This window comes from Lynx canadensis, chromosome A3 (genome assembly GCF_007474595.2).
Source record: "Lynx canadensis isolate LIC74 chromosome A3, mLynCan4.pri.v2, whole genome shotgun sequence".
NCBI classification, from domain to species: domain Eukaryota; kingdom Metazoa; phylum Chordata; class Mammalia; order Carnivora; family Felidae; genus Lynx; species Lynx canadensis.
The window spans coordinates 104,063,846-104,130,860 of NC_044305.1; the positions used below are offsets into that span (position 1 = coordinate 104,063,846).

Consider the following 67,015-nt stretch of genomic DNA (forward strand, 5'->3'; position numbering starts at 1 on the left):
GTACAATTATTATTTATTACCCCAAATTTTTGTTTTAGTATAAAAGGTACTTTGTTTTATTATACTTACTGTCCCAAGCACTTAAAGTTTTGACATTTATTTTCTATTTTTTTTAAAAGCACATGGGAATGTTTTCCATCAGATGATGATGATGAGAAGGCAGCCTCAACTCCTAGTAAAACTGAGATCTTCGAACAGAAGATCAAGAAACTTACTAAGGTTGGTCCCCACTTACCTGGCCAGTAACTTGAGGTCCTTCAGAGTTTCTAGACCGTCTTGCTTTCAGCTTCTCCTCCTTCCTGGTCATCTTTCGTTGGTTATTTTTTCCCTCATTAATTTGTCTGCCAAGATCAGTAGGGAAATAGAATGGTAATAAATTCAAATCATCTCACTTTTTGTTTACTAGTAGCTCAAGTGAGACATTTGGTCAGAAATAGTATAGAAACTTGACTAAATGGGGCTTGCCATCCTTGATCTTATCATCAGGGAACTTTTTTTTATGTCAGGTTAGCTGAGGTATGATTTATATGCCATAAAATTTGCCTTTTTTGGTTTCCAGTTCTTTGAATCTTGACCAGTGTATACTCTCATTTAACTACCACCACAACCGGGGCGCCTGGGTGGCGCAGTCGGTTAAGCGTCCGACTTCAGCCAGGTCACGATCTCGCGGTCCGTGAGTTCGAGCCCCGCGTCGGGCTCTGGGCTGATGGCTCGGAGCCTGGAGCCTGTTTCCGATTCTGTGTCTCCCTCTCTCTCTGCCCCTCCCCCGTTCATGCTCTGTCTCTCTCTGTCCCCAAAATAAATAAACGTTGAAAAAAAAAAATTTTTTTTTAACTACCACCACAACCAAGGTGGAGAATATTCCCATCTCTCTGAACAGCTCTCTCCTTTGTGGTCAGCTCCCTAGCCTCAGCCTCAGGCATCCACTCATCTGTTTTTTTTTCCCAGGAGTTTTGCCTTTTCCAGAATGTCATACAAATGGAGTCATACAGTGTGTAACCTTCTGAGTCTGGCTTCCTTCACCCAGCATAGTGCATTTGAGGGTGTCATCCATATTATTAGAAGTTTGTATCAGAGGTTTGTTTTTTTTTCTAAATAGTGTATTCCATTTGATAGATATACCGCAATGCATTTATCCGATCACTAATTGATAGATATCTGGGTTGTTTCTAAGTTTGGGCATTTATGAATAAAGCTGCTCTAAATATTTGCAGATGAGGCTTTTGTGTGTGGACATAAACTATTTCTCAGCGGTATGAATACCTAGGTGCAGGATTCCTGGGTGTCTTTTTAATTTTACAAGAAACTTCCAAACTCTTCCAAAATGACTATAGCATTTTACACTCTCTGCAGCAATGTACAAAAGTTCCAATTACTCATATTCTTGGTATTAATCAATTTTTTTCATTTTGGCCATTTTAATAAGTAATGGGATCTCATAGTGGTTTTAATTTGCATTTTCTTTAGGTAGGCTTTTTAAATTTGTTTTATTTTTTAGTTAATTTTCTTTCATTGACTTATAGAGCCCTTTTTAGATTTTTTTTTTTATTCCAGTAATTAACTGACAGTGTTATATTACTTTCAGGTATACAATATAGTGATTCAGCACTACCATACATTAATTACTCAGTGCTCATCACAAGTGTACTCTCAATCCTTTTCACTTATTTCAGGGAGCTTTTATACTAGTAGGTTCCCAGATCTATCATCTTCTAACTCAGTAACCTCTTGGACAAGTCATTTAACCATCTCTCTCAGGATCCCCATATCTACATCTTTTCAATGGGCATAATAGTATCAACTCCATAAAGCTATAATGAGGTTTAATGAAAAAAAAGTAAATAAAACAGATTGTTTTTATCATATATGGCACATAGTAAAACACAGTAAGTGTTAACTATAATTATTTACTGTTATTATCTTACAGATAGGTAAATGCAAATATAATGCCAGGTACATGGTACTGTGTTATAAAATTTGTTCAAATGAAGATGTGCTATGTAGCTGGTAAGATCAGAGGGGGGGTTGAAATAGGCTTTGAAGGACTGGAGAGGTGCACACGTGAAGATATGCAGCGGTGGAGAAAGGGAACTTAACACAGAGGGCACAGGGTACACAAGAGGGCTGGAAGGGAACAGCAAGGCCTGGGAAGAGAAGCTGGTAAAGTTGACCTGCCCCACCATGACTTGCCTCTTACTTGCTGATTATCAAGAAACAGAGTAATAGATGAAAAGTTGGCATAGCCTTCTGAATTGTTGTTTTCTCATTCTGGATCATGCCCTTAGTTTAAATATTCCGTGTTCTTATATCTGATACTGAAATGTGTTTAAATTTTTTTTTAACGTTTATTCATTTTTGAGACAGAGAGAGACAGAGCATGAACGGGGGAGGATCAGAGAGAGAGGGAGACACAGAATCTGAAACAGGCTCCAGGCTCTGAATTGTCAGCACAGAGCCCGATGCGGGGCTCGAACCCACAGACTGCGAGATCATGATCTGGGCCGAAGTCGGATGCTTAACCGACTGAGCCACCCAGGCGCCCCTGAAATGTATTTTATAATTCTACTATTAACAGTTAAATCTTTCAATAGCCATTAATAATGTGTTCATGGACATTATTCATTCTCTTGATTTTTTTCCCCCCTGGATGTTTATGGAGCCTGTAGATTCCCTTTTTTGGCCAATCTTTCCTTGGAAAATTGCTATTTTTCAAGATTAAAAAAAAAAAAAAAAAAAGCACAGTAGCAGTCTTTGTAAAAGAAAAGCCAAAATCCTGTTTGGCTTCATTCTTCCTGCTTCTTCAGCCTTCCTCTTCTCATCTCGTTGGTAAGCCTCCAACAGTCCCCAAGCACTCCCAAGCATATCTTTCAACTACAGCCCTTAATAGTGTTGCTTTGGCCCCAAATACGGGTTCCAAGATACTTTTTACAATCTAGAGATCAGATCTGACTGGGCGGTGCGGAGGTCAGGTAAGCAGGCCCATGCTTCCAAAGCAATGAGCGTTCTTCATTTGCTGGTTCTCAAAGAAGGGTCCTGAGTCCTTGCCCTCCAGGCCCCAGGAACTAAGATGCTTGTTTGATTTCAGCACCCAGTAGGAGCTTAAAACATGTTTGCTAAAGAATTTCAAAGTAGAAATCTTCCTGCTAGTATAAAAGTGTACTTCTCGGGAGCTCTGCTCTGCCTCCCGCTATTCCCAGCCTCCCCCACCCTTGACTGCGTGTGAGCTCTTCTCTTCTCCCAGAGCTCAAGAGAGGGACCTGAGCACCGTCTTGAATTGCCACTCCACTAGGCATGATCCGGAAATAAGTGTGCCCAGTAGTGTCAAGTGTGGGCTGGTGCAGCCTAGGCTCAGCTGATTCTCATAGAGACTGGGCCATGGGCACAGAGAATCCAGAGGTCCCCACCAGGCTGTGTGTAAGCTGTGCTGGGGGTCTGTGGTGAGAGACTGGGAACCAGCATAGGCGCTTTGGGGCATTTCTGCTCTGAGCCTGCACAGAGGTGGAGACTGAGACGGGACTGATCCATCTCAGTCCCCTTTCCTCCCCTGACCGCCATCTTCAGTGGATGGGAGAGGAAGCAAGTAACGGTGCCAACAGCCCTCCTCCTCTCCTTCAAAAGTACACTCCACCTCTGTCCCCACCCTCCGGTGCTTAAAGAACTCCACCTTTGTTTAGCCAGATTCCCCTGCTGAAAGGAGAAAAGACAGAAGCTTTTAACGGTATGCCTAGGGACATACTACAGAGCACACAGACCCAAGGTTGGGAAGCCCAGTGAGAGTTTGCCTTCCTGCCCAGTTGTACCCAGTGCCCTTGCGAGTCGGCTTCCTACTGCCCTCTCACCAGCCAGCAAGCAGTCTTACGTGTGTGTACCTTTGGATGTCAGCAGAAATGCAAATTAATCAATGTAGACGCATCTCTTTTACCAAAGAGCACCAGAATCCTGCCCATGGGACTCCTTTTGTGGGGACGGTTGTAATCATCGTGACCCTCTCGGCATGAGATGAAAGAGGGAGCAGATAGATCCTTCAGTTTCACCAAGTCTCGCCATTCTAATTTTGGAGCTGTTTTTCGATGGACTTTAACCTGATGTGATTTGGCCAAAGGCAAAGGGAAAGCCCTGAATTTAGACCCAGACCCCCAGTGCGTGAGTTCAGAATGCCAAGAAATACCCGTCTGTGGAAGTAGGCTGGGTGCATGTGTATAAATTTGCTGGAAATTTGTCTGTCTTTGCCTTTTTGATGTATCCCATCTTTTTTTCTCCTTTACTCCCATTGTATTGTTTCTAAAAATAAATGAGATAATAGTGCTACTAGCCTGGGCCCCATTATTACATTCATCGCCCTTCTGCCATCAGAGTTTGCTGGCGGATGGGTGAGATGAGAAAGAAGTACGTTTTTACTTCTATAGCTTAGCCAACCTTAGTAGCTCAGAGCTTCCTGCTTGTCTTGGGTTTGGGAAAAGCAGAGGATTTTCCTAAAGAGGACTAATAAAGTGCAGCAGTACTGCCTCATGTTGTGGGGAGGTGCCAGAAGGAAAGGAGTGCCCACACTGTGGGAGGAACGGAGGCCTCTACAGCAGGCTGGAAGTGATGCCAGCTAGACAGAGCAGGCGGCTCCGTGAGAGGAGCAGGAAAAATGGAAGGAAGGTTCCACCCCTTCCTCTAGCAAAATCAATGGCTGTTCTTCGGCATGAGACATGGTTTGGGCACGCAGCTGAGACACTGCCCAGATGGGCCACAGACCAGAGGGCAGGATGTGGAACAACCCTTAGGAATCACAGCCGAACACTGAGAAGGCATGTGGTGCCTTTGTGGCCAGTCTTTGCAATCCAGGTCAGACATAAGACGAGAATTGTAGCAGGGTCGGAAAGCAACAGTTTCTATAGACCAAATGCTGTATGTGAATGTAAGAGAACCTGTCTTACATTTTTGCATGTTTCTAGAAATGCAGGGGTTAGGAAGTGGTCAAGGATATTTGTTAAATTCCATGCAGCTACCCGTGGGGAATCCGTTGCTCCAGCACCACCATAAGGGTTACATTCATTCTGTTCTCTTCCGACAGGCCGGAAGCCTGAGTGTTACCTCTGGGATTGATGGCCCTTCCTTCTAAAAGACTTACTCTAGAAACTAAAAGAACTAATTTACAAAAGTTGAAATCTCTTTTTTGACTTTGGGTGGTTCTTCTTAGCCCAAAAATATTTTCCTCCTTGAGAGAGGACATTGTTTGCAAGGTTTTCAAGATTTCCTATGCGGTCATTCTTTATGCTTAGTGACAGAGTTCGTGTATTTCTAAAAATAACATTTGAACACGTATATTTAGAATGGCTCAAAACATTTTCTTGAATATCTTCTAAGGTTAGCTTTGTACTCAGTATATTCCCAGTGAGCATTTAGTGTATGTCATGCATCAGGATTATAAAGTACTCACTTGTCGTGTTTCCAGATTATTATTTTGAAATAATATTGAAATTCTGTTTCTATTTTTTTAAGTATTTTCTTCTTTTTGGTGCTATTGTATATGGAATTGGTTTTACTTTTCTTTTCAAATTGTTCACTGTTAGTGTGTGGAAACATGACTAATTGATGTATGCTGAATTTATATCCAATAACTTTGCTGAATCTGTTTATTCAAACAGTGTTTTGTGGAATCTTTAAGGTTTTCTACATATAAGACCATGTTGCCTGTGAACAGAGATAATTTGACTTCTTCCTTTCCAATTTGGATAACTTTTATTCCTTTTTCTTGCCGGGGGCTCTAGCTAGGACTTCCACTATTGTATTGAATAAAAGTGGTGAAAGCAGGCATCCTTGTCTTGTTCCTGATCTTAGAGAAAAAGTTTTTGGTCTTTCACCATTGAATATGATGTTAACTGTGGGATTTTCGTATATGGCCTTTATTATGTGGAAGTAGTTTTCTTCTATTCCTAGAATCGTTGAGTGTTTTTATTACGAAAAGGTATTGAATTTTGTCAAATTCTTTTTCAGCATCAAATGAGAAGATCATACGGGTTTTTCCTTCATTCTGTTAATGTGTAGTGTATTACATTGACTGACTTTTTAATGTTGACCCACCCTTGCATCCCAGGAATAAACCCCACTTGTTCGTAGTGTATAAACCTTTCAGCATGCTGTTGAATCCTGTTCGCTAGTTTTTTGTTGAGGATTTTCGCATCAATATTTATCAGGGATTTTCGTCTCTAGTTTTCTCATGTATCTTTGGCTTTGGTATCTGAATAACACTGGCTTCAGATCATGAGTGTGGAAGTATTCCTTCCTTTTCAATTTTTTGGAAGACTTTGAAAAGGATAGGTATTGATTTTTTAACTATTTGATAAAATTTACCAGTGAAGCCATCTGGTCCTGGGGGGTCTTTGATTATTGATTCAGTCTCAGATTTTCTATTTATTCCTCATTCAGCCCTGGTAGGCTTTGTGTTTCTAGGAATTTGTCCATTTCATCTAGATTATCCAACTTGTGGATATACAGTTATTCATAGTACTGTCTTATAATCCTTTTTTTATTTTTATGAAATCAGTAGTAAGATCTCTTTTCATTTCTGATTTTGTGACTTGAGTCTTTTCTTTTTTTCTTAGTCCTCTAGCTAAGGGTTTGTCAATTTTGTTGATCTTTGCAAAGAACCAACTCTTGCTTCATTGACTTTTGTTATTTTCTCTTTTCTTTGTTGTTCATCCCTGCTCTAATCTTTATTATTTCTTTTCTGTTGCTACCTTTGGGTTTGATTTATTTCTCTTTTCTAATTCTTTAAGGTTTAAAGGTAGGTGGTTGATTTAAGATCTTTCTTCTTAATTAATGGAAGCATTTATAGCTGTATATTTTCCCTCTTAGCTTAGCACTCTTTCCACTGCATCCCATGAGTTTGGGTATGATGTGCTTTCATTTTATTTGTCTCAAGATATTTTCTAACTTTCCTTGTGAGTTCTTCTTTGAGCCAGTGATTGCTTAAGAGTGTGATGGTTAATCTCCACATATTTGCGAATTTTCTAGTTTTCCTTCTGCTATTTCTAGTTTCATTCCATTATGATAAAAAAAAAAGGTGCTTTATATGATTTCAGTCTTTTAAATTATTAAGATTCATAAGTACCCTAACATAAGATCTGTCCTGGAGAATGTCCCATGTACTCTTGAGAAAAATATGTACTCTGTATTACTGAGCAGAGGATTCTATATGTGTCTTCATTACAGTTGGTCTACAGTGTTAAGTCTTCTATTTTTGTATTGATCCTTTGGTTGTTTTATTCTTTATTGAAAGTGGTGTATTGAAGTCTCCTACTGTGGTTATAGATCGATTTCTCTCTTCAATTTTGTTGATGTTTGCTTTGTATGTTTAGGAGCTCTAATGTTTGTTGCATATGTTTATAATTGTTATATCTTCTTGATGCATTGACCCTTTTATCATTCTTTAATATCCTTCTTTGTCTCTTTTAAGTTTTTTCGGCTTAAAGTCTATTTTTTCTGATATTAATATAACCACCCCTGCTCTCCTTTGTTAACTATTTGCATGGAGTATCTTTGTCTATCCTTTTCACTTTCAACCTCTGAGCATCCCTAGATCTAAAGTGAGTCTCGTATAGATAGAATATAGTTAGATCCTGTTTTTCTATTCGTTCTGCCAATCTGTGTCTTTTTATTAGGGAGTTTAATCCATTTATATTTAAAGTAATCACTGATAGGGAAGGACTTAGTATTGCCATTTTGTTATTTGTTTTTGTTTTTTTTACATCCTCTGGGGGTGTGGGGGTTGTCCCTCATTTTCTCCTTTAAGACCTTCCTTTGTGTTTGATTGATTGATTTTTTTTATAGTGACACATTTTGATTACCTTTTCATTTCCTTTGTGTATATTCTATAGATTTTTTTTCTTTGTGGTTACCATGAAGATTACATATTACATGTTTAAGTTATAACAATCTATTTTAAACTGACACGAACATAACATCAATATTTAAATTTTCTTCTGTTTTTGAGCCCTTACTATGGACGAGGCATTGCCTTAAGCACATCACATTTGTCTCATGTTAATTCTTTGAGTAATCGGAAATGGAGGTATTACTATCTGAATTCTACAAGTGAGGAAACCAAAACACAAGGAGAATAATTAATTAACCCAAAGTCACATAGCTAGGAAGAGGCAAAGTCAGAATTCAGTCCAGATCTGTCACACCCTCCCGCATTCCACCCAGCAACATGAACAGTTTGAGCTCATGTTTCCTTTTCATTCATCACATCAGCAGGGGTGGCCACATGGCTTTGTCAAAACTTGTAGCTGACTAGTCCCTTTCTTCCCAAAACACATAATTTATGACTTTTCTTTTTTATTTAACATTTAACCTGGGCATATGTGCTAAAATGGAAATACGAGAGTGGCAAGACCGAGTTCAGGCTTGAAAGTGTAACATTAGTTTTCTGAAGTTTACCGTGGGCAACTTATAGTGGAAATTTTCTTGAAAATTGTTAACATCTTTTTTCCAATAATGAAGCAAATCTTAGAACTGTCCATTAAAGTAGTAAATACATATTTTAAAAACACCATAAGTTGGATGGTAGGGGTTTATTTAATGAATACTTGTTTTTCTTCTTTAACAGTTTACTGCCAGAAACATTAATTGGAAGTATGTGTTCCATTCATTTGTTGATATTTTATCGCCAAATTCTTGGAGATGTACTCCTGAAAGACAGGATGAGCATGCAAAGTGCTGGTAAGAGGTCTTTGCAATTTCCTTATGTACTTTGAGTAAATGTGACCTATGCTTTGAGTAAATGTGACCTATGCCAACTTTTATCTTCTGCTTCTGAAGGTGCATTCAGAATAAAATGTTTAGAATAGCATCTATGTCAATAAATTACTTCACATGCAAAGCATTGTTCTCCATTTTGCACCTGTGTGTACCCTATGTTAGTTCAGTATATATTCTGTTCTTTACAATATGCATATTTCACATTACAAATTCTGGAGATTTGATGTGCTTGCTTCGACAGCACATATACAAATTCTGGAGATTTGAGATACTAAAACTCAGATACAATCACATTTCCCCTCAATGTTTTGAATAATCTGTTTTTACCACATGTTTGATATGTGCATCATCTTTTTGGGAAGAGACTGAAATCACCCAGAATAACTGGTTCTTAATGCGCAATGTTTAAATATCAACAGACTAGTTAAAATTGAATATAGGAAAGAGGTATTCAGATGTTCTATTATTTATTCTTGTATCTTCTTTGTAAGCTTGAAACTTTTTCCCAGTAAAATGTTAAAAAATAATTTTAAAAAATCAATGACTTGTCACATACAATTGAACTTATAAAGAGATATACATGTTATAAGAATTACCTCTAAAAAAAGAGTTTAATTTTAATGAGTAGTCTTTGAACTCAGTAAATCAGTAAGCAGATATGTATTGAGTGGCCTCCTCTATGTCAGGCACTATGCTGAGCCCAGTGATGGATGAGACAGGCACGAGCATCTGTCCCCTGGTGGACTGACGGACTTCAAACGCAAAATTACATGAATCATCCTTTTCAACCTTCTAAAATAAGTTTCTAAAGGAAGAAAGCCAGGGTGCCTGGGTGGCTCAGTTGGTTTAGCATCTGACTATTGATTTCGGCTCAGGTCACAATCCCAGGGTCACGGAATTGAGCCCCGCGTTGGGCTCCATGGTGAAAGTGGAGCTTGCTTTGGATTCTTTCTCTCTTTCCCTCTGCCCCCCTCCCCCCTACTCACACTCTCTCTCTAAAATAAAAAATAAAAATAAAGGAAGGAGGAAAGCCAACAAGAGCATACACTGGGAAGACCTGAGGGAAGTCTCTGGGTGAGTAATATTCAAGATAAGACCTGAGAGAGGAGTTGGAGGTGTGGGGCAGGTTGCATGTCTGGGCAGAGGGGCCAGCGTGTCTAAAGACCTGAGGCAAGACAATGCAAGTGTGTTGGAGGGATTGCAGTTGAAAGCCAGTGTGGCTGGAGCGGAGTGAGCAAGACGAAGGACCCTATGATAGCTTAGTTCTCATGGACAGGTGGAGTTCATGGTTAGACAGGAGGCCTTTCCCAGAGACTTAGCTCCTGGATAGGTAGATAGAAATGGAACTCAAAATTAGGGAAGTCCTGCCATTTCTCAAGGAATAATTATAACTCCAGGGAAGGACAATTTAAGGTTTCTTGTCATCACTTGACTGTGAGTTTATTTCGATGACTTTAGCAAAACTTCTTGAATGATCTGACTTTTAGAGAGGATTGATATGACTTCTAAGAGAGGATAAAGCTCATTAGCTTTTCTGTTGGGAAGGAGGTTAGTCAGAACCGTTGTCATCATTTGAATCTGACCATCAGAGTAAAGCTAATAAGACCTAGAGGGAGGATTTCCCTTTACTGAGGACACAAGATTGTAGAATACATTGCCCAGGCCATTTCCAGAATGGCCTGGTGGACTGGAGTCAGGCCTAAGCAGCCTGATGCTTATTGGTTCCTGCTCAGCCTTCCAAGAGCAGGGTGCGTCCTAATTGGTTCCTTTTTTTTCCCCCAGGATAGTTAACATACAGTGTTATATTGTTTCAGGTATATGGTATTGAGAGAGACAGAGACAGAGTGCGAGTGGGTTAGGGGCAGAGAGAGAGGGAGACACAGAATCCGAAGCAGGCTCCAGGCTTCAAGCTGTCAGCACAGAACCTGATGCAAGGCTCAAACTCATGGACCGCAAGATCATGACCTGATCTGAAGTCAGACACTTAACCGATTGAGCCACCCAGACGCCCCAGGGATTCAACAATTCATTACAATACGTTACAATACGTTACTCAGTGCTCATCACATAAGTGTATTCTTAATCCCCTTCACCTATTTCACTCATACCCCCACCCATCTTTCCTCTGGTAATCATCCATTTGTTATCTATAGTTAAGAGTCTATTTCTTGGTGGTTTGTTTTTTTTTTTTTGTCTGTTTTGTTTCTTAAATTCCACATACGAATGAAATCATATGGTATTTGTCTTTCTCTCACTGATTTCACTTAGCATTATACCCTTAGGTCCATCCATGTTGTTGCAAATGGCAAGATTTCATTCTTTTTTATGGCTGAATAATATTCATATATACATATATGTATATATGTATATCTCTTCATTCACCTACCGATGGACAGTGGGCAGCTTTCATAATTTGACTATTGTGGATAATGCTATAATAAACATGGGGGCACATATCTTTCCAAATTGGTGTTTTTGGATTCTCTGGGTGAGTACTCACTAGTGTAATTGCTGGATCGTATGACAATTCCATTTTTAGTTTTTTGAAGAAATTCCACACTGTTTTCCACAGTGTATGAACCAGTTTACATTCCCACCAACGATGCATGAGGGTTCCATTTTCTCCACGTCCTCCCCAGTACTTATTGTTTCTTGTGTATTTGATTTTAGCCATTCTGACAGGTGTGAGGTGGTATCTTATTGTAGTTTTGATTTGCATTGCCCTGATGATTAGTTATATTGAACATCTCTTCATGTATCTGTTGGTCATTTGTATGTCCTCTATGGAGAAATGTCTGTTTGTCTTCCCATCATTGAGTTGGATTATTTGGTTTTTTGGTGTTGAGTTGTATAAATTCCCTAACTGGTTTCCTTTCACCGTGCCACAGTTATATCATAAGAAGGAAAGAGAGGTTGGAAAAACAGCATAGAAAGAAGAACAAAATTTTCTGGTCTTCTTCTGTGCAAAGCCACTTCTGCCCTAAAAGCTCTGTCTACTTGGTACAAGACTCATTTCAGAACTCCCTGGCGTATGGATATAGCAGCAGATGGAGATTGAGCAGACAGCTCTGAGACCTCCTAGAGGTTAAAGTGTGCAGAATATGTTATCAACAAAGCATGTGGCACAATCATTTTCCTCTGAATGAATGTTTTTATGTCTATGGCAGCCAAATACATTGGATGAAACTTATGTAAAATCTCTTCTGTTCTTTCATATTTCAGACCTAATTAGTAACCCAGTGTTGGCCACCTTCCCCAAGCTCTTGGAGCAGCCTGACATGATGGACGCACTCAGGGTGGGTAGCACGAATCATGACGGAAACCCGATGGGTTCTAGAAGCAGTAAAACACACCATGTCACTGAGTTCTGACCCCTGCTCTAGGGGTTTTTGTCCTACTTGGACAATGTCTCTCGATCCCTGTCCATTTGTCTAGCTCACCTGGTCTCATCCTTCCTCAGTATGAATGCTGCTTCCCCAGGGCTGCCTTCCCTGTCCCAGCGAGCAGGTGGAGCACCTGCTGTATACACTATTGCACTCTCTTGCCTGTTGTTTGCTCCTTGACCTAAGATGGCCACTGATCATGTCCTGCGAGCAAAAATCCAAAATGATTTGTTAGATAAACTCTTCTGAGTTTTCAGAAGAGAATCAAGGCATGCATATCATTTTTATTTCAACATCTACTGCCTGCTATGTGAAATAGCAACCGGGTATGAGTTTGAACCACATGAAATCTCGAATTTTCGGCCGTTTTTTGGCTTTCAAAAATGGCAGTTTCATAAGGTTTAATTTAACATATCAGAGATAACAAATATTAGGAGTCCCTTATGCCTACAAAGCAGTACTCAGATAACCCGGAAAGTGCCACTGACCATGTATAACCCAGTCCTTGAAGATTTAAAGAGGGCAGCAAAGAAGGACCAGGAATCTGTTCCAGAAGAGGTCCTTGGTGAGATAGACCTAATACCTGGAGCCAAGGTGGATTTTGCCATGCTGAGATGGGAGGAGAAGACATTACAGGTAGAAGGATCAGCATGAGCAACTGTTTTGAAGCATAAAGGGATAGAGAATATATTCTATTTGTGATCCAGTTTGGCATGTAAAACGTGTCTGCCGATGGGCAAGGTTGGTCTGAGTCTCACACTGCCAGTGAAGAGCGTTGTGTGGTAGGCAGCAGGTAATGTGTACAGGTTCTGCTGTAGGACAGCTCCTGACACGGCAGGGTGGAAAAGTACACGTGCGAGAGAGAGGTGAGCTATGCTGGGAGGTGATTCCTGTCCAAAAGGATAGAGGTCGTAAGGGCCTGACAGAGAAATGGAAGGAGGAAGCAGTCACCTCCAGAGATTTTTTTAGACTTGGAAGCTGATCTCATATGATGGTTTGTCTGGCTTTGGGGTGTCCACAGTAACAATGAAGTTTTCAGCAAAAAGACTTAAGAAAGTATTCATGGCCTGTGATTATCCGTAACTTCAGACAAGTTCATTTGGCACTATCATTAGATAATGCAGAATTTCTCTTTTTTCCCCCCACAAAGTCATCAGTGTCATACTATTTGTTCATTATACAGAACACAGGGACATTGACTCATTCAACAAATATTTTATGAGAGCTCACTGCAGCTGAGGCACTGTGCAAGGTGCTGGCATACTTCTCTAGGTGTGTAACAGTCACAGAATCCGGGCATTGGAGTTAGGATGGAACCTTAGGGCTGATCTAGTCTAAATTCTGTGTTCCCTGATGAGCAGATAGCTCAGAGAAGTGCACTCAGGTCAGCCTTGGGTGTGTCCAGACAGGCCACGGGCTTCAAGGAAAGGCATGTAGATAAGGTCGTTCGTACACATTGTTAAATGGGAAAAAAAAAATTTGAGTCGTAGTAAGTGTATTTAAATATATATATTTACATGTATATATCTGCCTGTAAAAATATCTGCAAGAATAGACTCTAGAAAAGGAATATGATTACCTTTGGATCATGAGTTAAATAATAAAAATAAAAAAGAGTGGTTTATTCTTACGCTCTTGAGCCTTGTCTCCATGGCACACCATACGACTCAGAATCAGCCAGGCTGTGCGGTGGTAGCTGACCCAGGTTTGTTTCTCACTCGTGGTACCTAGCCAGCACGGAGCAGTGGAAGACCCCGCTCCGTAGTCACCCAAGGGTGCAGGCTGTCGGAGGCTCCAGTTTCTTACAGCATCGTCTGGAACAAGCAGCTTTCTGTGTTGCCGGTTGCACCTGCAGGAGAAGAGAGAATAGAGGATTGTCCTTGGCCTTTCCACCACCTTTGCCCTGAAGAGGCACGGGCCATCTCTGCTCATGTTTCATTGGCCAGCACCAATCACTCGGTGGTTAATGGCCCCACTTAACTTCAAGGGAGCTGGGAGATGGAGTCTTCTCCTTGCTCCAGAAGGAAGAAGTGGACCTTGGTATACAGTCGTGACCCTCCACACACCCCCGTTTGCTGTTTGCCACTGACTTACTGTGAGTGAACCACCCTACTGCTTGCTGATGGCTCAGTGAAAACTGAGGGAGGACCTTGACACAACTAACAAACAACAAGCACATTTTTCCAGACAATAAGTCGAAAGCTGCTAAATGGTAGTCATGTGAAACCAGATACCTTTTAAGGTTCACATTATGAAGTGTGTGAGCCTCCTAGGGTCACCTTCTCTAAGTTTAGTTTGCTGTTGGTGTTTTAATAATAATGAGAACACCTGGCCTGTTTAGTAAAGCACCCTGGCTCTCTAAGGGTCCTCTTCAAACTCTCCAGGACCCACAGGTGCAGCATCGATGGGGTGGTGGACCACAATCTCATAAGGTGGTTCTTTCGTGGTAATAACTGGCCATTCATGGTAACAGGTCATGGTAAATATGACCATCCCAAGACCTGGCTCATTAGGGGCACAGCTTGTCGTCTCTTGGTAGGAAACTTCTCTTTCATTTCATGGAGAATCTCGTTCTTGGTCCCATATGTCATATCCATACCCCAGGGCCTCCCTACTGATAAAAGGGCTGATGCTTTCATGGAATCCATGAAATCGGGCACCAGCAGGAAAATACCTACAAACAGACACAGAACAGTGGCTGGGAATAAGCAGTCACGAGAATGGGCACATCCCTCTTGCTCACTGTTTGCCCGGAACTAGCACTGAGAAAGTCTTCAGTTCATATGTCTGTGGGACCAATTGAACTCTGGGTTTTTTACTTCTTTAAGGAAGCTTGTGTGATGCTTTGTGGACAGATTGGAGTATTTACTTGCAAAGCTGTACCTCATTTTTATCTCCCTCTGATCCCCGTCATCGTCATGGCAGACAGAATTGCCGAGAAGAATGGTATTTGGCAGGGCTTTCTATTTCCATTACTGTCTGAACTTAAAACCTTCGTAGTATGTTATTGTTCAAGTGCTGTGTTTATGCATTTTGCAAGGATGTGTTAGTATTTCACTGATTGCATTCTTAAATTAGTTTCGACTTGTAAGAACCATGGTGTTTCTGAGGTGTCTTTCACCGCCTGGTCAGTCTGGCTCTGGGTCATTAGCAGTAGGTGCCTACGGATTCACTTCTTACACGTGTAGGGTCCGTACAGCGTTTTTAACCCTGTCCATACGATTAATTACCATGAAGTTGTAGAAGTGGGGCAAAGGCTTGTGAATACTCAGATTAATATGATATTTTGATTTGCTTTTTAGAGTTCATGGGCTGAGAAAGAAAGCACATTAAAGAGATCAGAGAAGGTAATGCCATTTTCCACGCTGAACTGAACATTTGCAGTGCTCACTGCTTGCTTACACATGCTAATAATGCCCGTCTTAGCCAGAGAAGCCAGAGTCATAATCCCTCTTAACCAGTTAAACTGTGTCATCCTGGTTGCAAAGACATGTTCCAAGAAGGGTTTGGGTGAGCAATTCCTGATGTGAAAAGAAACACTCGATCAAAACAATCATTTCAGACCGGTGAGTGTGTTATTTGAGGAGAAGTTTCTGAACAAAGTTGCCAGTTGGCTATCAGATTCCTCTTATTTAAAAAAATTCCTCCAGCTCTCAAAGTTTATATCACGTAAGGAGAAGGGAAAAGAAGATTGGCCTAAGCTGTATAATACATTTAAAAACTGCACGGCTCATGCTTATATTACCATAGAGGCTTGGTGATTACCAAATAAAACTTGTATTTATCAGTGAGTAATGGCTTCACTGCTCTAATCCAGGGTTGACAAACTTTTTCTGTAAAGAGCCACATAGTAAATATTTTTGGCTTTTCAGGCTGTAAGGTCTCTGTTACAATACCCAACTCTGCTATTGTAGCACAAAGGCAGCTACAGACTACTGTAAACATCTGAGTGGGGCTGGGTTTCTATAAAACTTTATTTAGAAACAGAGGTAGTGGGCTGCATTTGGCTCATGGTCCATGGTTTCTGTACTTCAAGTCTAAAGAGTTAACTATCTGCAAGGAACATGGGAGAACAAAGTAAAAATCTTAAAAATTTTTCAAAACATAAACTGTGTTTTATACAATATATATGTGTAATATACATCATACATACAGTATATGTATGTATGTATGTATACATACACTGTGTATATGCGTGTGTGTGTGTGTGTATACATATATATATATATATATATATATATATATATATATAAACGGTATTGCATCCTTATTTGAGCAAAGACCATCTGACCAGTACCATCTACACTTGACCTCTGCTGAAACTGGCAGATTTAATGCTTTTCTGGGACAGCAGTAGACAAGGTGCTGGGCCTCAGGCCTGTAGAAATTGCCCTCATACATGGTTGCTTTGAGAACAGTATCTATGGGCAGATCTGCTGTGTATGTATCTCCCCCTTCCGACTGCTGTGCTTCCCGAGAGCCCCACCCCAGCCTGCCAGTGTCAGGGTTGACTGGTTATGACTGCAGTACTCTTGTTATCTGGGGAGAGTCTGCACATTCTTCCTCCTTGGGTCTCCTTTCTCTGGATTTCATGCTGCCCTTCTTTTATAACAACTTAACTCTGTCTCTGATATGCTATAATCTAATTAAGTGGATACAGCTACCTTCACGTTGTGTTTTAGTTGTGTTTACCCGGAACCACACCCTTACCACCAGAATTAGATTTCAGCACCCCAGTGCCCTTGATGGCATGTGTGGGGCACCCTCAGTGGGGCTTAGGAGACACCCTGGTCTCAAAGAGTCACCCACAGACTCTCAGGGAGAACAGCTTATCTCTCCTCCACGGTGAGTCTTGCTTGCTTCCATTTCAGAAAGTGCTGTTTCCCGACTGAGTAGCTGGTTCAGAGCCAATTACTTGCAGGCACAAATGGCACCCTCCGTCCCACCCCTTAGGTGGATTTTAGTCTACAGAGTTCATAGAATGTAACACTTAAAAAGTAATGATGTAGATCCACTCACAGTTATTTCTGATGGTGGTGTTTTCCCAGAGAGACAAAGAGTTCCTGAAGGCCATGTTTCTCCTGGTGTATCACAACTGCATGGTACCTCTTCTGCACTCCACACTCCTGCCCCCATACAGGTGGGCAGAAGAGGAGACAGAGGCTGCCCGGTGGAAGGTTATCACCGACTTCCTGAAGCAAAACCAGGATGGTGAGGGTGGTCTGCAAGCTCTGCTTTCGCCACATGGAGTCCACGAACCTTTTGACATTTCAGAGCAGACCTATGACTTCTTGGGTGAGTTAAGAAAGAACACAGCCTGACAGTGGTGGCCCTTGACCCTCAACTTCCCACTGAATCGATGGACCCTCCTCGATGGATCCTCCTGAATAAAAGGACAGAACCAAAAGTGACCATTCCATTGTAACTTAGGCTCTATTCTTTTTTGTACGACCACATTCTATAAAAAAAAAATACTTAACCTGAGAATTTGAATATGTGTGAATACAATAAAATACACTTCATAAAGAAATAACGTTATCGAAATTTAGAGAAATTTGTTTTCAAGAACCAAGTAACTTAAATTTAAGTTGACTATATCAATAAAAGCTAAGCTAAGTTTACTATATCAATAAAAGTTGACTATATCTATAAAAGCAAGATTTTATCAAAAGCTAAATTTATGATCATTCAAGAAAGTGAAAATAGAAATAAACTATTGGGACTACATCAAAATAAAAGGCTTCTGCACAGCAAAGGAAGCAACAAAACTAAAAGACAGCCTACTGAATGGGAGAAGATATTTGCAAATGATATCCAATAAAGGCTTAGTATCCTAAACATATAAAGGACTGATGCAACTCAATACCCTCAAAATAAATAATCCAATTTGAAAATGGGCAGAAGACATGAACAGACATTTCTCCAAAGAGGACACACAGATGGCCAACAGACGCTTGAAAAGATGCTCAACATCACTGATCATAAGGGAAATACAAATCAAAACTGTGATGAAATATCACCTCACATCTGTCAGAATGGCTAAAATCAAAAACACAAGAAACAACAAGTGTGGGTGTAGATGTGGAGAAAAAGGAAGTCTCATGCACTGTTCGTGGGAATGCAAACTAGCACAGCCACTGTGAAAACAGTATGCATATTCCTCAAAAAATTAAAAACATAACTACCCTACGATCCAGTAATTCTACTGTGGATTCCCCTAAGAATACAAAAACACTAATTTGAAGGGATACATGCACCCCATGTTTATTGCAGCATTATTCACAATAGCCAAACTATGGAAGCGCCCACGTGTCCATTGATGGATGAATGAATAAAGAAGATGTGGGTGGCACCTGACCTGGCTGTCTCAGTCATATAAGCATCTGACTTCAGCTCAGATCATGATCTCATGGTTCATGAGTTCAAGTCCCACATCAGGCTCTGTGCTGACAGCTCAGAACTTGGAGCCTGCTATGGATTCTGTGTCTCCCTCTCTCTCTCCTCCCCTCCTTTGCTCATGCTGTGTCTCTCTCAAAAATAAATAAACACTTAAAAAAAAGATACACACACACACACACACACATATAGTAGAATATTATTCAGCCATAAAAAAGAACAAAATCTTGCCATTTGCAACAACGTGGATGGATCTAGAGAGCATAATGCTGGGGGAAATAGAGGAAAACAAATACCATATGATTTCACTCATGTGGAATTTAAGAAAACAAATGAGCGAAAGGAAAAAAAAGAGACAAACCAAGAAATAGACTTAACTAAAGGAAACAAAATGATGGGTACCAGAGTGGGGAAGATGGGGGAAATAGGGGATGGAGACTAAAGAGTACACTTATCATGATGAAAAAATAAAATTATTTAAAAAAAGAAAATGAAAATACAGTCCACAGAATGGGAGTAGGTAATTGCAAATCATATGTCTGATAAGAGTCTAATATCCGGAACATATAAATGTATGATTATTGCTAATAAAAACCTACGTTGTGAAATGGAGGAATTGGAGAAATTTATGCTATGAATCATTTGATTCAGTCTAATATTTGAATGTGATTTATCCTAATTAGATATAAAAGCAGGATCTAGTTTTGCCGTTTCAAGTCCATGTTAGTGCTCTTTCAAAAACAAAGAACAAAAACCTTTCAGGCTTTGAGGAATGAGACAACCTACCCCTATGTCAGAGAACAAAGGTTTTGTTGCATTTCAGGTAAACTTGTGGCTGCTGGTGAATTGTCCCAAGCCTTCACTATTAATAGGCATAGTACTTCCGGCATTTATCGAGTGCCTTGTACACGTATCCTCAGTTAACTAGGTTTAATGCCCACAGCCACTGTGGGAGGCAGGCACTGATTTGTTCCTGTATTACTGCTGGAGAGACAGGCCAGGCAGGTGAAGCGTTTGGTCCAAAGACAGAGCTACTAAGTAGCACAGACAATATACCAAGTAAAGATCATGTATAATTTTCTGCAACCCAAGATACTCCTCTCATCAGAACAAACATTGAGGAATCGCATGTGCAAATAAAACATGAGAAGGTTGCTTCAAGAAAAACATAATCAGAGTTTCACCTACATGGCCAGAGGCCCAACTGAGGTACTTTTGCAGGCCACACGCTGCCTTACAAGAGGCCCTTGTGGAGATCCGCCGTATTCTGACACTCCTCACCTTCATCTTAGCTTGCCCTAAACCCTTAATCTAAACTCCGCTTGGGCCTTCATCTCAGAAACGAACATGGTCTGAAAGGGTTCCCAGCCACAAATCTGACAAGGGAACTTGGCCTTGAAAAGGAGATGTTGGGGCGCCTGGGTGGCGCAGTCGGTTAAGCGTCCGACTTCAGCCAGGTCACGATCTGGCGGTCTGTGAGTTCGAGCCCCGCGTCAGGCTCTGGGCTGATGGCTCGGAGCCTGGAGCCTGTTTCCGATTCTGTGTCTCCCTCTCTCTCTGCCCCTCCCCCGTTCATGCTCTGTCTCTCTCTGTCCCAAAAATAAATAAAAACGTTGAGGAAAAAAAAAAAAAAAGAAAAGAAAAGGAGATGTCACTGGATCTCCAAGAGCCATTTTCCGGAGCTTCTCTCCCTCTGCCCTTTGTGCCATGAGGGCAGCTGAATGTCCAGACGCCATTCTTATGGCCATCCCGACGCAGTTGCCCCAACCTCTTCCCCGGGCGCCGCCTCCCTCTCTCAGGGACCAAGGCCCTCCCCAGCTTCTGCTTGAAGGAAGCTCCTGCCTTTCCAAATGGAGGTAGTGACAGTGTGTGCAGGGGCTTTTCCCCGTTCTGTCACTGAGTTGCCTCCTCTTAGGCCCCTGCAGTCTTATTTGAAGGTACATACAACCATGTGACTTGCCATTGTGAAACTTTTTTTTTTTTTTTTGTAGAATCCTTGATTCCTTATTCTACTTGTTTATTTTCTTAATCACTCAGCATTACGCCAGAGGTTGGGCATTTTGAACGAAAGAAAATATTGCTGGTGAATTCCTTTCAGCGCAAGTACACACAAAGAGCACAAGCTTTCTTTACTAGATGTTTCCAGGCTGTGTTCCGTGTTCATTTGAAACGTGTCACGATTAGCAAATGGGGGCGACTTCGTAGTTTCTGACACAGGAGGAAACTGGGGGAACCTGAGAGAAAGTAGTTTCAGAAATGATTAGGTCAAAAAGTAAGGCAAGAAGCCAGTTAGTCTATGAGGAGGGGACAGTTCCTTAGGCGAGCGGGTGTATCTCTGCCATCGAAAGAGACGCCACATGATCTCTTCAGTCAATGGAATCTTAAAAAAAAAAAAAGAAAAGAAAAGAAAAAACAATAAAACCTCCCTGGCTTTTTTAATGTCACTTTCTACTTCCAAAACAGGAAGCGGTTGTCAGGCAGCCAAAAACATCCTGGAAATGAGTCCTGGGGTCTGTTTCAAGAAGTGTGACCTGGCACCACTGAGTTAATTGTGAACGCCTTGGGGGATTGGGGGGGACGGCAACAGGCCTTTGCCCAGTGACCCCGAATGTGCTGCCTGCCTGGGAGGCCAGGGGGACTCCCCGCAGCAGAACCATGGGGGGGGTGGGGCAGGGAGGGGATTTGAAACTGGAAACTACATGGCCCTCTCCTCCCCAACCTCCCAGCCTCTTGTAATTGATGGCGTGTCATATCCATCAGATCCGCTGGAGGTGAAGAAGGTTGCGATTCCCTCACGGGCTGGATGGTGAGGGGTTGGGGTATGTACCAAAGAGCAGGTACAATCCCAGTCCTGAGGGCTTCTTATGGTGCAAGGGATGAGGTCAGAGCAACTCGCGAGGAACCATTTGAAGTATATACTACCACTCGCAAACAGAGCAGGTTTAACTTGCCAACCCGGTAGCATCTGGGAATCCCATCAGTAGAGGGAGGGAGCAGGAAGTGTCATCCAGCAGCTGAAGGCTTTGTCAGTTCGCAGCATTAGAGGATATCCTTCGCCGTGAACTGGCCCCACTTCCTCTCCTGCAAAGCCTTCCAAGTTGGGAGGTTCTCTGGGGGCGTGGAGGCGATCAGAGAGAGCTGTCACCTAGCTGCGCTAGGTTCTGTTTGCTCAAAGCGGAGAATCAGAGACCCAGCCCCACCTACCTAAGGCACCGTGCCTGAGTTTTATCACGATCTGTTCCTTTACTCATTCAGCACGTATTCACGGAGCACCTACTATGCTCCAGGCCCGGCATTCGGCTTGGAGGACACGGGGAGAGCAGCCCTCACATGATCCCTGTCCTAACTTACTATGCACGAAGTGGACAGCAATCAACACAAGAACCACAGAGGAAGAGCACAGACTGTTAGAAGAGCCTTTGTTGTTGCTGTTCTACCTGCATTCCAACCCTACTGGGGCCCAGAAGGTTAACAGCACTGCAGCAGGTGCAAGTAAGGGGTGGGTGTAGTGATCTCTCCTTATCTGCATCCTCTCTCCCTCAACTCCACTGCCGGACCCTTGGGGACCGACTAGCTTCCCATCCACGTTTGGTTGTATGCCTCACTGTCTGAACTCCCACCCTTCACTCTGAAACTCAGGAACACTTGGATTTGACAACCTAGTATCTCTCAACATCCAGACTTGCCATCTGAACCCCTGATAGGTGAACGCAGTAGTCAAAAAGGTTTGGGTGGGGAGGGCGGGTGGAGGCACGAGTGAAGGGCTATGCCGTCTCACGTAGGAAAATGGAGGCCTCGGGCTTTACGACTCCTCGATGACACACCAGACGAGGGCCGGCACGTCTGCAGACAGGAATAGAACACAAAAATCATTCATGGCATACAGCTCAAATTCAGGATGCCGTGTCTGTTGCTTAGCCCATTTCTCACGCCCTGGAGACAGACTGGACCTTACCCTGCTCTCCTGTGTCTGACTTTGCCGGCAAAGTTTAACTCTGCAGAACTTTGTCCTTTCGAAGAGGCCACTTTGGGTGATAGCAGAAAAAGGCTCCAAGCTTTCTGAGCTCTCCTCCAGGTAGGTATCTCCGGATGACCCAAACATGATCCCGTTGCGTCCTTCCTCTTTCCTCAAAGTTACCTTTTAACCCTGAAATGTTCTGTGCCTGCCCAGATGCCGGAGACACCGGGAGCCAGACTCTGTTCTGCCTGGCGGCCTCAAGAACAGCGTGAACCGCAAGCTCCTCCCAAGCCTGGGCCTGTCGGTGTGTGCATTCTATCTCCCTGATTTGAGAGTCGAGGTGGCTTTGACTTGTAGAGGCGGTAGTTGCAATCTGGCTGTGTCTGATTCCAGAGGCTAGAGCCAGTGGGACGCGTGTATCTCTGTAGCACCAAGGGGGAGAGCTGTTTGTGCCCCTTTTTCTGCAGCAGAAAGTTGTTGCAGTGGCCGTTGGCACTTTTGCTGCCCAGAATCCATCTACTTGTCTCCTGGTAGCTTTATTCCTCTTCCCCTTGTAGAGGAGCACCTCTTACACACACACACACACACACACACACACACACACACACACCCTTTTATCCCAGCTCCAGGGCTAGGCCCTGACTGGCCCCAGCAGATCAGCGTGTCCCATTGCCCTGTTCCAGTGAGGAGCCTGGGAATGGACCCGCAGAGAGCAAATCCCAGGAGATTTACTCACCGGAGCACTTTTAATTCCCTGCCTGGGATAGTGGGACAGATGAGACCTGAAGGCTCTGTGTGCTGCAGGGACATTGCCACCAGGAAGAGAGAGCCTAGAGTTGTGTGTACATGGGGGTAGCACTGAATGAGGTTAAGAGTGAAACCAACTGCAGTGACAGTGACAGGTGGAGCTCACAGGCAGAGGGGATCTAGACCCCCGGTAGCATTGCTTGAGTCCCTGGATCCAGCCTCACCTGAAGGCAGAATTCCCTTTGAACCTCTCACTTCCCTGAGGTAACCTATTCCCTCCATTGTTAAAGTTGGAATGGGTTCTCCCAACCCTTGCAATGGGATGAATCTCAGTGGCTACAACCGGCTATCCTTTCCCCAGGCATCCCCGGCTTTCTCCTGGCCTGCATTTTATTTGTCAGGCAACCAGTAAATCTTTTCTGAAAAAACGTATGAGGCAGTTTATCGGTAGGGAGAGAGGCTGAGGACGAGGAACCCAAAAATTGAGCAGTTGTCTCCAAAGTCGTTATGACTGAAAGCGTAGGTTCAGTCATTCGAAAACATTTATTGAGTGCTTACTGTGTTCTGGGCCGTATTCAACATGAACAAAATTACTTCTGTCCTGAAGCCAACATCCTAGGGAGGGTCAGGGCGGGCAAGGAGACAAACAATATACAAATGAATCAATAAGCATAAGAGATAGATGGGGATAAGTGCTATGCAGAGAATCAAAACAGGCTGGCGTCGTTCTGGTTCTGATCAAATAGAGACTAGTGGTGGCTTTCCCATTTTCTCTCCTCTGATATCTCCAGGCCTGGACCAGAGACAACGCGAAACCCAGCACTGTGCACAGGGTACGGACAAAAAAAACAAAACAAAACAACCCCTCCCCCAAAGGAGCCCTCTATTTCTGGTCTGAGGAATGGGTAAGAGAGCCCTACAGGTCCTGGTCCAAGACAGAGTAGAAAACCTCTGTTTATATTTGTCTTTCCCATTCTTTCCTGCCCTAGCCCCCAGCTGTGACAGTAGTGGTGAAAGGCAGTGGCAGCCAGACAGGTAACTAGAACTCGGGGAGAGGAGAACCCTTCTCTCTGACCACAGGAATCCTAAGAGCATGGGGGAAATCCCTGATGCTTTTTCTCCCTTTCTCTCTGTCTCTGTCTCTGTCCCTCTAACTCTCATTGTGTGTGTGTGTGTGTGTGTGTGTGTGTGTTTTGGCAAAGCAGAGTAGGGAAACTAAAATCCTGGCTTTGCAGCCAGAGGACCAAAGTGAGAGGGGAAGGGGGCAGAATCTGCTAGAAATTAGAGAGTGTTGGGGAGTTCACAGAGAGGGAAGAGCTCAAAGTGATTCCCTAAAATGGTGTATGAATGCCTGAGCTCACCCAAAAATGGACCCTACACAGCATCCCAAAGGGTTGAGAACTGAGCTCCAGGATCCCAGATTGGTCCCAAGTCCCAGACCAGCGCACACACACCGAGCAGATTGGAATAGCACTGCAAAGCCTTAAAAATGGAACTGACACTGGTCAGTACCTAGAGCCCAGAGATGATAGAGAGCAACTCGCAGCCTGAACCTAACCAGGCATTTGCCTGATCAAACAAACAAATCAACATTTTTATAGGATTTAAACAAGACCCATAATTTCATAACAATATTAACAATGTCCAGATACAATGCAAAATTACATGATATTTGGAGACCCAGGAAAATCTCCACATCTCTCAAGGAAAAAGACAAAAGGACCATCAAGGGGCAACTCTGAGATGACCCAAGGGTTCAAATCGAGACCTTAAAGCAACTATCCTAATCATCCTCCAAGAAATATGGGCAAATCTTGAAACGAATAGAAAGATAGTCTCATCATAGAAACAGACGATACAAAAAGAATGGAATTGAAGTTTGGGGAATAAAAACTCTGATAACCAAAATGAAACCATTCATGGAATGGACTCCATTTTTTTTCCTCTTAAGTTCTTTAAAATGTGTGCGATAGTTGAAAGCAAATGTCATAGGATTGTCTGGTGGGGTTTGAATTTATGTGTATAGAACACACATGACGATGTGATGGAAAAACAAGAGGGTAAAGGCGCCTACATGGTCGTAAGGTTTCTGCATCCCACTGGAAGGGACAAAATATTAATTCTGAGTAGACCGGAAAGTTAACTGGTAGTGTCGTAACTCCTAGAGCAGACTTCTAAACAAAGGGTACAAAGAGGCGTAGTCAAAACTCAATACATGAGCCAAAGTGGCCACTAAAAATATTCCAAAAGTCTGAAAGAATGCAGGGCAGAGGAAACAAAGAAATGAAACACAGAGCCAACAAACAAAAAACAAAAATAAAATGGTAGGCCTAAATCCAAACATATCAACAATTACATCCAGTCGAAATAGTCAAAAACACACCAAAGGCAGCAAACTCCAGGATGGATTTTAAAAGAAAAAAGACCCAACTAAAGCATAACCACAGAATAAAAACATGTAAATATAGTTATAAAAGTAAGTTGAAAGTAAACTGGCGGCAGGGTGCCTGGGTGGCTCAGTCAGTTAAGCATCCAACTTCAGCTTAGGTCATGATCTCCCGGTTTGTGAGTTTGAGCCCCTCTGTGCTGACGGCTTAGAGCCAGGAGCCTGCTTCAGATTCTGTGTCTCCCTCCCACTCTCTCTGCTCCTCCCTTGCTCTCCCTCTCTCTCTCTCTCTCTCTCTCAAAAATAAACCAAATTATGGGGCGCCTGGGTGGCTCAGTCGGTTGAGCGTCCGACTTCGGCTCAGGTCATGATCTTGCGGTCTGTGGGTTCGAGCCCCGCGTCGGGCTCTGTGCTGACAGCTCGGAGCCTGGAGCCTGTATCAGATTCTGTGTCTCCCTCTCTCTCTGACCCTCCCCTGTTCATGCTGTCTCTCTCTGTGTCTCAAAAATAAATAAATGTTAAAAAAAAAATTAAAAAAAAAATAAACCAAATTAAAAAAAAATTAAGGGGTGGAAAAATGCAACCCCCAAATGTGTTATAATATACATGCAAACATCAATTACAAGGAACAGTTCTTGCACACATCGGTGGTGGGAACATAAACACAGTAAAACCTTGGTTTGCGAGCATAATTTGTTCCGCAAACATGCTCGTCATCCAAAGCATTTATATAGCAAAGAGAATTTCCCCATAAGAAACGATGGAAACCCAGATGATTCATTCACAACCCAAAAATATTCATATAAAAATGATTACAATACTGTAATATAATACAAAATAATAAAGAAAATAGAAAATATAAAGAAAAAAAGTTACCTTGCACTTACCTTTGAAAGCCTTCATGGCTGGTGTGAGGGAGACAGGAAGAGGGTTATTGTGCAGGACAACTTTCACAATCACTAACGGAATCACTGATTTCTATTAGCTCAATGGAATCTTTTTCTTTTCGTGCAACTTTAACAAGGAGGCTATCCAATGACACTTGCTTTTGCCTCCTTTTGAGGATTTCACAGAAATGTAATATTGCATCATCGTTAAACAGATTCACTGCTCATATTGCTACAGCCTTATTCAGGTGGTGCTTTTCTACATTTTACACTGTTTCCCACATTTTACACATCTCCCTAATCTCATTTGAAGTGAGGGATTCCTCCACCTTTTCTCCTCCTCCTCTGCAGACAAGGTGCAGATGTAGACTTCTTATAAACTCTTGCAATTTCAGCCACTCGCATACCTCATTCGTACTTCTCGATGATTTCTTTCTTAACTTCCACTGTAATCATCTTCCTCTTACCACCTTTCTTTGCAACCTTTTTCTGCATGGGGACCATTGTATGCACTCGCATGGATTAATACAGTACAGTATTAATAAACTTTTGTCGTATACTGTATTTAATGTAACTGGCAATAAGGCAGCAGAGGAAAGGGTCTATACCTGCAGGCAGCCTGACCTAGAATGAAGCAAAGCATTCCTAAGCTTACTCTTGGATGGAAAAGCAAAGAACTGTCCATAGGTGCTTTGAAGTGACAAAAGATGTCAATGTTCAAAAATGTTCAAAGTGCCAGCTGTGGGCATCTTCCAACATTCTGAAAAATCACTCATTTCTGCCAAACACCATGGTCGGAGACCGAGCGAGCATCCAAGCATGGGAGACAATTATCCACAATCCCGCAGCGACGCGGGGGTGGAGGGGGGCATTGGGGCACTGGCTCAGTTGTGGTCATGTGATGTTCCGCGTCACATACTACTCATGTTGCAAGACATCCCTTGCGTATCAAGTTACAATTTATTAGAAATGTTTGCTCATCTTGCAGAACACTCTGAGAACAAGTTGCTTGCAATCCAGGGTTTTACTGTAGTTTAAACCACTTTGTCAAACAGCTTGACGTTATCTGCTAAAAAACACATACCACGTGACCCACAATTCTACTCCTAAGACATTCCCGATAGAAGTGCATACGCAGATGCTCCAAAAGCCATGTTCTAGAAGTTCATAGCACTGTCCTTAATTTTTTTTTAATTTTTTTTTAATGTTTATTTTTGAGACAGAGCATGAATGGGGGAGGGGCAGAGAGAGAGGGAGACACAGAATCCAAAGCAGGCTCCAGGCTCTGAGCCATCAGCCCAGAGCCTGATGCGGGGCTCGAACTCACGAACCGTGAGATCGTGACCTGAGCTGAAGTCGGACGCTCAACCGACTGAGCCACCCAGGCGCCCCAGCAGTGTCCTTAATTTTAACCCCAATTGAAAGGACTCCAATATGCAGAAACCATAGATTGACAAAGTGTCTTCTACTCCTATAGTGGAACACTGAGGCAGGGAGTGAGCTACAAGACAGTTACGTGCACGAGTTTCACAGACGTCATGTTGAGTGGAAGACGCCAGACACAGAGGAATCCATCCAGAAACAGGCAAGACACGGCCTATGGGGTTAGGGCATCATGAGAACAGGGATTAGGGAGGAGGGCGAGAAAAACGTACCGGGAGTCTGGCAACATTCTGTGCTCTGGGCGGAAGTTTCATGGTCTGGATGTTTCGTGCACTCTTTCTGTAAGTGTACTATGCATCAATGGAAACAATTTTGAAACTATTTTTTTTCAATATATGAAATTTATTGTCAAATTGGTTTCCATGCAACACCCAGCGTGAAACTATTTTTTAAGATCAGGATGGACATATTGACAGAGGAGGTTCTGTTGTTGTGGAAAGGAAGGAGGACCAGAAGAGATTTCAGGGTTAGAATTAGACAAACACGCAAGTACTTATTAAGCATCCGCCATATGCCAGAACTGTCCTAAATACTTTCATATGGATTATCCCATTGAACCCACCCCGACGAACGAAGGAGAAAATGGAGGCAACGATGATGGTAATCAGCAGCGTCAGACACTGTTGCAAGACCTTCACGATTAACTCTCATTCTCAGCCCAGGAGGTGGAAACCAGCAGACCCTTCGCAGAAGAGTCTGGAAGGCCCCTCTTCTGGGCTTGGCATTCCCCCACGGCCCCACACCAGATTTCTGACCTTGTTTGCAAGTGCATTCATACCCACAGCCCCAGAGGTGCATGGACTGGGCTTTCAAATTTTACTTTCCTTTCACTTAAAAAACATTTTCCTGTACGAAACTTAAGTTTGTTGTATGGGATGGAAAGCATGGCAAAGGCATCCTTTTGCTCATTTTTCTTTGAGATTTTTCTGTGAAAAGTAAAGACTCATTTCCTGATACGTTTTCAGATAATACAACTTTCTGTATAGAATACGTAACAGTTGTGTTGGTAGTTAGTGTCTGGGGACATAAAGTAAAAAAAATGAACCCAGATCCAAAAAGAAAAAAAGGAAAAAAAAAAAAAAAAAAACCCAGCAGGGGGAAGACACCACCAAAGAGCAGTCTCCAAGAGCTTCGCAGATGCTGCGGGGGCATCACACTGCAAACGTGGTTTGATTATCTGAAGCCATCCATGAAGATCCCCTACAGGACCCGATGCATCTGGGGAAGTGTCTCCTGAAACGGAGTTCCAGCACAACTGTTGCCGGAAGTGCGTTAGAACAGCTGTCACCCCAGAGTGTCTTGGGATGCCTCCTCCTGGAATACGGATACAAAGCTCGGCATCATTTCAGGAATGCATGAGCTGCCTCTCCATTTCTTCCCAGTCGAAGCTGTTCTTAACAACTCTGAACTTCTGCCCCTTCTGGGCTCTCCCTCCCTGGGATGCATCATGAATCCTTGCAGCTTTCGTACAAATAGCCCAAGTAGAGTGTGCTATACTTTGGCACGTATAATACGACATCACTTGGTTAGATGTAAAATCTTTAAAATACGCCACAGCGTTTATCACCTGGTTTTGTCACGGCTTCATTTCTTAATACCCCAATTGCCTCAGGCGGTGTAAGCGGCTCAGTCCCTGTCAACCTCTAAGGGGCCCCAGGTTCTATTATGACCTCTGCTTCATAGATGAGAAAGGATCCTGAGGACCGTGTTTTCCTTCTTGCTTTCCCTAAGCTGCTCCCATGATGCCGTGCTGTCAGTGGTCAAGTCAAAGCATCCTACATGCCATAAGAGAGGCACAGGGCTGACTTACAACCTTCAGGAGAGGCGGCAAGAGGTGGGATTCCTGGGGCGATGCCTGCGTAGCTTAAGTTCACCTGCAAACAAATGGCAGGTGGGATTAAGGCCTCACTTTATCCCTGGGTCTCCACGGGCCTGGGAGAAGGGCATGAGCAGGCTGGCTTAAGGTTTACCGGTGTGTTCTTTGCCTCCCCTTGCAATGCTTTGCTTTGGGCTTCATTTATCCAAACCCTGGCTCTCTGCTGGCTATCCCCAGACCAGGCAAAGGCCCAGCTGGCTGTGGCACTGACCCAGGAGGGCAGGCCCTGGAATGCACCGCTCTTGCTAATGAACAGACACTGGCCTCTTGTGGAGGATGCCAGTTACCCCAGCACACAAGGCTACCCTTCCCACATCCCCTCCTCACAAGGAGCAGCTCACGGACTGGCCTCCCAGGGCTGAGGTTGAGGCCATGGAGGGCGGGGAGAAAGGACCCCAACCCCAAGCACCCCGAGCAGAGTCTGGGGTTGCAGGCCTTCCTGCAGGTGGTCAACTCTAAGGTGGAGAAGAAAAGGACTCAAGCCCCCAGGACCTATCTTTAAAGCGAAAGGAGCAGCTTGGCCACTGGGTCACGGCCCCTCTGATCGGCCAGCGGGTGGGCGGAAGGCAGGAAGGAACTGCCTGGCCCCAAGCCCAGCTCCTGGCGACACCGGCTGGGGGCCGCTGCAGGGAAGGAGGGAGGCAGCAGCACCCAGCCCACTGAGCCCTTCTCCTGCTGGGGCGGACTTCTTCTAGAGAGGGAGAAGTCTTCCATCTGCTGTGTGAGCAAAGAAGACAGGAGGGTGGTGAGGAACCGCCAAGTCTCTGGGGACTGCAGCTGGAAGTGAGTGCGGCTCCTCTCCCTCTGTCTGAGATGGAGGGTGGCCCCCAGGAGTGGGGAGGGAGGGACCCAGGCAACAGGGCCAGATGGATATAAGACCCAGCATTGTCAGTGACCAGCTCTGTGACCTTAACTTGACCTAACAGATTCTTAGTGTCCTTACTTGGGAAAGCTATGAAATAACCCTGTGCACGGCTGTGGGAAGGGCCAGAGTTGCCTACAGATTGCTTAGCTCAGCTCAGCTCCTAGTAGGTCCTCAACAAACAGTCTTTGTCGTGGCGAGTTGCCTTGGCCTGTATTGAGGGTTGAGGCGTGGTGGCTGTAGCTGGCACCCCCTGCAGTAATATGCTCCAGGATTCAAAAATTCCTTAGGAAGAAAAGAGACTCCCGCCCTCCTTGCCTCAATGTGCCCCGAGGCTGTGCCCCAGCGGGCCAAGGCCCATCTGATGCAAATCCGAATCCGCATTCGCATTTCACGGAGGAGTCTTTTGGCTGGAGGGAGTGGAAGGACCTGCTCGGCTGGAACGTTTTTTTTTTTTTTTTTCTCCCTCCCAGGCGACGTCCGATGGGTGTGTCGGGCAGGAGGTGATATTTGACGGCCCGCGGAGCCGGCGAGCTGCTGCGGAGCCAAGGGCACCAGGCATTGGGTGAGAGATGGCCTCCCCGGACCCGCCGCCCGCCACCAGCTACTCCCCGCCCGACGTGCCCCTGGGGGTCTCGCTGTTCCTCACCATCCCCTACGCCTTCTTCTTGCCGGAGCTGGTGAGTGTTGCCTCGTGGGCCACCTGCAGAAGGGGAGGGCCTGGGAGGAGCTGGCCGGTGGCTAGAGAGCACTCCCTGGAGAAAGGGAACCCGGGCCAGAGTTGATGTGGTCTCTGATCTCCCCCACGACTCAGACTCAGCCCAAACGTCCCCAATCCCTCCCTCTGCTCCTCTGGCTTCTGCAGTATGGGTGGGTTTCCTCCTTCCAAAACAAACCCACCACGGGTGACAAGCAGGCCACTTGGTGATTGGAGGGGCTGGGGTGGGGGGAAGAGCAGGGGGAGGATGCTGCTTAAATATTCTGGGTCCTCAGGAAGGTGTTGGAAATGGATTTTTATATGGTTTCTTTTCTCCAATTCCTTGCTTGTTTCGGCTTTTCTAAAGTTCAAAATGGGGGAACTGTTTCCTTCTGAGAGAAGGTCTTCCCGTATTTTCTTAATTGTCTTGTCAGCTGACTTTGAACTTTGACTTGTAGACTCTGCTCAGGAGGTAGCTTTTGACAACATCTGCCATAAAACAGTTGTGTGAGACGCCCTGGTCGCACACTAGAACGTGTCACTGCGTAACTTACTCTCTGAGGTGCCCTACAGCTGAATGGTGGCCCTGATCCCTGCTGGGGGCAGGCTGGGGGGGGGGGGTCGCGTGTTCCAGTCTGCAGAACTCTGCATACACAGTGTCAGTCAAACCCCAGTCCTCTCTGAGCCGGCTGTCACCGTCCCCTTTCTACTTGTGGGGACACTAAAGTCTAGTGAATAATTCAGGGCAAAGGAGTTTGTTTCGTTTTTTTCAAACACCTTGTGAAATATCTAGCTTATGGGTGATATTTTCTCACCAGCTCCAAATTTGGCAGTGCTGGCCCCAGGCCAGGGAGAGAAAGGTAGAAAGCGGTTCCGGCTTTCAGTCGGACCTGACCAGCGCTCTCGTGTCATCTGCCCGAAAGCTGGGCCTGATCGAGTGACCCCGTGGCAAACTCATTAAAGCGCGCCCATTGATGGCACCAAGAAAGGGAAGGCAGGCAGGGCAGGCCCAGCATTTGGGTGGCTCCAGCTGAGGCCCCACCCAAGAGGCAGGTTTCTGCCAGGCCTGAACCCCGGGGGACATACGAATGGGCATCCTGCCAGACTGATGACATCTTAGTGCTCCTGAAAGTTCTCTGTGCCCGGACCCAGGTGTGTTCCTCACCTCAGAACAACCACATGAACTGCCAGGATCCTGGTTAGTCCACCACTGCATACTGAGCGCATGATTTATGTCAATCTTGCAAGCCCCTGGTACAGGGCCCGCCTTCCCAGGTTCCCTGTCTGCAGGAGAGAGACTCACGAGCACTTCTCCACAGTCAGACTATGCTTGAGGCCTTGACTGTCCTGGGCTGGGACACCAGCATGAGAGACCATCTGACCTTGTCAAGCCGGGGAAGGGTCCAGGCATAACACTCAGGGGGCGGTTTTGGTGTTGGATCTCAAAAGACAGGCTGGCAGCCAAGAAAAGGAAAAAGGCTTGGAGTCCAGGAGAGACCAGCAAGGCAGGAGGCTGGAGGGACAGGGCTTACAGAACTAGGGAGAAACCCAGGGGGAAGTGATAGTGAGAGGGGCCTCTCATGGACCCAACCCCATGATGCTGGGCTCCTTATGCTGGTCTCTGGGGCCTTAAGTATCTCAGGGGGTGAGATATCGTCATTGGCTTGATTTTTTTTCATTTATTTTTCTGTTGAAGTAACTTCAGACTTGCCGCAAAGCTGCGTGAACAGTACAGAGAGTTCCCATATACTCTTTACTCAGCTTCCCTTAAGGTCCACATCTTAGCTAATTTAACCATCAAAATCAGGAAATTAGCACCGATACTTCCGTTGCTCAACTGTTCTAATAAACCTCATTCAAATTGTGCTGATTTCCCCACCCATGTCATTTCTCTGGTCCAGGATCCAGTCCAGAATCCCGCATTGCATTTGCTTATCTGATCTCCTTTGTCTCCTTCTGTCTTTGTCTTGACATTTTTGAAGAGTACTGATCAGTTACTTTGTGAATGTCCTTTCATTCGGCCTTGTCTGATGTTTCTGCATGACAACTTTAGTTTTAATTCACAAGTGATCCTTATTCATAGTGGGAATACTTAGAAAATGCAGAAATAAATATAATCCATATTTATGTGTATAAATATATATACACGCATAAATATGGATTATATTTATATATTATTATATATAATTATATATGTATAATTATATATATTATTATATTTTATATATATACACGCATAAATATGGATTTAATGGGGTTATTCTGTACATGCTATTCTGCACCTGCCTCTTCCTTAAATCAGCATTCCAAGCATGAACTACAGAATCAAGTGTGCTTGCCTCATATTGGGCCAGGGATGGGGAGGTAAATGGGAGAGGACGGTGAAGGTCAAGTTGATCAGTTGGTTCTGATCCCATTGAGCAGCACACGTGCTGGGCTGGAGAGGAGGGCGAGATCAGCCTAGCAGAAACGCCTCTGTCCCTGGTCACCTGGGCATGCTGCCCACTGCCACACACTGGGGCCGACACCAGAGCACCAGGCCTTGGAGTCCCAGCAGATTCTCAGTCTGGGGGCTTGAGGCATCATAGACACACATGTGTTTTTCTAAGGACATGAGTCCAGAGGGTGCATTCTAAAACCAGGAGCTCAGGCCAGCAAAAAGGGGCAGAGCAAGTGAAATCCATACCCAGATGCAGATGTAGTCCGTGGTGGGGGGGTGGCCCAGAGTGGAGGTGGTGGTGGTTTCCTAAACACCCACTGTGACATCTGGAGAGCAGGGTCTGTGCCCAGGGCCTTTCCATGGGAATGAGGGGCCCAAAATACAAGGAGAACAGAACTAAGGAGGAGCTCCAATGAGGCCCTGAGCTCTTCCCCTTGGCTCCCCTGAGGCCCCCCCTGCCACCCCGGCTGCCAGCAGCAAGCAGTCGGGCTCTTTTGCAGTCATGACAACGACAAACTAGGGTGGCATAGATTCCAAGAGAATTTTCCATGTTCCCTACCAGCTCTGCACCCAGAGACTGCTCTTACAGGTCTTTGCCTAAGTTGCTTTATCTTAGACTCTTTAACATTAAAATGCACATTTGAAAAACATGTATTTTGCAGTAGTTAGAGATTCATAGGCAGTTACAGATATAGCTCAGAGAGGTCACCCCCAGCTCCCTACACCCCCCTCCCCCCCCGCTGGTGATTACATCTTTTATAACACTGGTCCCATCAAAACCAGGTAAATAAATGACGTTGGTAAAATATGTCCACACTTCTGTGCCGTCTTCTCACGCATGTAGATTCATGTCAGCACCGCAGTCAAGATACAAAACTGTTCCATCACCACAGAGATCTTCCTCCTGCTTGCTTTTTATAGTCCCCCCAACCCACCCTGTCCTCCCTCACTGCCCCCCCACGACCCCCAGAAACCACTAATCCCATCGCTATAATTTTGTCATTTCAAGTAAGTTATATAAATAAATGGAGCCATAGAGCATGTGGCCTTTACAGATTGGCCTCTTCCATGCCTCAGGACCCTCCTGAGGGGCACCCAAGCTGTGGGGGGTGTGCCAACAGTTCCTTCCTGTGATTGCTCCTAGTATTCCAGGGCAGGGACATGCCGTGGTTTCTTTAACCATGGGCCCACTGAGAAACATTTTAGTCGCTTACTTACAGTGTTTAGCTATTCTAAATAAAGCCGTGTGAACGTTCGCATGCAGGCTTTAGTGTGGATGTTGTTTTCACCTCCCTGGGAGAACGCCCGAGTGTGACTGTTGGGTCGTATCGTGAGTGTATGCCTACTTCCTGTTAAGAAACTGACAAACTGTTTTTCCAGAGTGCCTGTACCATTTTACGTCCCCACCAGCGATGGAGGAGACTTTTTTTTTTTTTTTTTTAGATTTTAACTTTAAAATTCATGTTTTGTTCGGTTTGCCGTTAAATTCAGATTTCCCATGTGAAAACGATGTTAATTTCAAAATGTGATCTTCGAGGGCGAATCAGTGCATTTTAAGGTGAGAGCAGACGTGGTGTATTCCATCCGGCTTTCGTTCAGAGAGTGTGTGAGCCGGCTGGTGCCCAAGCGGGGCAGGCTGGCGACCAGGTGACTCACAGCACCACACCCCCCAGCTCCTGATGACCCAGGCCCAGCTCTTCAGCGTGCACATAGTTGGGGGCGGGCGGGGGGTAGGGGGGGGGGGCGCCGATTACCTGATTACCTGCCTGGCGTGAGTTGACTCATCTTTTTTACAAGATGACAGGGGGATGCCAAGAGCTGACCCAGGCGACTGTGACCCAGGGAGTGTTCTATGAAACAGAGTCCAAGGAAGTCTTTTGATTTTAAACCTTTCACTAGTTAACTTAATTGATTCGATGTTTAATTAAAAAAGAAACAGCGAAGAAGATTTCTGGAGTCAGCCAGTTAAAAGATGAAACAATTCGGACACACTGGTGTTTGATGTGTTCAGCTTCTTAATTCGCTTGCACTGTGGCCAGAGGGAAACACTGTGATGCCCCTAGAAGCTCATTCCAGAATCTTCCAGCTGAGAAAGGTCACCGTTATGTCTTGCTTAAACCCAATCCCCAGCTTTACCGTAATTTCAGCCTGCCTCTTCTTTTACTCTGTTTATATGTAAAAACCTGTCTGAAAACCTGCTGGCCCTCAAGCGGCTTCTGGTCACCTGTGCCGACTGAAGTTACTGAGGAGGCTGAGAGAAGGAGTCAGGGCTCACATCAGGCCTGGCTCAGGGCAGGTGCCCTCCCCTCTGTCGTGACATCCCCTTAAAGCTGGGTTTTCAAAGGGAGAAATCCTTTCCCTTGTTTTTCTGTGCTTCCCTTTCAATTCTCCATACTGTGGGGAGTGTTTACTCAAAAGTAAGCTCAGTTTGCCCATTTTATTTCGTCCTTGTTGCTTCTGTCCCTCCCTTCACCCCCTGCCTCACCCCCATTTGGCCTCCCCCTACCCGCTCCTCTGCAGGATGAGGGAACTAACTACCTCCATGCCCAGGGTGCCACTGATTCCCACCATAATGCCCCAGGAGGCCCCCTGCAAGGGACTACATGGAACAGGGAAGGAGGATTACAGAGTGGGGCTGGGAAAGAGCCAGGCCCTGGGAGGGAAGGACAGGAGGGGCAATGTGGGAAGCGGTCGATGTCAACCTCCCCGAGTTGTCTAGACCCGCTTTAGCCTCCCTGCACCAGTCCCACCCTTACTCTGGAGGCCCCCAGTGTGTTCGGGTTCAGTAAAATAGAGTCATTCAGAACAAGGTGGAGAGCCTGGCTGTGCTACTTAATTGCTGTGAGACCCTGGGCAGATTACTTAACCACTCTGAGCCTCAACAATGGAGAAAGTAACAGCAAAGATCTTGTAAGACAGCCCTGGGGTCTCAGTAAGGACATTCCCAGAAGACAATACCACGTTGCAACCGCTCCAGAAATGTGAGCCCACGTGTTTTATTATTGTTTGTCATCTGGACCTCTTCATAGAAAGTATGGGTCTCTTGTGAGAAACTTCCAGCTATGAACCAACAGCTATTTACTGAGATGCTACCACTGCTAAGAAGGTATTAACAAAGGGTATTTCCCAAGATAGGAAAGAGAGGAAAGCCAGGGTGCACAGCCCCCCCATTGCCAAAGGCTCCAGGAACTAGGTAGCCTTTAGGATACGCTGACTCAAGGCAGGGGCTTGGCATTCTTGAATGGTTCGGATTGAGGGATTAGACGTTCGCTTGTTCGGACAAGGACTTCCTGTGACCAGGCAGTTAACAAATGCATGCCATCAGGCTGTAAGAAAAGAGGGGACTGCCATACCTCAATGCCACGTAGTCACTCAACAAGTATTTATTGAGCGCCTACTCTGTGCCAAGCATGGGGATATAAAGATGACGAAGGCAGACATGACCCCTGCCTTCTGGAGTTTGATGCCTAATGGGGCAAAGGGAGATTAGCCAAGGAGATCCATAAATGGAGCTCGGCCGTCAGGGTGTAGGAAGAAGCAGAAACCACAGTGGGTACTGCACGCAGAGGGGATTCGACACAGGGACTTGTTTATGCCGTTGTTGAAAAGCTGAAAGAGTAGACAGGAGATGCTGAGGCAGCCAGAAATAAGCACCCGGAGTGGCCGGAGTCCGGAGAGGGTGGCCAGTGCTCGGACATCCAGAGGAAAACCTGCCCGGCTGGTTCTTAGGCCTCTGAGGAGGGGCACGGGGACCTTGGGGTCGGAGCCAACGGCTGCTGCTGCTGCTGCCAGAGTGACAGTGACAGGACCCAGACCAGCTAACAGGAAGCCCCCACCACCCTCCTCCCATCCCAGGCCCCCTCCAGGCCCCCACCAATGCCAGAACCTAGCAAAACTCCAACTTCTTAAGGGGGCTGGGAATTGTGGCCTGCAGAGTTCCAGCCCACATCACAGAGCAGACCACACAAGGGTGGGCTTGAGCTGAGAGACCCTTGGAACTAACCGGTATGGTCCACGTCTGCACACGCCCTCCTGCCCAAGTCTGGACTTCCCCCGACCGCCTGGCCATCCCTGAACTGGTGGCCAGTCTCAGTTCAGACAAGACAGGCTCCAAGCTGCCGCTGGAAGGTCAGCCCGCCAGGACGATTTCCCTTAACTAATAGGTCTTTTCAAGGAAATAACTGGGTCCTCTTGCAGAGAGTAGCAGGGCACATTCTGACCTGCTGGAACGCAGGGAACCCCAGATAAGAAGTCTCGTCAATGAAAAGTGCCCCACCTGCTGCCAGCGCCCTTCCAGGAGCTCTTTGCCTAGAGAACTTTCCCCTGGGGCACAGCTGATCTGTGGGAGGCAGAAGAGGTTTCTGGAATGTTGTCCAGATTGGCAAGTGGCAGGAAGCGGGCCCAAGTCGGGGGGGGGGGGGGTGGGGGGCCCACACCAGGCTTCCCTGGCCTTTACCCCTCTCATCTCTGCCAGACCCTCCTTTGCCTCGTCCCATACCTGCCAACCAGCCCTGCCTCCCAGATGTCACCACATGGTCAGATCTTCCCCATCTCGGCCAGAATAGATGTCTGCTTGGGGCCGACGCAGGGCTTGCAACAGAGCCAGCCCATAACTCAGGTTCCACAGCCTTTGAGACACAGTCCCCACCCTCCCACCTCAAGCTATACCTGGAAGGTCCAAGGTGGGTCTGAGAGGAGGGCCAGATATCACAGGGGCCCCCAGAGTCTTCTGACCTGTATCAGAAAAGCCCAACTCAGCTCCTCCCCTTGGAGGGAATCTCTGAGCTTTGCCTTTTCTGCTTTCCAAGCTGGGCACAGCCCATCCCACCCCCCATGCCCATCTGGACCTTCTCTCGGCCCAGGTGATGCTGGATGGATGTGGGAGGGGGGTGGTACGTCTATTTGAACATCGTCCTCTCTGACACACATTTTTATATAGTCCTTCCTATGTGCCCGGGGGTGTGTGGGGGGGGTGTGGGGGGGTATGAAAGCAGCAGGGGTAGGAAAGCATCCCAGGGAAGCCCCTCTGCTCTCTGAGGGAGGACGCTCCCGACCTGGAGAATTTCTAGGGCCCGTGAAGTAATGGAGCAGGAAATGGGTGGGGATGAAACAAATGGGTGTTTGTCCCCATTCTGTCCCGGCTCTGGCAGAAATGCCAGTCTGTGGTTGGGCCAGAGTAGCAGGCCCAGAAGGTGTCAGCTGGGGCCACTTGCATGGTAATCAGGCCCAGGGAGATGAGACTGAGCAGCTAGGGAGTGGAGGGTCCAGCAACCCACCTCCTGTCTCCTCCTCAACCTGGCAGCATGTACAGCCTGCTTTGTGCCAGGCTCCGTGCCCTACACTGGGGACACAAAAACCACAGGGCCGAGTCCTGTATCCGAGTCCTGTATCCGAGCTCAGGGCCTGGGGAGGAGGCAGTGGAGAGAGAAAATAACCATGAGGGAGGTCACTCCTCATGATGCACCCGGGGCTTGGCAGTCAAGAGTGGCTTCCTGGAGGAGGTGATCCTGGTCTGGTCCCTGCCCTCAAAGGTCTGGTCATAGACAGGTCGGGGAGGGGGAGCTGAGCAGGAGTCAACCAGGACTAGAGTGAATAGTGATATCACTACGGGTCCTCAGTCCCTGACAAAGAACAGGATCACGGCCATCTTGGACACAAAACGTCTGTGGGCCCAGGTGGAGAACCTCCCCTGAGCCCGACTCCTGGGCTCGTCTGGTGACTTTCTGGTAACATTCGAAGGGACGTGAGCTTGACAACCGTAGTGGGAGCCAAAGAGAAAGAGACCGAGGTTGGAGGAAGCCTGTCCACCAGGCCACCTTGGGGAGCGGGATGCATTTATCTGCTTTTACATCTTTTCTGTACTTTCTAACTTTTCTAAGGTTAAAAAAAGTTTTAAAAAGGGAGGGTAAAAAACACTTTTGCCCTAAAAGTGCTTAGTGTTTTTCGTTTTGTTGTTTTTTTGTTTTTTTTTTTAAAGAGGCAAGAAGGAAAAGCTCTTTAGACTTTGGATGGGTAAGAATGGTTTTATTACCCTACTTTATGAAAATCTGTACTGCTCGGTCAATAAAAAGCTGGGTCAGTGGGGGGTGCAGTGGCCCTGGGGGAGGAAGCCAGGAGGGAGGGGAGGAAGGCGGAGGAGGCCCCCGCTGACTCACCAGCCCCTCCCCCTGCGGCGGCATCCTGCCCCTCCCAGGCACACACCCCAAGGTAGGCACAGACTTTCCCCAGCCAGCGGCCAGCCCCTCCTTTGCCTCATGGGTACCAAGGCCTCCTTATATGATTTGTTCTGCCAGGAGCGGTGGTAGCTGGAGCTCTGGCCGGCACTATTGTTCCTGGAGTGGACCGGATAAGACATGGGCCCTCACCGGAGGCCAAGGGGCCTGGGCCGCAATTTCCTGCTAACCTTAAAGCCACAGAGAAAACTCGCCCTCTGTGAATCAGGATGTAGTGACTCAGTGTTTGGAAGTGTCCTAGGTTAAATTATGGAGCGTAGAACTTCCATACAATGCTAGCTGTGTGTGCGGGTCCTGGATTCCAGTCCAGGCCTGGCGCGCTCCCATGAGTAACTTTGGGAAAGTCGCTTGGCCTCCCAGAACCGGTCCCCCCCCCCCCCCCCCCCCCCCCCCCCGCCGTACGAAGGAGGTAATGATTCTTGCTCAGAAACTTCACAGGCTGGCAGCCACTGACTCAGGCACGGGAGCTGCCCCATGGGCTGTAGGCAGCACCCACGTGGGCACGGGGGTCTCCGAGCTGGGTGAGGACCGCCCAGGAGCGCCCGGCTCCCCGAGGCAGCCCAGAGGAGGCCAGCGTCACCCAGCTGTGTCTGCCCTGGCTCGTCCACACTGAGTTCTAGTCACTGCAGATGTGGGACACTCCAGGACCCCTCCCACCTGTCCCACCCAGGGCTCCTGTCAAGTTTCGGTCCTGCTCCCTTCCTCTCCCAGGCTCACGCGGCCCATATGGGCCCCAGTGTGGCCCTCAGGCCCCCGATGGGCTCCTGCTATGGCAGCCGTGCTGTGGACCCAATGTCAAGAGTGTCTGCCCCAGACAGTGCTGCGGAGGAAAGGACTGTGGAAGGGGGTGCACACCAGCACAGGCAGAGGCCCTTGGCTAGAGGAAGGAAGGCATTCCAGAGCAAAGGTTTCCCCCACACCGACTGGGGCCCACAGAAGAGAGATGCTTTCGTGGCAACCCGGTACACGTGTGTGCAGGTGTGCATGTGTGGTGTGTGTCTGTGCAATGAAACAGATTCAGGACACTGTTTCCCTTTCCCATGGGTAACATACTCCTGCTTGCTAGCCCAGACTACTTAGTTTTTTAATGTTGTTGGCGACGAACTAACAAACTAATTTCACCATGAATCTCAGCCCACGTTTGGAAGCCCCAGGGCCGGGGGCACTGACGGAGGCTCAGTGAGACTGACGCAGAGCGGGGAGAGTCGGGCAGGCTGGGCTTGCAGGGCCGTGGCCCGAGTTTGGTCTGCGGGTCACGGGGAGCCAGCAGGGTGTTCTAAGAGGGGGGTGAGGTCCCAGGCATCCCAGCTGGTCCTCGGCAGTGCCGTGCCAATGGCCGTCGCCAGCTCAGACTGGCTTGAGCAGAAGGGAATGGACCACGTCACGTTCTGGGAAGTCTCGGCCAGCTGTACCTCTGGGCTGATTCTTTCGCAGCATAGCTGCGTCGCCAGGGCCCAAGCCGTTTTCCTCCACCTCTGTCCTCTTCGTTTCATAGCTCCAGGCCTGATACCAGACACAGCAATGACCAGAGCAAGAACGGAGACAGTCTCATCTTGGTCTCCTTAGGCAGGAAGAACCCTTTCCCGGGAGTCCCCTGATGTCTTCCCCCTGGAAGGGCCAGACTCGGTCACACAAATGTCCCAGCCTGGGCCTGCGATGAGCCTAGTGAATGGTGGAAAGTCACCCCTCCCTGCCCACGCCTCCTACCAGTAAGCCCAGTTGGGAAATTCAAGGATACAAGTTAAAAGAAGGCAACCATCTCTGTAACGCTATTTCCTGTGTCATTGTCTGTAACGGGAAAAGCCGGAGACATCCAATGTGCAGGCACAGGGGCCTCATTGAGTAAGTGACATTTTTCAGCCTGATGGAGTGTAATTGTGGCATTGAAAAGTGCAGTCAGTTGTCGTTACTGGATTCTCTCTTCACAAACGTATGTAGTCGCGACAATTTATTCGCAGTCGCTAAACAATACTCACAGCACTCTCGTGGTTATTGGCGGGCCCGTGCAGAGCAGCAAAACGTTTGGGTTGTCTGAGGTGCATGTTCCCAGCTGAGGCCGAGCAAGACGCTACCCTGTGCCTTCTTGTCTCAGCTCTCATCCTGTAAACAAGAGTCCTTTCCAAAGTCTGTCTGGGGGCACATCTTTCACATTTTTGTGCTTCTCGTTGGTGATTTTGCTGTTTAAAATAGCCCCTCGGTTCGTGCTGAAGTGCTGTTTAGGGTTTCAGCACGAGAACCCGGTGAGTTGCCTTTCATAGACAATACGTGCTCGATAGGCTTGTAGTGCTGTTGGCCAAGAGTTCAGTGTTAATGACTCAAGAGCATATATTAAATAAGGTGTCTTTACACACACACCTAACATAAAGCTATGCGTTGAAGCACCTCAAATAAAGGTATGTGTTGATCAGTTGATGAAAATACTGTGACCAGAGATTTTGCAGGAGCAAATGACTCCGTGTTCACAGATTCAGTGCTCAGGCCAACTGAATAGAATGAACTTGCGTACCAATAATCAATTTTAGTATCAAGCCACGTAGCAAAATCCAAAAATATATAAAGGAGAATACAAAATGCATGTCCATCACGATTTCCAGCTTTATAGAAAATACGTACGCGCGAGCACTAGGGCTGGAAGGGGACCTAATATACCAAAAAATTCCTTTGCTGTTAACATCATTTTTTACAATCAGTTTAAAAAATCTTAGGGTTGAAAAATAGTAACAGCTCTCCTTCCTGCCACGTGGTTTGGGTTTGAGTCATTACAATCGCCCTGGAGTGAAGGCATTTTGAGTTGATATCACCCCCCAACCCCCCGCACCCCCCACCCAGGGACGGACACGTGCTCCAGCACAAACACAGTGGGTCTGTCTGAAGGAGCATTTTGCACCAGAATTACGGGGTCCAAAGCACAGCCCCAGGATGAGGTCCGTCTTATTTTTTCCCTTTTAAAGAACATGCGTCAGATAGTTGCACACACTGGCACCTTTCGTGACAGCCAAAAAGAGGAAGCGGTCCAAGCGTCCCATCACTGGAGGAATGGATGCACAAACTATGTATGTGGTGTGTTCGTGTTATGGCCTATTATTCGGTTGTTAAAAAGGAAGGAAAGTCTGACACAGGCCGCAACAGGGATTAACTGTGAGGCCATTATGCTCCGTGAAATGAGCCAGTCGCCAAAAGACAAATCCTGTATGATTCCACTCACATGATGTCCTTAGAGTAGCCAAATTCATAGAGACAAAAGATTAGGACAGGGAAGGGGGAGGGGAGAGTGAGTGGGCAACGGGTACAGAGTTTTAGTTTTGCAAGATGAAAAGCATTGTCGACATGGACGGTGACGATGGTTTCGCAACACCGTGAATGCCCTTAGCACCGTAGAATCGTACCACTTAAAAACGGTTAAGATGGTAAATGGTGTTCTGTGTATTTCATAGAACTTTCTTTTTTTTTTTTTTAATGTTACTTGTTTTTGAGAGAGAGAGAGACAAGGCGTGAGCAGGGAAGGGGCAGAGAGAGGGAGACACAGAATCCGAAGCAGGCTCCAGGCTCCGAGCTGTCAGCACGGAGCCCAATGCGGGGCCCGAACTCACGAACCGTGAGATCATGACCTGAGCCGAAGTCAGGCACTTAACCAACTGAGCCACCCAGGCGCCCCTATACAATTTTCTAAAAAGTTTCTGCAATGGCCAAGAGACCCCAGACTTAAAGCTCATGGGCCAGGGGTTCCTGAATGTGAGGGACCGTGGATTACATTACCTCCAGGGGGTCTGGGTTCCCACAGTGGGCAATGCTAGAGCTTGTCCTTCACGGAGTCTGTTCCCTTCCCCCCACCACCCCCCCACCCGGGGCCATCAGTGGGACCAGGAGCCCCCAGCTCGCTTGGCACCGTTACCTCCTGGGCCTCACTGTCTTCATGTAGGCCTTGTCCTCCCGGCCTGAAGTTTCTGAGGCTTTGTGGTGGAGCCTGCGTTCCCCCAAGTCCCAGGGAAGGGAAAGAGAGGCAGTGCTTCATGAAAATTAAGTGGTAAGCAAAGGAATGCGGTGCTGGTGGTGAGACCCACAACGCTGAGCTACTGCCCAGCTATGCAGAAAAACCTGCCAGCAGGGTATCGCCCCAGTGCTCCTCCCTGGCTCTCACCCCCTGACCTGCCCCGCCCGAGCCCACACCTCCCGCCTCATCCCGGAGTCCCGGCCCGTGCAATCTGAGACCGTGCATCCTTTCGACTCCTCCTTTGCCTTTCACATGGGGTCATCTCCAGGGCGGTGTCTGTCTTCAGAACCTCTCCATGCATGAAGTTCACCTGCTCTGCCCATCAGGGGCCTCAGGTCCCACCTGGTCTATTTGGGTGGACGGATTCATCCTCCCCAAAGAACAGATGATTCTCCTGTCTCTCCCATTCAAAAGTCTTGACCTTTGAAGCCAGCCTCCATCATCTGGCACAGGGTTTTCTTTCTTGCTTTGTAAATATAAATTTTTTTTAATTAGTTTAAACATTCAACACCCTGTCAAGTAGTTCTCCTGGGAGCCTGGGGCACTGGTTGGTTTATTGGGTCTCGTTCCAGAAACATTCTGTGCATCTGCAAACAAATGCACATACACGCACACATACATTTTCTTCTTTTTCTACAAAAATCATAGCACACTGGGCGCGCTGGTCTGTGCCTTTTACGGTACTTAGAACTTGTTCCCTTTGGCATACAAAGATTTTTTCATTCTTTTTGAAAGCTGCTGAGTGTTCCACTGTGCAAACATAATTGCTTTGATTGGTCCTCTCTGGATGCACATTTAAGATGTATCTTATCTTTTCCATAACCAGCAAGGCCCCAATAAACAACTTTGTACTTTCACCATTTTGTTCCTGTGCATTATTTATAGGACAGACTCGAAAAAGTGAAATGATTGGATCAAACAATATGTGTATTTAATGTTTCGGTTGATACTGTCAAAATAATACAGCAGTTGATGGCACTGTTACTTAGCCTGGAGATGACAATGGATTTCAACCTGGGAGCCGCAGGTGGGCTTTGAGGGTCTGCGAGTCCCCAGATTTGTAGACAAAAGTCATGCGTGTACATAGGTAACATTTTTCTAGATGACCGAAACTTCCATCGACTCCTCAGAAGGATGTGTGTCCCCTAAATGTTCTCTCACTCACCCAGCTGGTGGTTCTCCCGGCTCCCCCAGAAGTGAACTTCCCCTCCCTCAGCAAGACTGGCCCTGAACATTCCCTCCTCTGGCTCCTTGTCGGGGAACATTCCCTCCCGTCTTCTGTGCCATTCCAAATGGTTATGGCTAACATGGCCAACAGTGGTTACCGCACGCTCACCGTGTGCTGGGGAGACTTAGCTAGTTCTCACGAGAATCCGATGAGAGAGGCGATCCCCACCTCCTCTGTTTGATGGACAAGTGCATGAAAGTACAGATGAGTCAAATAACCTGCCGAGCAGGCAGAGCTTGAATTGGAACCCAGGAGGAAGGATGCTGCGTCCATAAACAGGGTGGGTCAGCCGGGAAACAAAGAGAGAGGCTCCCAGGGTTCTCAGGTCCTAACTGCACCGCCTGGGGAACTTTTCACAATGGGCTCAGTCAGAATCTCTGGGGCAGGACCTAGACCCTGGGGATTTCTCAGAGTCCCCAGATGGACTTTCAAAGACCCCAGGAGTAACAGGACTCAGAGGGGAAGCCCCAGGCATCCACGTATTTTAGAATCTCCTTACCTCTACACCATACTTTTTGTTCCTTCTTTTCCTTTTTTAAGCAGCAATCACAATAATAAACATCGGGGGGGGGGGTGGGTATAACGATGGGCACAGCTGCCTTCCGAAATAATAAGCATCCTCCCCCCCAAAATGACCCCAAAAGGGGGCTTTTCTGAAAGTATTTTTTCAACTCACGGACTTCAATTTAGTTGCTGTATTTCAACCCACAGCCGTTATCCTTATCTGAAGCTCAGATTGTCCTATCAAATTGTCAACAAGACCCTTCTGAATCCTCCTGACCTAACCCCAGGTGCCTTTGAAAGTTTTCTCTGTGGTGTGATGAGATGCTCGGAGCCCAACTTCTCCGCCTCCGCAGGCCTGGAATCTCAGCTTTTCTCCCAGGCACCAATCCGGGTGAGGCTACTCGGTTTCTGTATTCTAGTGCTTTCACCAGATCTCTGCACTCGAAGGAGCTATTCTCCATGCTCGAAGGAGGAATAAGCAACCAAACTTGTTGTTAAACTCCATCCTACGGTAAAAGCTCTCTTCAGATTTCGGTTCAGCCTTTGCAGAATGCATAGACGAGTAATCTGTGTCCGTTCGTAAGAAACAGACCCTGAACAAAGTCGTACTTGAAATCCACTCGATCACAATATCTTACTATAATAAAATATTCTTCCACTTTGAGGGCCAGCCCCAGACATCTAAAAATATCTCCTGCTCTTGGGAAAATACAAACTGAAGGTTCAAATAAGAGAGCAGTTTAGCCTGCCAAGAAAATTTGGAAAGCTAAATATAGATTAAAAAAAAAAAAAAGTAAAGACAAATACTCGAAACGGGCTTACCTATAAAGAATCCAATCTAGACTGCTGGAGGCAGAAACGAGGTAAGAAAGACCGGGTTTAAATTCGCCCGGAGTTTGTCCTTGGCCCTGGTCCTTTCTTCTGTCCAGAAGGTAGAGGGTGGGGAAATAAAAAATAACATTCCCCTTCATAACATTGATCATGCAACACTAAAGCCATTTCAAGAAGATTCTCAGGCAATTTGAGTAGATACCCAAGCCCTCAGAGGCCCCTGCCCTCAGGCGTAAACTCTGGTTGCCAGAAGAGATCCAGAGCTGTCCTACCCCATGTCCTGTGTGACCTCAGGTCTCAGTCCCCTCCAGTACGGCACCACCTCACACACTGTGGGGAGAACTTAGTGTGACGTGTAAATAATGTGCAACTGACAGCGTCCGCCCAGGGCAGCCTCTGATGGCGGGGAGGGGGGGGCGCCCTCTGCAGGCACTGATAGGCACAGTGGGGCTCAGGCACTCTGGCACACCCCCCAGGTCTGGCAGAGGCGAACTGGCAATAACCAGTGTCAGGTATGAAGTGGCAGTTCTCTGGTCTCAGAAAGTCCAAGGAGTTCGAACTGCTGTGTAGACTAACCAAGGCTGTCTAAGCAAATGCACCTTATCAACTGTAAAGCACCTGATGAACATGGAGTGTCATCATTGATTCATTCTGAAGGATGATCTTTGACCCCATGCCCACCCACCTTGTATTAGGGCCTGCGCTGGGCACCAGGAATACAGCGGTGAATGGCACACAGCATGCTCTGCCTTCCGAGGTCTAAAATGAGTCTAAAATTTGACGAGCTCCGGTGCGGTCACTAAGTCCCAAACACCATTGCCACTAGCAGCTAGCATCGTTTGGGTGTTGACAGGGGGCCAGGATTTTTATGCGCTTCCCAAGTCTCGGTGGGGAGGATGCTTTGCAGGTGCCCCAAAGCACCAGCAGACCCCTGTCACTGAGATCAACATGCAGGAGCCCAGTTCAAGGGGGACAGCGGCTTTTGTCCTTCAACACCCCCTCTTCAGGACACGCTAGCCAACTAGCGTGGAGCTAGTCCAGGCTCCACCTAAGACTTGCAAAATTCACATGGACACTGACTATTGAGATCTGGGGAAATGTGCTCCCAGAGCTGGTCTTTACACGAAGGTGAAGCTTCTGAATGTGTTGTCCAGCCCAGTAAAAGCCTTGTTTGTGGTCACCTTCCTAATCTGTTTTGGCTTCTCAATTCCTGTTCCTTTTCTCTCCTTAAGGGCTCATAAATTCTCTATAAATCCCAAAGTGCTTTTCCTCTCCAGAATAACAGCAGTGGAAGCCTCATCAGGGACAGTGGACATATCCATGTCTATGTTTTGCTTACTTGTAAGGTGAGAACTGCTCGTCCCAGGAAGCCAGGGGTATGTTATGAAAATGAGAACTGAAAGTTGCATATCTTTCAGTTCACCTAGACAGAAATAACTGGACTTGTTTAATCCAGAAGTTCTCTAATAGCATCATTCAGAAGTGAGCTACTCCCACAGTCATTCACAACCAGAATTCACCAAATACAGGAGGGAAAAAATGAACAGGAATGAAAGTTAACAGAAGCCACAAACTGCAGAATCAGGCACCAAGACTGAGGAAATGGAATTATCAGGTATCGAATATGAAATTAATGCCAAGCAAAAGTAGTACAAAGATACCCACGCTTCAACACAAACTGCAGAACTTCAAAGACAGAAGACTCCCAAAGCCGCCAGATACCAAAGACAGATTCCTACAGGAGAACAGCAGTGCAGTGGACAGCTGCCCTCTCAGCAGCAACAATGGAGCTGGAATATAATGGAAAATATAGAAAGATGTAGAACCATTGAGAAAATATCTTAGAAGTGTGGAGAGGAAATAATTGTCAGGGTGAAAAATAAGAATATTTTCTGACAAATCAAAGTGACTACTACCAACTGACCTTTCCCAAAGAAACTACTAATGATTGTACTGCAGGAAGAAAGTGGTCCCAGAAAGCCTATCTTCATGACCCAAGGTAGGGAAGGATTTGTTAAACTTGACCGAAGAAGAACAGTCTATAAAGGAAAAGGTGAGCATATTCAATTACATTAAAATTAAGAACTCTGTTCATCAAAAGGCATCATAAAAATGTGTGAAACACGTGCTTGAGGAATATATTTGCAATAATTCGCACAGCCAACAAGATCCACACTATTAGAAAGAATTACTGTGAATCAGTAAGAAAAACAAACCCATAAGAAGTTTGGAACCAATAAAAAACAATTAAAAATTTTACAGAAGATGAAATGTGTGCACATAAGCTCAATCTTATTTGTAATCATAAAAATTAAAACCTAATGAGATACACAGAAGATTCCAAGGAATCTACCAAACAACTTCTTCGAATAAGTGAATTTAGCAACTTGCAGGATACAATGTTAACACACAAAATAAACAGTCATGTTTGTATTACTAGCATTGAACAACTGGGAAATGAAATTTTTATTTTTTTAAGTTTATTTATTTATTTTGAGAGAGAGAGAAAGAGAGTGAATGCAAGCAGAGAAAGAGAGAGAGAGAAAGAGACAGAGAGAGAGTCCCAAGCATGCTCCAGCTGTCAGTGCAGAGCCCAACACAGAGCTTGATCCCACAAACCACAAGATGATGATGTGAACTGAAATCAAGAGTCAGGCACCTAACTTACTGTGCCACCCAGGTGCCCCAGGAAATGAAATTTTTTAAAAAGCAATACTATTTACAATAGCTCCCCCCAAATAAAATACTGAGGCATAAATATAAGGAAGTGTGTACCATATCTGTATGCTAAAAACTACAAACTATTGATAAAAGAAGACAAAGAAACGTCAATAATTGGAGAGGCATACCATGTTCATGGATTGGAAAACTCATCATAGTAAAGATGTCAATTCTCCTCCAAATTGATCCATAAATTTAACACAAAGCCCCAGAAGATACTGTAGATTTTGACAATCTGCTTCTAAAGTTTGTGTGGAAGGCAACAGAACTAGGGAAAGGGATGAGTTATCGCCTGAGATGAGCAGAAATGTGAGCTACCTGCACTGATAACTCTTTTTGATTACTGTAACTTTACACAAAGTTTTAAATCTGGTGGTGTGCTTCCTCCATACCTCAAATCTGGGAGCCATCCTTGGCTCTGTCTCTTCATCACTCCAAATCTCCAGTGGTCTCATAGTCCAACACATTTTTTGTAATTATTTTATTGCTTTATAAAAGAAACAATTTCCCACCATGCAGTGTGAGAAGTAGAACATTATCACTTGTTACACTCATTCCCAAACCCATCACTCTCTCCCTCAGAAGGGTCATTCTCAGAAGGTGCAGAGATGAGTGGGTTCTGAGGGAATTAGGACGTGGCAATGAGTTCAGATTTTGTAACTGTTGGATTTGAGGATCTTGAGGGGGTAAAGACAGGCCTGGGGTGGGGCAGATGAGATGCTCAGGGTGCAAAATTTAATAAGGCACTCATTCTCGGGATCCTGTAAGTACAAAGCTGGCCCCTGCTGTGGAACATCTGAGTAGAGACATCCAGTGGCAAGTGGATGTGTGGGACTGAAGACCTGGAATTGCCAACCTATACGATGCTTAGAAGCATAGATTTAACAAGAGTGAGGAGAGGGAGAACAAAGGAGGCTCACAAGGATATCCTAAGGAGAACCCAGGAAGGAGAGGAGCACAGAAACTCTGAGGCAAACCAATAGCAAAACTACTTGGTGCTCATGTTGACCCTTTCCCTCAGGCCTCTAACTGAACATGCTGTTTAGTGGACATTTATTTCTTTCCCTGGACTCACTAACATGGGTATAAACCCAGGCTAAAAGCAAACAAAGGCAGAGTCCATAGAAAAGATTTGGTTTCTCCACCAAGAGGATAATAAAAGGTTGGACAGAGCTGAGAGATTATTAAACTGGAATAGTATTGCCCAACTGCTATCTGACCACAGGGTGTCAGATACTATAACCCAGGGGCCCAAACTAAATGCACTAAAAAGTGAGTAAAGGGAACCAGGAGAAGGAGAGCACCATTCCACAGAGAAAGTGAGCAACATAAAACGTGCGACACAAGGGCGTGGAGTTGGGGGTGAAGGGGATGTGGTCCACTGAGGACTCTGGGTCCTTTTTAAAGAAACAGTCACAACTCATTTCAGCCTACTCTGGCTTGGGAATGTGTTCAACTGTGGCTAGAACTACAGACTTCTCAAGAGATGTCTAAAATCGAAATTTTTCCTGTGAAATATCCTGTTTTAAATGTTGGCAACTTATTCAGAAATGTATATAACGGCTGTATATGTCAACACTGTTTGGGCCAAGAAGACACATCCACAAACCAAACTGCCCAAGTCCCTCCACTGGTGACCTCTGTGTTAACCACTTGAGTTTTCTAACAAAGTCTACTCTTGCTCGGGGCCAGCCTTCCTTCCCCATTTCCCTCTTGCTTCCCCCCTAACTTCATCTGCAGAGCTCGTAACCAGAGACAGAGGAGAAGAGAGATGCCCTGCGAAGGGAACTATGCCCAACACAAGCAAATGAAGGTTCTTGTTTTATTTTTTTTCTTACAGGTATTTGGGTGCTGGGTCTGGATGCTGGTAGCTGCCACCCAGGTAGCAAACGCCTTGCTACAAGGATGGGTGATATATGTCTCACTCACCTCTTTTCTCATCTCCCTGATGTTCCTGTTGTCTTACTTGTTTGGATTTTACAAAAGATATGAGTCCTGGCGAGTCCTGGTAAGAACCAGAGAGGGTGACCCAAGCCCTTGGATTCCTCCTGATGTCTGTCCTGGGTATTGTGAGGACAAAGGGCCTTCTGGGTGGGGAAGGAGAAAGGCTGAGAAGGTAAATGACTTCATTGCTCCATGGAGAAGGTGAGGACTGCTAAAAAGGGGGATCCCCCCCACTTCAAAAACGGTGTACATAAGTAAGGCACGAAGAATGACTAATTACAATCATTTCAGATGGCATTTGAAAAGCAGAGACCAGGGACCAGAGGCCTTTTCAGGGCTGGGTCACTATGGATCCAAGACTTTTTCATCTTCACAGGTTTACTATTTTTTTTTAATGTTTATTTATTTTTGAGAGAGAGGTAGAGCGCATACGAGAGCAGGGAAAGGGCAGGGGAGGGGCAGAGAGGGGAGACAGAGGATCCAAAGTGGGCTCCACACAAACAGCAGAGAGCCCGATGTGGGGCTTGAACTCATGAACCGTGAGATCATGACCTGAGCTGAAATCAAGAGTTGGACGCTTAACTGACAGAGCCACCCGGTGCCCTTTCCTGTGTTTACTATTAAGCCAGAATGAAAGCATTTCTCTGCCACAGCAAATTTTTCATTGTATTCCCCTCCATCATCTTCCTTGTTAGGAATATACATATTCTATATAAAGCGCATCCTGACGCGTTTCCCTTTAAATTTTATTTATGGTTAAATCATGGGAGCAGTATTAAAGGAAATGATAGTAGGAAAAAAATCCCCCAATCCCATGGTGCTCTCACAAACACTGGGTGCATTCTCCTATATTCCTTGCAAATTGTATGTAAAATGTATATATAATCACATTGAACCAATAATTTTGGATGTCAGTTCTTTCATTAATATTATGTCATTACATTGTTTTCATGTCACATCATCTTGATAACCATTTAAAAAATTCTTTTTTTGTTTTGGGGCTCCTGGGTGGCTCAGTCGGCTGAATGTCCAAGTTCGGCTCAGGTCATGATCTCACAGTTCATGAGTTCAAGCCCCACGTCAGGCTCTGTGCTGACAGCTCAGAGCCTGGAGCCTGCTTCGGATTCTGTGTCTCCTTCTCTCTCTGCCCCTCTCTCACTCGTGCTCTGTCTCTTTCTCTCTCTCAAAAACAAATACACATTTAAAATAAAATAAAATAAAATAAAATAAAATAAAAATTTTCTGTATTGAACAATTTAGGACATATACGAAAGTAGGGACCATTATATTATGGACCCTCAAGTAACCATAACCCAGATTCCTACACTACTAAGTGTTAAACATGCTTGCTGCACCTAGCCTTTTTTTTTTTCTCCTGAAGGATTTTAAAGCAAATCCAAAACATGTCATTCCATTCTATACATTTCAATCTGCCTCCAAAGAAACATGCAAACTTCTTACGTTACGACACTTACATAAAGTTATTAACAATAATTCCTCGGTATCATCTAAGACCCAGACCATATGCAGATTCACCCGATTACACCTGAAATGTCTTTTTACAGTTGGCCGGTTCAATCAGGATCCTCACAGGGGCCGTGCGTTGCACTTGGTAGTGAGGGTTCTTGGGTACCTTTAACCTCCAATGGCTCTCCCTGCCAGGGACGCTGTTGAAGAAAGCGGGTCAGCTGTCCTACAGAAGGTCCAACCTTTTGGGTTTGTCTGTTTGTTTCTTCCTGGTGAGATGTGACTTGGTCCTCCAAGTCCCTGCAGTGAAGACGAGTTCACACCTTTCTGGAAACAACATTCCGTTAAGTGGGTTCCAGTCGTTATCACATGTGGCAACTGGTGGCCCCTCTTCCACTGTGACAGGCTTACCCATCAGCTTTTCCCCTGATACTTTTTTTTCGTCTCCTAATAAGTTTTCCTGAGTTGAATATCTCATTAGGGGTTGCAAAATGCCAATTCGCCTGTGACAACATTCCTTCCAGAACTGATAACCATTTTAAAAAAATCTTTTTTTCTTTTTCTTTTTAACGTTTTTTCATTCTTACTTTTGAGAGAGAGACAGAGCATGAATGGGGGAGGGTCAGAGAGAGAGGGAGACACAGAATCTGAAACAGGCTCCAGGCTCTGAGCTGTCAGCACAGAGCCCGAGGCGGGGCTCGAACTCACGGACCGTGAGATCACGACCTGAGCCGAAGTCGGACGCTTAACTGACTGAGCCACCAGGTGCCCCCGTTGCCGTTTATTAATCCGCTATTGTTCACCAGAAACCCTGTGAAAGAAAAAAGCAGGAGTCGGAGGAGCAGGCTTGTCTCTTTTGCTCCCTCCGCCCGGCTGTGTGGTCAGAGAGGGAAGTGTGCGCCTGCGTAAGTGCCCACGTGACGGTGGCCGTGGCCTCTCCTCTTCCTTTCCAGGACAGCCTGTACCACGGCACCACTGGCATCCTGTACATGAGTGCCGCTGTCTTACAAGCACATGCCACCATCGTTTCTGAGACCGCGGACCTGAGGAACTACTACATAAACACCGCAGCCTCGGTGAGTGCTGCGCAGAACACGGAGCCACTGGTGGGGAGCACATCGAAGGGGGCTTAATTCTGTGTGCTGTGGAATGGGGGGCCCTGAGCCTCAGACTGAAGGGGGCTTGGAGGAAAGGAGATGTGTGTGTGCATGTGTCTGTGTGCGTCTGTGTCTCTGTGTGTGCTGTGTGTGTGTGTCTGCACGAGCTCAGGGGGTACCAAGCCCAAGTTCAGCTGCGATCTCACGTCTTCTGCTTCCCCGCCCAGCCTTGCCCTCAGAATTCTTTTCTCTAAAACCCAAGCTGGAGCACATTTCTCTCTTCCATGGGAAGAATTTCCACCGCTTGTGGAAAGGAACCCCAATTCCTCGGCGTGGCTGAACCGTTCCAATGTCCTTTTATTTCAAGGACAAGTCCACAGGGCTAACACGTTGGCTGATAGAACCCAGGGCCAGGTGGCCCGGCCAGTCGTGGGAAGAGCAGGACCCCCAAGACCTTAGGTCCACTAGGACCAGCGCTGCTTGCCTTTCTCCCTTTGTGGAATGGCGCCCTCACATGGCCGCTTGCTCACAGCCAGCAGCTTCCTCCTCTGGCGGCCTAACTTTCCTCAATCCTGCCTCCAACACTTCTTGGAAAGGACCTAACACCCAGACTGGGTGAGAGCCCAACACCGACCGGTTGCTGTGACCAGAAAGATCCAGGCCTGGGTCAGTCTGGGGGCTCCTGCAAGGATCCGGTGGCTGGAGGAAGGGGTGTTGCCATGGAGTGTTATTCCCAATTGTAAGAATGGGGTGCCCGACAAGCACTAGGTGTTTCCAACCTGTCCGCCTCCTTTCCCTCCTCCTCAATTTTAAGTCCCTTAAACTCCCAACTAACGCCAACGCCCACACACCACCCTTCCACGGTCTGGCCCAGCACCCTCTGACCTCTCTCCCCTGCTCGCTCTCGGCCAGCTGCTCCAGCAACCTGGCCTCCTCGCTGCTCCCTGACCACACAGAGCCTGGCTCTCGCCTCCACCCCGACAGGGACGCCCTTGCTCCAAATCCCTCACCTCCTTCTGCTGCTTTCTCACATATCACCTTTTCGGGAAGGCCTTGCCTTTCCCCCTCCCCAGCGGGCCCTGTATTTTCTCTGCTTTATTTTCTCCTGGGCACTTATCCCCATCAAACCAGCTACTCTACTGGTTTAGCTTGCCTCTTTTCTTTTTTTTTTTTTTTTTTTAATTTTTTAACACTTGTTTATTTTTTTTTTTTATAATTTTTTTTTTAACGTTTATTTATTTTTGGGACAGAGAGAGACAGAGCATGAACGGGGGAGGGGCAGAGAGAGAGGGAGACATAGAATTGGAAACAGGCTCCAGGCTCCGAGCCATCAGCCCAGAGCCCGATGCGGGGCTCGAACTCACGGACCGCGAGATCGTGACCTGGCTGAAGTCGGACGCTTAACCGACTGCGCCACCCAGGCGCCCCAACACTTGTTTATTTTTTGAGAGACCAACAGAGACAGTGTGAGCAGGGAAAGGGCAGAGAGAGAGGGAGTCACAGACCCCAAAGCAGGCTCCAGGCTCTGAGCCGTCAGCACAGAGCTCGATGCGGGGCTTGAACTCGTGAACTGCGAGAGCATGACCCGAGCGGAAGTCAGATGCTCAACCAACTGAGCCACGCAGGCGCCCCAATCTTGCTTATTTTCTGCTTCTGCCACGGAAATGTAAGCGCCGTGAGGATAGGAATTTTTGAATGTTTTGTGTGCTGTCATTTTTGAAGTATAGCAGGTGCCTGAAAGGTATTTGCTAAATGAATGAGTGAAGGAAGGAACGAGAACAGGGTGTGAGTGGACAGTGGGGCAAAGCGAAGCTGGAATGGCCAGCCAGGCCTGGAAGGCCTATCAAGGGCAATGGCCTCCCTCTTGAGAAGCAAGGACTCACCACACAGTTTCAACCACATGAGGGGAGCAACACGATCACATCTTCCTCTTGGGACAGATCAGAGGGGAAGAGTGAGCAGAAGTGGGCAAGTTGAGGCCACGAAGGATGAGGGCAGCCAAGACAAGGGAGAAGTGGGCGTACCAAGAGATAGGCAGGCGGTACGCGCAGATGAGTTTGGGGATGGCTTTGGACGTGGTGGTGAGAGAAGGGAGGAGTCAGGCTGGTGTCTGGCTTGGGCAGCAGGAGGAGGTGAGGGTCCTGGAGCCCATGAAGCTCGTGAGGCTACAGAGATCTCAGGAGTCCAGTCCGGACCCAGGTGCAGGAGGGGTGGGGGCGGCCATCTGGCCATGGCTAACACGGAACCTCTCGTCTTCTGCCAGTTCTTCGCCTTTATGACCACCCTGCTCTACATTCTCCATGCCTTCAGCATCTATTACCACTGAAGAATCGGGGAGCCGTGCCGAAGGGAGAAATGCCCTGTGAACACCTGGATGATTGGCTCCCAAAAGTAGTTTTCAACATCCACCATCTGGATGGTAAACGGAAGATCAACAAAAACATCGATGGGATGGACAGGCCAGCTTTTCAGGCTGAGAGACCAGATCGCACTCTGGCGCGTCTGTTTGGACGTTGTAATTCGTTATGGTGAATATGCAAAGGCTGGGGGGAGGGGGTCGTTTGCTTGTGTGTCTGTTTGGCTTGGCTTTTGCCTGGGAAGGTAACTGTCTCATCTGACAAGGAACCTCGCTCTATTGGAAAACTGATATCCGAAGCCCTCGCCGCCATTGAGAATCCCACATCTGCCATCGTCACGCCTGTTTGGGGACTCCGCCCCAGCACTGAGTGAGGTTCCCTAGAGCAGGTTCACGGGGACGTTCAGTCTTGTTTTCTTAAAATCAAAACGGTGCTGTCAGTGCCTTTCAGATCTGAAGATCCACAGACCTTGCAAGTTTGCATGGCTCTGCCTTTGCTTTCGAGCTGTGGTCCAAACCCGCCCTCCTTGCCCCCCCCCCCCGGGGAAGCTGACAGGGACGAGCCACACTGAGCCCCCACTCCACTCCCCCTTCCCTTTCCTCCCCATCTTCATAAAAGCAACGTTGAGGGTAGATTTGTGGGGAGAAATAAGTCACTGACTCTAAAGTTATACAGTAAGACCTGGCAGAGGGGAAGGAGGGTGGGTCCTGCTTCTACTTCCCCATAATCGGGCTGTCAGAAAACTTCCAGGCCACAGGACACCTGTGCCAGAGATCCAGAAACCCACCCCTAAGGACTAGAAGCCACCTTCTCCCTCAGGAAAGACCGTCAAGGAAGGAGGCAGAACATTCCACGCAAGGATTCTCCTGTGGGCTTCTGTCCCACCTCGTGGGACATCTCAGGAGGCAGGAAAGGACCCCATGCCAGGGTCTCTGTTCTTCCACATGCACCTGTTCCCCCTGCGTCCCCTTGACTGGTGCCAGCAGGGGCCTCATGCGGCAAAGACATTGGTGATTTGGGGGCATTCTCAAAGAAAAGGCTGGCGTTATGCACACAGACACATAAAATCGAGGTGCTGTTTTCAAAGTGTTTTCCCGAAGAGAGCTGTGCTCGCAGACATATCTTCATCTGCGCAGGGGTCCGGGCCCCGTCCTCTGTCTCTGCACTGGGCTTCCTGACCCAGGCGAGTCGGGCGCAGCCCCATAACTGCATGTGTCTGCTATGGTTTTGACATGAAATAAATTATTACATGAAAGGGACTAGTCTTAGCCAATTCCAGGACTTACGGTTTTGTACCAACTTTTTTCTGCCCCTGGGGGCTGGGGGTGGGGACAGGGAGCCACCAAAGAGAACTCTCTGGCTGCAAAATCCAGCATCGTTGACCACTCCCTTTCTCACCACGGTGATATCTTGAAAAGCCACCATGTATCTCTCACTTTGTTGCCTGGGATGATTACTGTTCAATATTTACTGAGTAGCCGTATCCAAATAAAAGCTGTTTGTACAGTAAAAAATACTGATGGTCACTTTCGTGACGTTAGCAGCTGGGACCGGCCGCCATCGCACACATCCATTCCACACCCGGCCTTGCTTCTGGGGCCGCTGAAAGGGAGGCCCAGCTCGTCTCCAGGGCTTGGGGCTCATGTCATTCCAACTTCTGTAAGGACAGCTCAAGAGCAAGTTCCAGAAACTAGACGCACAGCTTGGGCAAAGCTGGGGGTGCACTAGCTCGGCCTGGGCGGTGAAGAGGCCTCCATAGGCAGAGTGGACCCCTCGCCCAGCCCTCTGCCTCATGTTCCCACTCTCCCTGATGGAGTGCTACTTTTCCCCCTTGCCACACTGCCAAGCACCCCACCCATGACAGACACTGGACATGGCCCTGAGCCCCGCTCCCCCAAGTTCACCAGCAGCAGCCGCAGGGCCCAGCTTGCCACCACCTTCCCGCCTTAGGGGGCGGCTCTCCTATCTGTGAGGGGTCTCCCCAAGCTCAGCAACCCACCGGTCCCTCTTCACTGGGTATCGCGGGACCTGTGTCCCCAGAGCCAGGCACTGCCTCCAGGAACTTTCGGCCAGTCCTCCAGCCATGGATCAAATTCTGTCCCTCCCTGCCCCCAATCCCTTTACTACTGTCAAAAATAAAGTCCAAGACCCTTGGGAAGTGGCTGCCTAGGCCCTAAATGCAGGTGTCTTACCCCATGTCCAGCTGCTCCCCTGCTCTACCACAGCCCAGCGCTCCTGTGTCAGAAGAGCTACTGTGACCGGCTCAGTCCTGCCTCCGTGCATGTGCTGGACATTCTGTTCCCTCCTCCTGGGAACACGAAGCTCCTGTCCCTCTTGTCTACATGAAAAACCCTTGTTAATCTTACAGGACATCTTTCTCATCCCCTGGAGTTAACCTCAACCCCTCTGCACCAGGGGCATGTCCCACTGGCCACTGAGTCACCCCGTGTGCTACGGGGTCTCCCTGACTAGACCATGAGATTTCACGGGCAAGGGTTTGGCCCTTGGGTATTTTATCATCAGGACCTCCCTGGCCGGGCCTCACCAGCCTCAGCGCTGAGCCCTCTGCCCCACACTGTTGACAAGGATGGGGACTTGCAAAGGCCATAGCTGGTCCGCAGGGACTGAAGGCCGAACTGTCTCCCGAGCCGTCCCTGTCTTCACCTCCAACCCACAGTCCCATATCCTGAGCAGAAGGCTGTTCTCTGCTCGGCCCTGACTCCCGGACTACCATGTGGCAGTTTCGCTCCTGCCATCCTAGAACCCTAGGCCAGCTCTGGTGGCTTTGTGGGGCCCTGCTGCAGGCGGCACACATATGACCCGAGCTACCTGGGGCGGCTGCCTTGTTTTCCATCCGTTCCTGGTTCTGAGCCCAACACAGAGTCGGGCTAATGAAAGGTATTAAGGCCCCTGTAACAGGGAGCTCTTCTGAAGCAGCTACTAAAATCTTGCCTCCAAAATGCCTGAGCCAAACTTGAGAGGCACCTAGCCAGATTTGGGGGCCGGGATGGCAGCTGTGGCCTTGAATATGACTGGGCAGGGGTCCTCTTTATTCTCCGCGTGGAGAATGCCGGCAGCCAGGCCGCCTCCTTCCTCGTGCCTTTGTTGCCTTACGTGGGCACCCACTCTGACCTCTAGGAAGAAGGAAATGCAGGGGACAATTGTCTCAAGGCCAATTCCACCAGGCAGGCTACCTGCCCGGGACCCTGAATTGGGAGATCGTGGAGGTGAGGGAGGAGAGTCTAGAGGATGCTGCGTCCACATCTTTCTGTGAACTCGGGCAAGACATGCCACAGTTTCGAAACATGTTCTGTCCATAAATAGGGACGCGCGGGTTTCCCCACACTATAATATCTAGGTGCAATACGTCAAGATAGAGATCAAGGTGAGGTCATGTCAAGGTGAAGTTAGGTACAGGTCCTGCTAGGTCAAGGTGTGATCATACCAAGGTGTAGTAGCGTCAAGGTGCATTTATGTCAAGGTATGTCAAGGTGCACATAGGGGACAGGTGCAGCTGTGGGGCACAGGTGAAAGCAGGGTCAGCAGTAGGTTTGGGAGCCTATGAAGTGTAATCATTCCTGGCTTGTGTAATGGAATCTGGCAGGAACCCATGAGGCACCCCTGAGATCATGTCAGTTCCTTCTGCAATGATAGAAAACAACTTCATCATCACCAAAATGATAGAACTATTTCTCCTTTTAGGGGCGCCTGGGTGGCGCAGTCGGTTAAGCGTCCGACTTCAGCCAGGTCACGATCTCGCGGTCCGTGAGTTCGAGCCCCGCGTCGGGCTCTGGGCTGATGGCTCAGAGCCTGGAGCCTGTTTCCGATTCTGTGTCTCCCTCTCTCTCTGCTCCTCCCCCGTTCATGCTCTGTCTCTCTCTGTCCCAAAAATAAATAAACGTTGAAAAAAAAAATTAAAAAAAAAAAAAAAAAGAACTATTTCTCCTTTTAGAGTTAAGACTCCTTTTAATGCATTATCATTCAAGAGCCCGGCCCCACTGAGGTGGGAAACAAGTTGAAAGAGTTCAGTGCAGTTACCCAAGTGTCCCACTGGGTGGCGTGGGGGCTCCACTCGAATGAGGAGAGGGCCTTCCTAGGGAGAGCAGGTGGTCAGAACCAGAAGTGGCAGGTGTGGGATCTTTGGAGATCTCGCCAGGGAAGGCTTCTCCTGCACAGGGAGTGACACAGAGGTGTCCCCTGCCTTCAGAACTCTGCCCACTGCCTCACACATGGGGAAACCGAGGCCCAGGACAGACTGTGCCTTTGCAGTTTTTATGTTGAATCAGAGCCCAAGGGAAGGGGCTGGGCATTGCACAGAGGTTCCGTCTGTCCCTCCACTGTCACTGTGGTGGGATGACGGCTGGGCCCAAGCCATGAGAAAAGGTCTGTTCTGCCTGGAAGGGGGGATGAGGGGCTCCTGTCTGAAGCCCTTCCTTGGACATCACCACCCCCCGTGCCCCCTTTTTGCTCTGCTATGTTCACCGAATGCCCAGAGCCCTCCTGGGCCCCTGGGTGGCGAACCTGCACTACAGAGGGACACATGCTGGGCAGGAGCTGAGCTACCCTGGCAGCTCCCAGGAGCAGGGAGGATGTCAGATCACAGGATTATAGGAGGAGAATTGCAACGTCATAATATGGCTAAAAACTATCCTATTCCTTTAATTAGCTTCTGTGTATTCGGTATACGCCCGGGTTTCCAGAAGCTACCAGTGGCACCCCCAGCCTGATGAGCACCCCAGCCTCCCCCTGCCGCGTTCCTGAACAGACACGTTTATGCAAATGGTTCAGAGCCCGCGCCTTGCTATTTGGCCACACTCGTTGCGGACATTCTGTAGCCGAATCCAAAAAGTGTCCACCCCAGCATGCACTGATTCCCACAGTCTCAGGCATGTGCCTTCTGTCTACCTCAGTCTACTTCGTATCTTGAGGGGCGTGCAGAGATGCCCTCAGAGGCCCTCTGGAGCCACTATTTCGACAGGGAGGGTGGAAGGGAAAATCAAGGAGGGAGACCGCCAGGCCACTTTTGCATAGAGAGGGCAGGTCATGAAGCCCAAGTCAAGCCCAGAGGTCCCGCCAAGCCAGGCTCCTCTGGTATGGATTCAGGAGACACAGAGGTGGAGAAGCTGGGCAGAGCCCTGCCGGGGTACAAGCCTTCTGGGAGCAGCCGTGATGTCTGCTTTCAGCGAAAATTCAGGTTTAGTTCCGTTACGTGCATGTTTGCTGTACCTCTGCTACATGACCGGCCCTGGCCTGAGCCCTCTCGCTCTCAAGAACTCAGGAATGGGGTGTGGCAGGGGCCAGAGGGCTCATATCCTTTGGTGACAGGGCACTGACCCCAACTGGAAGCAGAGGGGAGGAATTTACAAGGGGTCTCCTAGAAAATGGGACCCCTAGGAAGTTTCCAGGACGATCAGTGGACAACCACATGCCCTGCCCTGGCCTAGGGTCACCTAGCTGAACTTCTAAAGGATATGATGCGGCCAGGTGGGGAGGGCAATTGGGATAGGGAACGCTGTAAGGAAGTGTAAGCTTCGGGAGCCAACAGCAGCCAGCTTGGCTAGGGTGAGAACAGACTAGTAATACCTCCCATGCAATCCAGCAGAGGTATGAATGCCCCTGGCTCTGGGGGGACCCCTGTCTGCAAAGTAGTAGGCTTCCCACAGGAAGTGGCTGGCTCCCCTCAGGCCTAAAGGGCAGTCACAATTCCTGACAGACCTTCTGTGCTTTCAGTGCTCAGTTAGGCCAGAATATTCTACAGCTCCAGGTCAAAATACTTGTGTGGCTGAAACCAGCCAGACTCCCAGGATCTCTGACTGGTGCAGTTGAAATGAAACATTTGGCGTTTATTTCACAAGTAGAAGTGAAATAATGCTCTAGAAATAAATTCACGCTAACGTGTAAATGGTTAACACCGGCCATTCCTTCCTTTGCAAATGTTTGTTGAGAACCAGTTGGCTAGCGGTCAGAGGCTTCAACCTGGGCAGTTGACTCTCCTTCTGGTCCCTCTGTTGTGAGAATGAAGTAAGGTAGCATGGGTCAGCGGCCTGGCACATGGCAGACCCTGGTTACGTCGTATTCCCCAAGTTTTTGCCATCGTGGGCCACACGGAAAACAATACAATTTACTGCACATTGGGACAAACTGGGAAAACTACATGGGGCTTAGCAAAAACAAAACAAAACAAAACCTCATGACATTATCTTTATATAGACATTTAATTATAATTAAAATAATTTAAAAGTATCAGGGGACACATTACATGTGGAATTCGTATAAAACATCAACATAGAGTCTTTTCAAAAGAATTCGTGCTTGCATTTATGTCCATACTTTTCTGCGGAAGTTTGTTTGCTTGAACTGGCTACCACCAATTCCTCCCCAAGACTTTTAGAACATTCCTCAGTTGAGTGAATGGAATTGTCCCCAAGGTCTGCAGGTGACTGACCTTCCCAGTAGGCACCCAAGTGTCCATCTCGGAAGGACTGCACACAAGGTCAGAGATATTTAGTTATTAGGGTCTAAGTGTCCAGAAGGAATCTCATAAGTGGAATTTTGTGCATGTGATGTATTCGAGATTTGGGATTCTCAGACGCTTATGTATAATTGCATTAACTGCTTTAGACCGGAGGCTTTAGGCAGAAATCTAAGTTTCTAAATAGCGTTGGAACATTCAAGAGAATGTAAAATTCACTGTATGTCAAATTCAATATTTGAAATTAAAAGGCTCAAAATGACTTTATGAGACCATTGAAGTATTTTATTTTATTTTTTATTTATTTTTTTTTAGTGTTTATTTTTATTTTTTGAGAGAGAGAGATAGAGTGTGAACGGGGGGAGGGGCAGAGAGAGAGGGAGACACAGAATCCGAAGCAGGCTCCAGGCTCTGAGCTGTCAGCACAGAGCCTGACGCGGGGCTCAAATCCACAAGCCATGAGATCATGGCCTGAGCTGAAGTCGGCCACTTAACCGACTGAGCCACCCAGGCGCCCCTGAAATATTTTAAAATGAGAGCATGTATATTAAACTTAGAAAGACAGTTTAAAATACTGGAAAGTATCGGGGCGCCTGGGTGGCGCAGTCGGTTGAGCGTCCGACTTCAGCCAGGTCACGATCTCGCGGTCCGTGAGTTCGAGCCCCGCGTCGGGCTCTGGGCTGATGGCTCAGAGCCTGGAGCCTGTTTCCGATTCTGTGTCTCCCTCTCTCTCTGCCCCTCCCCCCGTTCATGCTCTGTCTCTCTCTGTCCCAAAAATAAATAAACGTTGAAAAAAAAAATTTAAATAAAAAAAATACTGGAAAGTATTAACTAAGTTTCCTTAACTAAGTTTTCAATAGAAGCCAAATGCTAATAATCCAAAAGTAAAATTAAGAAAATAATTCCATGTACAGTATTATCAAAAAAAAATAAAACACTTAGGAATAAACTCAACTTAAAAAGTACAAGATTTGTACACTGAGGGGTGCCTTGGTGACTCAGTCTGTTAAATGTCCAACTTCAGCTCAGGTCGTGATCTCACGGTTTGTAGGTTTGAGCCCCACATCAGGTTCTGCATTGATGGTACAGAGCCGCTTGGGATTCTCTCTCTCTCTGCCCCTCCCCACTTGTCCTCTCTCTCGCTCGCTCTCTCTCTCTCTCAAAATCAATAATCTAAACAAATTTTGCACACTGAAAACTACAAAACATTAGTGAAAGAAAAATTTTAAAACCTAATAAATGAAAGACATCCCATGCTTAATGGGTCAGAAGATTTAATATTCTTTTTTTTTTTTTTTTTTTGAGAGAGGGAGAGAGAGAGAGCAGGGGAGGGTCAGAAAGAGATTGGGGGGGGGGGCAGAGAGAGAGAGAGAGAGAATTTTAATCCAGATCCATGCCCAGTGCTGAAGCCAACATGGGGCTCAATCCCACAACCCTGGGATCGTGACCTGAGCCAAAATCAAGAGTCAGATGCTCAAGCCACTGAGCCACCCAGGTGCCTCAGAAGATTTAATACTCTTAAGATGACAATATTCCCCCCAATTAACAGACAGATTCCATGCAATCCCTAATAAAAACCCAATGGCAGTTTCGGCAGAGATTAGCAATCTGACTCCCAGTTCATATAGAACCATAAAGGACCCAGAATAAACAAAACAATTTTGAAAAAGAAAAACGGAGCTGGAGGACTCGCATTTCCCAATATCAAAACTTACAACGAACAATAGTAAGCAATAAAGGAGGGTGCTGGCAAAGGTTAGACATACAGATGAAAGGAATAGAATTGAAAATGCAAAATTAAAACCTCACATTTATGGCCAGCTGATTTACGATAAGAGTGCCAAGACAATTCAGGGGGGCAAAATCATCTTTTCAACAAGATGCTGGGACAACTAAATACCCACATGCAGAAGAATGAAGGTGGAGCCCTACTTCGTACCAGATACAGAAATTGACTCCAAAGGGATCAAACGCCTAAATATGAGAGCGAAAACTACCAAAGTCTTATGAGAATACATAGGAGTTAATGTTCATGACCTTGGACTAGGCAGTGGTTTCTTCAATGGGGCACCAAGAGCATAAGCAAAAAAATAATAATATTAAAAATAAATTAGACTCGGGGCGCCTGGGTGGCTCGGTCGGTTAAGCATCCGACTTCGGCTCAGGTCATGATCTCATCGTTCGTGAGTTCAAGCCCCGCGTCGGGCTCTGTGCTGACAACTCAGAGCCTGGAGCCTGCTTCAGATTCTGTGTCTCCCTCTCTCTCTGCCCCTCCCCTGTTCATGCTCTGTCTCTCTCTGTCTCAAAAATACATAAACGTTAAAAAATAATAATAAAAATAAATAAATAAATAAATAAATTAGACTCGATGAAAATTTTAAAGTTCATGCTTCAGAGGACACAATTAAAAGGGGCACCTGGGTGGCTCAGTCGGTTAAGCTGCTGACTCTTTTTTTTTTTTTTTTTTTTTTAATTTTCTTTATTTTTGAGAGAGCTCAAGCAGGGGAGGGGCAGAGAGAAAGAGGGACAGAAGATCCAAAGCAGGCTCCGTGCTGACAGCAGTGAGCCTGATTGAGGAAAACTGGGCAAAGGGCACACACGATCTCTCTGTAGCATTTCTTACAACCGCGTGGGAATCTACGATGATCTGAAATTTAAAAATGTTTGGTTTCCTTTTGAAGGGCTTTGCATCAGGAGACGGGAGACCTGAGATCTGGCCATGCCGTTCCTTTAAGTCATTGTGTGACCCTGGGCAGGACACCTCTTCACTTGCATTTCCCTTTGGTTCCTTATGTGGAAGATACAGGTTTATGTGTCCCAAAGGCGTCCTTCATAGCCGTGGAGATGCTGTGCCCTGAGGCCACAGATGATAGGCTGCACAGAACAGACAGGCCCCCCCGGGGTGTGCCCAGTCCCCGCAAGGGTGAGGGGTGGTCTCGGGACCAGGCAAGGCACAGGATGTTAGGTGCTGGGGGAGTCCTGGCCTGGGAGTCGCTTGCTACTGTAGGGCTCAGGGACAAGCTAGCCTAGGGCCAAGCCGTTGGCATGCCTGCTCCCTGTGGGAGGCAGAGAACCCGGCCCATGGCAGAGCCAGCCGGGAGCCACAGAGCGGAGAGTGACAAGAGGGCTGCTGTGGCCATGTAGCTGCGCATGCCGGCGTTGGCAACGTGCTTGACTGAATTGGCCAGAGTCCAGCAGGAAAACAGAGGCCACGTTAGGTATTTCACAGAGAGAGGACTGAATTCAGCGACTTGTGACCAATGGTGGGGAGGAGAGGTAACCCAGAGATTAGTAGCCGCAGGAGGTGGGCACAGCCCTGGGGGCCAGAGGGGGGGGGTGACCCCGCAGCCCAGGAGGGCATCGCTGCTGACCCTGCTGCAGGGGAAGTACCAGAAGCCCCTGGTGCCCACAGCTGCCTGTGGAAGCCAGAATGACTTCCCTGACAGAGGGGGAGAACAATGGCTTCCCCGCCATGGCCACCACCACCAAATCCTGAGAGACAACGCAGAGCAGAACAGAGAAAGGCAGGAGAGCTGCTGTTTGAGAAGTTGTAGTCTCCAAATATACAGCATCTCGTTTACACACGTGGGTGTGTAAAGACACCCCCCACACACACATACCTGCTGTTTACTTCACTCTGGATGTATCTGCTCTCTAGAATATTCATTTTCTTGGGGTGCCCGAGGCACTCCGTCGGTTGAGTGTCAGACTCTTGATTTCAGCTAAGGTGATGATCCCAGGGTTGTGAGCTCGAGCCCCGAGTCAGGCTCTGTGCAGAGCCTCCTTGAGATTCTCTCTTTCTGTCTCTCTCTGCCCCTGCCCGACTCACGCACGTGTGTTTGCTCTCTCTCTCTATCTCTCAAAAATAAATAAACACTAAAAAAATTATTCAGAATAGTCATATTCTTACCTTACTTGACTCCCAGGAGTCACTGGTTTTCTCAAAAAAAAAAAAGTTATCATTTAGAAACAATAAATTGTAGGCATTGTAAGAATATTTTAGAAAATTCCGAGACAAAAAGTGAAATTAAACATCACCTGGAATGCTCCTACCCAGGGGCAGCCAATGTTAATATTTTGGTGCTGGCTTGCCCTTCCTGACTGTATTGTAAATGTGACAGAGAGACAATGGGGTCTTGGCAGCTCCATGGAGAGCAGTAGGGGTCAAGAATCTGCACGACAGGAAGTCTAGCCAGTCTTCCTGTCTCATCAAAGGGGAGTTCCGCTGCTATTATTAGTCTGTTGCCCACTTTGATGGCAGAGGGGAAAGGAGGAGGGTGCTCTCATACCAAACAAAGGGGGCATCAAGAGACTTGCCACAGAACTTGGTTGCCACAGAACTTC

General features: G+C 46.9%; 2 protein-coding genes across 3 annotated transcripts in view; both read left to right on the top strand.

Annotated features, from left to right (window-relative positions):
- The window catches only part of NPHP1 (nephrocystin 1), a 36,012-nt gene extending 18,140 nt beyond the window's left edge, over nt 1–17,872 (top strand). Inside the window, exons 7-11 of the mRNA XM_030311811.1 lie at nt 120–219; nt 8,600–8,712; nt 11,974–12,047; nt 15,437–15,481; nt 17,183–17,872. Of these exons, the coding sequence (XP_030167671.1) occupies nt 120–219; nt 8,600–8,712; nt 11,974–12,047; nt 15,437–15,481; nt 17,183–17,455 (605 nt within the window). The 3' untranslated portion in view covers nt 17,456–17,872. The remainder of the gene's footprint in view (nt 1–119; nt 220–8,599; nt 8,713–11,973; nt 12,048–15,436; nt 15,482–17,182) is intronic.
- A 13,290-nt stretch (nt 17,873–31,162) lies between these two features.
- MALL (mal, T cell differentiation protein like) lies at nt 31,163–57,707 on the top strand. 2 transcript variants are annotated; one of them, XM_032592688.1, is made up of 4 exons: nt 31,163–31,369; nt 51,175–51,342; nt 53,699–53,821; nt 56,106–57,707. In XM_032592688.1, exons 1-4 carry the CDS (start codon nt 31,262–31,264, stop codon nt 56,166–56,168), a joined length of 462 nt encoding a protein of 153 aa, XP_032448579.1. In that variant the 5' UTR covers nt 31,163–31,261; the 3' UTR covers nt 56,169–57,707. The 2 variants fall into 2 exon arrangements, with proteins under 2 accessions (XP_032448579.1, XP_032448580.1); XM_032592689.1 differs by lacking the exon at nt 51,175–51,342 and having other exon boundaries at nt 31,178–31,369; nt 56,106–57,688.
- The last annotated feature ends 9,308 nt before the right edge of the window (nt 57,708–67,015 follow it).

Excerpts from the sequence above, each read along its gene's own strand:
- MALL (XM_032592688.1), top strand. The coding sequence starts at position 31,262 with ATGGCCTCCCCGGACCCGCCGCCCGCCACCAGCTACTCCCCGCCCGAC. Across the intron at positions 31,370-51,174 it reads CCTTCTTCTTGCCGGAGCTG|GTATTTGGGTGCTGGGTCTG; the intron begins GTGAGTGTTGCC and ends TTTTTCTTACAG. Across the intron at positions 53,822-56,105 it reads ACATAAACACCGCAGCCTCG|TTCTTCGCCTTTATGACCAC; the intron begins GTGAGTGCTGCG and ends GTCTTCTGCCAG.